The sequence below is a fragment of the Vicia villosa genome, linkage group LG1, assembly GCF_029867415.1.
Source record: "Vicia villosa cultivar HV-30 ecotype Madison, WI linkage group LG1, Vvil1.0, whole genome shotgun sequence".
Lineage (NCBI taxonomy): Eukaryota > Viridiplantae > Streptophyta > Magnoliopsida > Fabales > Fabaceae > Vicia > Vicia villosa.
Window position 1 is genome coordinate 133,104,302 of NC_081180.1, and position 68,758 is coordinate 133,173,059.

The following is a 68,758-nucleotide window of genomic DNA, read 5'->3' on the forward strand; positions in this document are numbered from 1 at the left end:
TACTCGACTTCGTTCCGAACAATCGCGGTAATAGGCATTCCTATTCAACACTTGTTCGTGCTTATTTAACCGACATCATCATATCTCCTCATAGGACCAGTCTATGGTATTTATAACTCTCCCATAAGGTAGAACATAATTTCACCTCTTCGTAGTCTCAAACGACACTCTAATCCGATACTTAGAGCTCAAGATATGAATGTTTCTAATTGTTATCCAAAATACAATACCGACACCATGCAGCGACACCTTAAATGATATTTCCAAAACTCCGCAAATGGTACACTTAATTCCTAAAATTGCTTCTCAACAAGCCTCCTCATTATTCCTTTATTCTGTTCAACTCTGACACTGACATCCCATGTCGCACCAACGAACAATCTAGTTCTAAGGACAAGTGTAACCGTAACTTCACCTCTTTCTAACATCATCCTGACACAATTAAACATGTTACAGCTGCTGCAACCATTTTTATAACAAAGTTCATCTCGTTAGCTTTCCGACGCTTCAAACGGAACTCAAATCGGATGTCCAGAACTCCAGTTATGAATTTTCGAAATTTCATAACAATTCAGCAATCTTCCTGCGATTTGCTTACGGAAATTCTACTCCAAAACTCATTCTTTTCAAATTAATCTCATTATTAACATCATCTTATCACATCTCTTCGCTTCCAAACTTCTTATAACTTAAACAACACATTCCATCGCTGAAGTTCGATTTCTGCAACATCCTGAAACCAAATTCATGTACGCCATCATCAACCTTCTTATCCTTGAGATCGTACTCGTCTCTTCACATTACTCGCTCTTTAAAGAGTTTTCAACAACATCGATAACCTCTACCATCATCTCAATTACTTACTAGTAATCCTACGACAAGGTCTACGACAATACTTCCTTTAATCACTGCTTCAACAGCGACCTTTCACATAAGGCTACTCACACAACAACATCACAGTCCATCAGTAGCACTTGAAGCATCACAACTTCGAAATTCCATTTTCCAGAAATAACCATCATCTATTCCGAGACACATCCAACTGAAATAACAACCACATTCTTCAGCCCATGTCACCTTTACTTCAGGAAACAATAACTCTACACTCTTGTACTGCTGCTCTACGCATCACTCTATCATCTTGCATCTGAGACATATCCGAGAAGCATAGCTTCTCCCCCACTAGTTTCAATCCCACTTCTGCAGACAAACAGTTAGAACACACTGAGTACCAACAGTGTTTCACACACATGTCGCGTACTGAAAGGAAATTAACAACAAGACTCTAGTCACAACGACCGACTATGCTCTGATACCACTATTATAACACCCTTCTAAACCCCCGCGGAAAATACAATAATAATCAGAGTAAACATGAAATACAAGGATGTCACAACTTCTTTAACATAAAATACCATAGTCATTTGTCATGCCACACGAGGAACCATTTAACATAAATACAATTCATGTTCAACACAGCGGATTATAATTCATAACATTGCATATTCATCATCATTCATGCAAGTTACTCTAATACAATTATAAAACAACAAAGCCAACAGAGTAATTCGTCTCTAAACTAGCGTTCCCCAGTGTTACAATCAGAGCATGACTCGACACGAACTACGGGCTAGCCTACAAGCTATCTTCACCCAATCAAGACGCCGCTACATCCTTAATCTGAAATCATCAAAGTAAGGGTGAGTTTCATTCGAATTAATAAGCATTATGCAATCATAAGCAATAAAATCTCATAGTAATTATCATCCACTCAATCATACACATAATCGGAATTATTACAACAAGCAAGCATCAATCCAACAATATTGGCCATCGGCCCACAACTCATCAATTTCATCAATGATCAAGTTATATTAACAACATCTTCTCAATACATCACTCATGTAAACACACCAAGGCATAACACTGGATCTCATCCAATCATGTTATAACCAATGCATATGATGCAACTGACACTATGCATGTGGTACCAAAATTCGTGAATCACATTCACAGGACTTCTCTCTTTGATACTGCCCTCTAGTCGCCCACACCCCACATGGGCACACGACTACTGCCTCATCGCTCACACCCCACATGGGCACACGATGACTTCCCGCTAATCTCCGCACAATGGGAATTAGCCTTCCAATGCAAATGATTTATGAATAATGCACACATGACACATACTTACATCTTCATACATCATCATCATTCCGATGCTTAACATCGCTTAACACCTCTTACCAATAAGGTCACAACAAGTATGTACATGTTTAAGCATCATTCAATCATTCACATACATACACCACATCATCACAATAACATACACATCATAGTAATGTTAATTGCCACCATAACCAACATATTAATATTAACAACATATTAATATTCACAATCATCAATCATCACCATCATCATACATCGTTACATCTATCATCATTACACACCATGTAATAAATCGATAAAACAACTCAACAACATAATCACAAAACATGTATTCATTTACGACATGTTATAAACCAACATCACCCAATGAATATCATGATCCCATCACCAATACAAAACATGTATCAATAATCATATATAAATAAGCACATATACATATACTATATTCCAATTCATCAATGATCAAATCGAATTAAAATAAAGTTGGCCACTGCCCATTTCACCACTTTATCAAATAAAGCATCTCATTAGCTTCACAACGCCCAAAACGGCACATAAAACAGATACACGGATCAAAAGTTACGGGTTTTTAAAGATAAAACATTTTTAGAAAATATGCTGCAGAACCCGGGTTGTCCCTACGTGGGAACCGGTTCCTGGCAGCTTCAAAGTCTCGTCTCTGGTTTTTACTATGGGGAACCGGGTTGTCCCTACATGGGAACCGGTTCCCAGCTACCCAGAATCCATATTTCTCTGTTTTTACAAGAGGGAACCGGTTTGTCCCACATGGGAACCGGTTCCTACGTACCTGCACAGCAAAAATCACCATTTTGACAGCATTTACCATATCCCATTTCCCCAATTTCAGGTACATACGAACATACACACAATTATCATTGATTTTCACACAATTACACATTTCAAACAAGTTATTGACATGTATTAACATCATATATCACAAGTATCAACAGAATCATGTCAATTCATACAAGATTATCAAAACCTAACAAAATTCCCAACCCGACACGTACGATTGAACTAGACCACAATCCTAATCAATCATACTACCTACAATCACATAAGGAATACTAACCCGAAGAATCCCCCCTTACCTCAGAGTCGAATCTTCGAAGATCTTCTTCCCCTTTGGCTCTTCTCACTTCACGTGTTCTCCCTTTCTCAGAGTCTGTCTCCTTTTCTCTCCTCTTTTCCCAATTCCTTTTTTTTATGAAAAATAAAATAAAATATTATAATGGGCTTGCTTAGTCAACACCCCCTCTTCTGCTAATCACCACTCTAGGCCCAAATGCCAATATCTCATCATTTTCCATATAATTCCAAATAAAAATACTAAAATTCCAATTATTTAATTTAAATCCAAATTAAATTAATAAACTGAAATTATGGGGTGTTACAAACCTGGGCGCTGGATTCGGTATGAGGAGCCTCTGGGGGTCTATGGTGGAGTTGTGTGTTGGTGTGCGTCAGATCTGCTGGAAGAACGATCCTATGGATGGAAGATGAGGACGCACGGTGGTCAAACCTGAGGCGAAGGAGCACTAGATCTGAAATCAAATAAACTGATAAAATAATATATCATTGTGTAACCTGGGGATCGAATCCAGGTCTGGGAGGTCAATATTGTTTCCCTTTGCCAGTTAAGCTACACATTGTTAGTCGTTATACCATTACCAAGAAAAGTTAATATATAAAAACAAAACCAAATGGAAAAGTCAAACGAAAACCAACTTGGGCCCCACGTGGACGCTCGTGCATCCAATGAAACAGGGAGAGAGAATACAGTAATGTTGACCAGCCAGTGAGGTGCGTTCTCCAAGCTACGCGTGCAGTCAAATGGTCAGTGTCACTATTCATCATCCCTAACAATGGTACCTGCGGATTTTGTTATGACTTTTTCTGCAGATTCAACTGCGATTTTTGCTAATATCATCGTATCAAATTTCTGGACTCTTTATCCTGCAAAATATCAAGCATGAATACGAACAAAAGACCTTAATCCCCTAATTTGGACCTTCTGGATCCATTGGTGGTGGCCGTTTGGCCTGAAACTGCTCGTGACACGGGATACGACCAGTGGCGGATATAGAAATTTTTGTTGGTGGGGGCAAAAAATAGTGTAAGTATTTTGACTAAGAAAAATATTACAAATTTTATAATAATTATAATAACATATAAATTCAAATTATATAAAAATTTATATAAATTATTTTATTTTTTATGGATTTCTTTGTTCTAAAAAAATTTAATGACTTTTTATTATTAATACTATCGATTCAAGTATGACACTATAAATATATTCTTGAGTTTTTAAGCCTACTATACTTCCGATGAGTTTTCGAAAATGACACTTTATTATACATAAAATTATATAACCGTTCAATCGCTTATCCTTCATATACGAATGCATATTTTATTCTCTTTAAAATTTATGGTGGAAAAAAATTATTTTCTAACAAAAATAACTACACATCTAACACTTTTTAAATAAAATATCAAATTAAAGACAAACTATTTCTATAGTAAAAGAATTTATAATAAGAATTTAAAAAACATAGTTAAAGTTAAAAGATAAAATTATAACTTGTAGTTAAGGGTAAATTAATGTGATGTGACTACTTAAATTTTATGGGGGCTCTATGAAATATATAGGTTAATGTCATTAAAGAAAAAAATTGTCCTTGTGGGGGCTTAAGCCCCCAAAGCTAGTAACGTGCATCCGCCCCTGGATACGACGGAGGGACCTTCAAAGCCCTAATCATGGCAGCTTGCGATTTAGCCGTTCAAACCCATGAGTTTCGGCCCTGTTCTTCGCTAAAACATCTCACAAACTCAAAAAAACATCCAATCACTTTAAAACATAGTGATATGCAACATATGAAATTCAAGAAACATGTGAAAACATGAACACTATAGTATCGTACTTTAGATGCCTTTTCACTTAACCATGGATACAGGCTTACCCTTCATCACTTTAGGAATGTAATAGGATGGATCAGAACCATTGAAATTGTTTGAAGGAGGCATACGAAATTTACACCATTCTTTGATATTTTGAACCTTAGAATCCTAGCCTCTCTCTCTCTTTTTTTCGTCCTCCATTAGGTCAGGAATAGTATGCATATATAGTGGAATCAATTAGGTTTACAAACATGAACCAAATCTTTGATTGGAAGGATATGGAGATTTGATTTGAACATTATATGAAACTTGCCCATTTTGACCAAGATTTGTTTTGAGAATATGCTTCACACGATTTGCAACTTGTTTTGGACATCAAATATCACTCAAATTCAAACCCATGTGTTTTATTTCATAATTTATCTAATTTATCTTTGAGTTTTTTTTATTTTTATAAGTAAATAAAAAAATCAAAACAATAAATTAATAAATAGGAAATAAAGTCATGATGAGGCATGAATGAGTATTTAGACTGTTTTGATTGATTAAAATTGGTTGGAAATCAAATCTTTGATTAAAAATAATTTTTCATATTTTATAATAATTTATTCAACATTTAAATGAATTAAAATTCAAGTAAATAGGATAAATATAAAATAATTTTTTTAAAGATCATTTTGAGGCCCATGGACAAGTTTGGAATTCATTCTTTAGGCCCATTAGTCCAAAAACACCAAATTGTGCAATTAGGGTTGTGTTTTTCTTGAGAATCGACCAACTTCTGAGCCTCATATCCCCTTCAATTTTTATCATATGGCCATGTTCTAGGACTTTTTAGAAAGCCCAAGATGTCTTCTACAAGTCAATTTGGAACATATTTTTCATTTGGAGATTTTATCTTGATGATATGACTCCTGACAGAAAATAGCTTTTCGCGATCTTCTAGAAGGACCTGTAATGTATTGGCCTATATCTCTTATGCGGAAGCATTTCTGGATCTTGGACCCAACATCAAAGTTGCAGATAATTGAATTTCCTTGAGAATGAGCTTTGATTGGGGAATTTCTGATAAAGTATGAGAGAGATATGATCAGTCAAAGTTGGGTTGACTTTTAGTTAAAAAACCCTAAATTAGTAACTTGGGATTTTGATGATTTCTGAGCTCTCTTTGATGCATCATGATCAATCCTTGATCAAATGATGAATGATACTTCAAAATAAGGTTGTTGGCCAAAAATCAGGAGTTTTGACTGTATTTTGACCATGGTTGATTTTTAGGTCAAACCAGACGACTATCGACTATCTGAGCAATTGACTGAGCATTCTTTGGAATCAGAGCTTGAAACTTGAGGTGAGGATCCTTTGAATCATATAAGAGGCCATGGAGTCCACTTGAGGTATCGGAAACTGATTTTACTCTGAGAAGATCAAAACCCTAGTTTGAGGGTTGTTGTTTAGGAGACATGTAGCTTTGAGCAATTGGAGATCTTTGAGCATTTGAAAGTCAGATGAATTAAGATATGATGGGCAAATTTTTGGGTATGACAAAGGAGAGCGGGATTCTTCTGATCACAACTGAAGATGTGAATCTGATGATAGGTATGATTCCTACAAATCTTTTGGGCTGGTCTAAATCAAGTTGGATACACCAAAGTGTATCTAACCTGAATGTCGAGTGGAATGTCATAACTATGCCCTCCTACATCAAAAACTGTGTGGAGGACAAACAAAATTCTACACAAAGGTCAACTACTGATCTAGATGTTGTTAATAAGCTGGACGTGAAGGTCCTCCTTGTTCACAAAAAGATCCTTCAGCTGTCATCCCACCACAACAACTCTAGTGTAATCACAGATTGCACTTTTCCCACAGAAACAAGTCTAAAACTCACTCACTTCATTGAGATGCCTCAACAATCTCTATTCTTCTCGTTCAAAGCAATGATTTGTCTAAACATGCATACAGAGGTGACTAATCCTGACAGGATCTTGAATGATGCACAATTGAGAATGATGCATATGGTACATATTGAAGATGATTCTAACGATAGTGACAAGAATGTTCCTAACAATATCAATGACATCTTCACAAAAGCTCTTGATGCTACACTGTTTGAAAACTTGTGGAGCAAGTTAGGACTCTGCATCCTTGAGGAACCGTAGACTTAAGAAAAAAATTGGGGAGAAGACAGTAGTTTGCTTTGGCAACTTTTGTGGCCAAATAGGGGGAGAAGTAGTAATGTCACCCCAGAACAACAAGTATGGTGGTTGTGTGATCAACAAATCTGAAGTACTTACTATTTTTGGGTTGAAATGTTTGTGCTTGTGCTGCTCTTATGGTGTGGTTGGTTTCGATATGTTTGAGCAGTGTGTGGTGTGGTTGGTTTTGATATGTTTGAGCAATGTGTGCATACTGGTGGTGTATGCTTCTGTCTGTATTGTATTAGCTCTGTTTGCTCTGATTGTGTTTTGGTTGCTTTGTTTCTGCTGCAAGTGTTTCTCTGATATGGTGTGACAGGTTGTTTTAGCCAAAAAAATTCCAAAGGGGGAGATTGAAGATGTTTTCATGTTGGTTGCATTTGTGGTAAAACATACCTGAGTGTTTAATGTCTTGACTGATGTCATGACATGTTTGATATTGTGTTATGCAGGCTGCATATGTGTTAAGCTAATACAGGTTCTGTAGTGAATGTCATGACCGATGTCATGACATCCTTGTGTGACAGCATGAGCTGTTATATTTTATTAATTGTGTTTCCTGATATCTCTCGATCAACAGTTTAGGAAACCTTGTATTGTGTGCTGAATATTTCGTCCAGAAGATTTTGCTGACATAACATTTTGTAACAACCAGATGGCGTGTAAATTAGGTTAACTTGGTTAACCCTAATTTGTTTCTAAAAAATCCCAAGGCCCAAGAGCTGCATATAAAAAGTCTGCAATCCTAATTTGGAACGCAGAGAGAGTGTTTGTTAATTGTGAAGAACCATAATTCTGTAGCTGTCTCTTGTACTCCAAGCAATTGTCTTTGATGATTGCGTTGGAATAGGTTGTATGTGTTAATTGTCACTCTAGGCTTTTAAACACGAGAATATGTCTCTTGATTGAAGCTGTTAAGCAGATCAAGGTGTGTTTTTGAAGTGTGTCTTCTCTCTGAATTTATGTAATGTTTATTTGTAATCACTGCTGTGATTGAGGGGGAGTGAGTGGAGATACTCAGGTCTAGGAATAGATTGGAATGACATTGGGTAGGTTTTAAGTGAGGAGTTGTAAACGGGGGAGTTTAACTCCGACTTAATTCTGCTTATATTGGATTCCCTCCCTGGCTTGGTAGCCCCCAGATTAGGTTGTTTGAACCGAACTGAGTAAACAATTTTGTGTGTTCTTTATTGTTTTTATGCGTTTCTATTTTAATTATCTGTGCTGTGTAATTGTGGATGTCATAAAATCCAGCAAGACATCGAGCGTGAGTTACTAGAATTTTCAATTGGCATCAGAGCAGGCACCCTACCTGTTTACGTTTGGGTGAGATCTACGGACAACAAAATTTTGGTACTATGGAGAATGAACTGTTAGTGTTTAAGAATAGGCAACCCATCTTGGATGGCTCTAACTATGACTACTGGAAACCTCGTATGATAGCAGTCATAAAGTCTGTAGATAGCAAGGCCTGGAGAGTTGTGGAAAGCGGATGGAAACATCCTGAGAAGGTTATGGAAGATGGAACCACTGTTCTTATTCCTGAAACTCAATGGTACAAAACTGAAGAAGATCTAGCTTTGGGCAATTCAAAGGCCTTAAGTGCCTTGTTCAATGGAATTGACAAGAACATATTCAGGCTTGTGCAACACTGTGAACTAGCTAAAGAAGCTTGGGATATTCTCAAAACAGCACATGAAGGCACATCCAAGGTAAAGATGTCGAGACTTCAAATGCTTACCACTAAGTTTGAAAATCTCAAGATGAAAGAGGATGAAACCATTTATGAATTCTATATGAATGTCCTTGAGATTTCAAATAACTCAGGAGCCTTAGGAGAAAAAATGTCTGAGGAAAAATTGGTAAGAAAGATCCTCAAATCACTGCCTAAGCGATTTGATATGAAGGTGACTGCCATAGAGGAAGCCCAAGACATCAGCAACATGAAGCTGGACGAACTCATTGGCTCTCTACAAACCTTTGAGTTAAGTATATGTGAGCCTGTTGAAAAGAAGAACAAAAGCATAGTAGCTTTTGTCTCCAACACAGATGATAATTCAAGAGAAAGCAATGGTGGAAGTGATGAAAATCTGTCAGAAGCCATAGCCATGCCTGGAAAACAATTCAACAGACTTATTAAAAGGGTTGATCAGAAGTCCAGACCCAATGTCAAGAACACTTCCAATGACATCATCCAGACCTATGACTCGAGCAGAAGATTCAAAGCTGAGGAGAAGCCCAACCAAGGGAAAGGGGTTCAGTGCCATGGATGTGAAGGATTTGGACACATAAGAGCTGAATTTCCTACCTACCACAAGGAGCAAAAGAAAGGACTACCTATCACTTGGTCTGATGAAGACTCCGATTTGGAAGAAGAAACTGCAAGACATGTCACAGTTCCAACAAGAGTCTATGAATCTGATGATGATTCCAGTGATGATGAGCTAACCTTTGATGAACTTGCTGCCTCATACAAGAAGTTGTGTATGATGAATGCTGAAGTCTGCAAACAAGTGGACAAGCAAGAGATAATCATAAGAGAGCTAGAAACTGAGAAGAATAAACATCTTGCAACCATAGACTCTCTCAGTAGTGAAGTAAACATGTTGAACTACAAACTTGATCAAATGACCAAGTCCTTCAAAATGCTGAACAAGGGAACTGATACTCTAGAAGAAATTCTGGAGTCTGGACAAAGAACAGGATACATGTCCGGGGTAGGGTTTGTGGCTAAATAGGAATTCACCTCTGGGTTTAGGAGAGCAAAGCCCGAGACTTGTGTGACCAACCAGATGTCAGCTCCAATGTCACAACATCAAGGAAACAGAAGAAGGAGGCATTCAAAGAAGAAATTCCAAAAATGGAAGTGTCATCACTGTGGAAGATTTGATCACATAAAGCCATTTTGTTTCAGACTATTTGGATATCCAGATCAAATTCATCAAGCCAACCCTGAATATGATACCTGTAACAGAAAGCAACGGTGGGTGGCCAAGAATGTTTCTCTAGTTGCACACACATCTCTAAGAATGCCTGCCAAAGAAGATTGGTACCTTGATAGTGGTTGCTCAAATCATATGACTGGGAGAAAGAACTCATTAGTAAACCTTAAACTTGAGGGAACCAACTATGTGACTCTTGGTGATGGAGAAATAAGAGAAGTCAAAGGTGTTGGCAAGACAGAAGGTCAGGGTGTTCTTAATCTAAATAATGTTTTACTTGTACAAGGACTGGCTGCAAATCTTATAAGCATCAGCCAACTATGTGATGAAGGATTCTATGTCAGGTTCACTAAAGAAGAGTGTATTGTTACCAATAAAGAAAATGAAGAAGTTATGAAGGGAGTCAGATCTGAGATTAATTGTTATCTATGGAAGTCATTCATAGCATTACGACAAACACAAATATGCAATCAAAAATCATTTACGATGCATAAAATTATGAAATCGAGATTGGAAAGATTTGTCCAAACCGTGGAGTATAGGTGCGCGTTCTTGGTGCTTTAGGGCCTTGTAACGATTGGTACAGCTTCAGAGCGCCTTGAATCAAGCTGCAATTACCAAAACGATTTTGACTTTTTTTGGAAATTGTATGAGTTCTGTTATGGTTCTTGGAGGCTGCAAAACGTGTCCTTATGATCTGAATGGCTTGTATACTTATATTAGATGGAATTAGGTCAATAATTTTGGCTTGAATCTTGTTGAATCATAGATTGGAAGTTTGATTGGAATATGGTTTTAAAACTTCCAAAATTGGCACAATTTCAATCCAATCTTACCAATATTGTTTTTGCACGAATTTGTGTGGAATATAAGATATTTAAGAGATTGAATTTGATTGGAAATCAAAGAAAATCAAATCTCCTTGTATTTTTCATCATTTATTTGATTTAAATCACCTTTTAAATGAATAAAAATTCAAATAAAAATCAAATATTCATTACAAATTCGTGGCTTTGAGATTGAATATCTTTGATGACTTGAGGAACAAGATTGGATCATAAAAGATTGGGCCTTTTTGCAAAAAAAAACCCCATTTTGGCCCTTGTTTGTTTCATGTCTTTTCCTTAAAAATTTGTCAACTTCAACAAGTCATAACTCCTTAAAAATTTATCATATGAAGGTGTTCTAGGACTTTCTGGAAAGCCCAAGATGTCCTCTTAAAGCTACTTTAGAGAATTTTTTGCATTTGGAGATTTTATCTTGAAGATATGGCCCCTAACAAAAAAACAGCTTTTGGTTGACTTTCAAAAGGACCTGTAATGTTTTGGCTTATATCTCTCAAATGAAGCATTTTTGGCCTTGGCTTTAGAGAGACAAAGCTGTAGAGAATTCAATTTCATTCAAAATGAGATTTAGTTGGGAAATTTATGATGAACCATGTGAAATTTAAGGCTGGTTAAAGTTCAGTTGACTTTTTAGGTAAAAAAACCCTAATTTATAAACTTTGGGTTTTGTTGATTTCTGAACTTTTCTTGATGAATCATGATCAATACTTGATCAAATGATGGATGTAACTTCAAAACATTAATGTTGACCAAAAATCGGGAATTTTGACTGTATGTTGACCATAATTGACTTTTAGGTCAAATCAGTTGACTGTTGAACATTTGAGCTTTTGTCTGAGCAATCTTGTGAATCAGAGCTTGAAACTTGGTGTGAGGATTCTTTGAGGCATATGAGAAGCTATGAAGTCCAATTAGAACCTGATTTTTCCTTGGGAGGAGCAAAACCCTAGTTGTAGGCTTGTTGCTTAGGAGACAAGTAAGTGTGCCCAATTCTTGCATAGTCTTGAGCAGTTGAAAGTCACGTGAGTCAAAATATCTTAAAATATGATGAGAAAATTTTGGGGTATGACACTCGCACACACGATCGTCGTCAGAACCGATCAACTCATCAAGCAACTCCTCGGCCGACCAGATATGGCTGGTAGAATGCTAAGATGCTCACTAGAGTTATCCGAGTTTGACATCCAGTACGAAAGTAGGAAAGCCCTAAAAGCTCAAGTACTGGCCGACTACGTGGACGAAATAACGGCGATCACTCCACCTCTCTCAGCTGAGAATAGGTGGACTATCTACGTCGATGGTGCTTCTAGCACTTCAGGGAGTGGAGCGGGTATTAACCTCGAAAACAACGAAGGCCTCGTCATAGAAGTCTCCTTAGTCCTATCGTTCGCCACGTCTAACAATCAAGCTGAATACGAAGCTTTCCTCGCCGGTCTGTGACTCGCTGAGGACATAGGCGCCCGAGAAGTTAAGATCTACAGAGATTCTCAACTTGTCGCCTCCCAAGTCAATGGCGACTACCAAGCTAAAAATGACACCCTCATTGAGTATCTCGCCTTAGTCAAACAAGAGATGAAAAACTTTGCACGAGCAGAGGTCAGACACATACCCCGCAAACACAACTCTCGAGCGGATGTCCTCTCCAAACTCGCGAGCACGAGGAAAAAGAGAGGAAACAAATCATTCATCCAGGAAATCCTCCCGAAACCGAGCATGGATAAAAACACCACCCTACTCCAGGTGCACGCCATCGGGGACAGTCAATGCCGGTATACAATTTTCTCACAAAGAGTGAGCTTCCAACCGACGCGAAGGAGGCCTCCTCAATCAAAAGACGAGCCTGCTCGTAAGTCATCGTTGAAGACAAAGTGTACCGCTACGGATTTTACATCCCTTTACTCAAGTGCGTCGACGCTGCTCAGGCGCTTGAAATATTACAAGAACTTCATGAGGAAATCAACGGCCAACACCTAGGCGGTCGTTCTTTAGCAAGGAAAGCCCTACGAGACGGGTACTACTGGCCGACCATGCAGCAAGATGCCAAAGAGCTTGTTCAAAAGTGCGACAAATGTCAATGTCACGCCAACATGCATCTAGCCCCACCGCACGAGCTCAAATCCCTTTCTTCGCCCTGGCCATTCTCAACCTGGGGCATGAACCTCCTCGGTCCCTTCCCGGTAAGATCATACTAAAATAAGTATTTGGTCGTTGTTGATTACTTCACTAAATGGATAGAAGCCAAAGCGCTCGCCAAAATCACCGCCCAAAATGTTCTCCGCTTCTACAAACTAAACATGCTCGCCCGATTCAGGGTACCCCAGGAAATATTAACCGACAACGGCACCCAATTCACCAATAGAAAATTCCAAGAATTCGTGGCCAAACTCGGCACCAAGAAACATTTCACCTCGTTCGAACACCCCCAGACCAACGAGCAAGCCGGAGGCGCGAACCGAGTCATCCTCTGAGGGATGAAACGACGGCTCGACAAAGCTAAAAGAGGTTGGGTTGAGGAGTCGCATAGCGTGTTATGGGTGTATAGAACATCGCCACACTCGAGCACGGGAGAAACTCCATTTAGATTAACCTACGTGACCGAGGCCGTCATTCCCGTAGAAATCAGGGAACCATCCCGTCGTACCAAATCGCCACTCGAGGAAGAGCTCAACGACGAAGCTATGAGGGAGGAGCTCGACATGGTCAAAGAAATCCGAGCAAGAGCCTCCCTCCGAGTAAAAAAATTAAAACAACAGATAGCTTTGCTTCAGAACTCCAAAGTCATCAAACGCGAGTTCAAAATCGGAGCCTTAGTCTTACGCAGAAACATGAAAGAGTCACGCGAAGGCAAACTCGCCCTTAATTGGGAAGGCTCGTACCGAGTCTACGACAAAACCGAGAACGATGCCTACTACCTCAAGAATTTACTCGGGGAAAAACTCGCTCGACCATGAAATGCTGAAAAACTCAGACGATATTACAGCTAAAACAGCTAACAACCATCCGATCATTAACCTCTGACGACGAGGGATGACGGGATGCTGACGCGCATCGTGGTACGGACGCGAAAGCCCCATGACATCGAAGGTTGAAACTCCCTACCAAAGCAGAGGCTCGACCATACGGGGAGGTCTAAACCTAGCTCCACTATGGTAGTACCTGCGCGGCAGAACCCCAGATCGCGATGGGACCTTTCACGCCACGAACACTTGGCCCCAACCGCGGTCTCGTGTTCGTTAAATACACAGACCTCCTCTGTGTGCCTAGCTCGTTCCCCACACGATCGCACGACCATCCAATATCGAGCATAATCAAATAACAAAAAATATTTATAAGTATAAACATCCGAGCATGTATAAGTATCCAGTCTTATAAAAGCCGAAAACACATAACGGACATATAAAAAATCGAACATAAACACTTAGCAAATTTTCAAAAAAGAAATGCATTTAAAATACCGACCAAAGAGGCCGGCAATATCCTAATGTTACAAAAATTATGGGCACGCAGGCCCCAAGAATCAAACGTGCAAAGCCCCCTGTTAAAAAAAACATAAACAACACGCAGGCTAGACAAACACAGGCACGTAGGCCCAAAACTAAAAAAATCAATCACCATCTTCTTTAATCGGAATGCCGGGCACCACCTAACCATCCACAGTTTTGGACGACAATTCGATGTTGTCCATCTTCAGATCTGGGTTCAGATGTTTCAGTTGTTCGACCGCCCGCTTGAAATCCGCCTCCGCCATCTCAAGGCAATCAAGCTTGAGGGACTCAATCTTGTCGACCATCTCAGCTCTTGTCTTCAACCTAGAAATGTCCTTGGATTCCTTAGTGGTCGGCTTCCAATCCGCCTTCAGATCCACCAATTTCTTTTTCTCCGTGTCCAGCTCCTCATCTTTCTTTACCAGCTCCTCAACTTTCTTCTTCACTTTTTCCCTAGAAGCCTCAAGAGCGGCCTCCACCTTTCCTAGCTTCTCCTCGGTAGCCTTGCTGTCCGAATCGGCCTTTTTCAAGGCAGCAACGGACACAGTATTTCCCTTTGCGAGCACTTGGGCCATCTCCAGGACCCTTATGACAAAGCGCTACCATCGGTCAGCTGCTTGAGACGGGCAGGGGTTTCCATCTCCTCGACCTTCCGAGCATCATCAGGAGAAACGGCCAGAGGGAACCGCTCTAGGTAATGCCCGTGTGTGAGGCAGGGAGGCAACATGAATGCTCGGTCGAGCCCCGAATCCGAGGGTTCCTCAATACCCCCGTCACCTTGGCGTTTCCTTTTCCTAGCATCAGCCTACCCGGTAGTCGGAGCTTCATGGTCAAGGTTAATCACAGGAGAACCAGACGACCCAGAGTTGTCACCTTGGTTTCCAAACCGAGTTGCTTTTTTTATGCGGAGCCTCCTGGCGTCCTTGGCCAACTTGGTAAGTTTATCGTTGCTCATCGGCATGGCATTTGAAAAATAAAACAAACAAGTTAGCGGGAAACATAAAGCAAATATCAAAAAGAAAGAGTAATCTAAGTACAACCTAGCAGGGCTCTAGCCTCCTCGGGTGTCTTGCACGAAAGGAAGGCCTTCGTGTTTATTGCCCGGGCCTCGAAGACCGCCTTACCATTCCCGTCGAGGACCGGTTCCCCGCTCCTCATCACCCACTGGGCCAAACCAAAGCCATCAACATATTTACACAAGGTCGCGTAGGACACCGCGTCCTGCGCATCTAGGTCCTCGTCCTCCCAAGCACAGTGTTTAGGAGGAACATTGAAGTGACCCTTCCACCAAAAGAATGGGAACATACTGCATAACTTTGTCTTTATTTGCCCGACCCCATCATATTTATGGTTACCACCTTCACCATGAACCGTCACCATCCTGGCTAGTGAAGTATACGACATCTCACTCTCCAGATGGATTACAAAATACCGGTCTTTGAAATCCTTGACGGAATCAGTAAACATTTTGAAAAGCCTCCGGTCGGAATTTTTGAAGGAAACCCAACCATACCGCCCTCCCACCGCTTGCCGCTGGATGCGGAAGCAATGGAAGAACAAGACTGTTGTAGCGGCGATCTTCAGATAATCACAAACTATCTCAAAGGCTCGCATCAAAGAAAAGGCGTTCAGATGCAACTGGGAAGGGGCCAGGCTGAGTTTGGCGAGAAGAGTGGCCTGAAAACTGGAGAAGGGCAGTCGGAAGCCAACCTCCTTGAAGATATATTCATACATAGAAAAACTATCTCCGCTAAACTGAGAGCAAATTCGATCGTCTTCGGAGGAACAGTCAACAATGAAATTTCGAGGATCACTAGGCCATCTGTCCTCGATCACCCTGAAAGCCCCGGTTAAGGATTCTGTGTACCGAGAAACCACTTCCCTAGGTTCCTCGCCAATCCAACTCATATCGGTTTCGCATTTATAGTCAAAGAGCGGGGTGCCTTCTTCCCCGGTATCAGATACGTATACTTTCTTCCTCCTCGGCATCATACATATGCGGACTTTCCTCCTCGGTATTCAAGGAGCGCATAGCCGTATCTTCCGAACTCGATTCCCCTGAATGCAGAAGGAAAAAAGTGAATTCGACGATATATCAAATCCACCCTTCCACTGCAATACAAGTGAAAGGGTAGAGCGGCAGGAAACGGTGCCCCCGGCCGAACCCTTGATGAGGACATTTGTGCCTAGCAACCGGGAAATCTTTCCCAACTCTCCGAACACGATATAAAGAAGCTAGGCGAACTCATGAATTTCCTGAGTGAACTCGTGAATCTCCCGAGTGAAAACATGAATCTCTCGGGAAAAAACATGAAGACGCCGACCAAATTCATGAATTTATCGGGCGAATCCCAGGAAAATAGCTAACAAAATGGAGAATTCTCCGGGCATCGCTTGAATAACCCAGGGAGAGGGAAATTTGCATCAACTTCTCTAAGAGAAGTCACCTAGTTCATATGGAGGAGTCGGGGACGCATTCCCCCGGCCCCCAAAAGACACTTAAACGCTCAAAATATTTAAAGAAATCCAGAATCGTACCTGAGTTTGACATGTTCAAGCGGCTAGGATTCGGTTCTTTGCGAAAGATCAAAGGAGCGACAAGAGCGATTGCAGGTTTTCGAATTGAGGAGTGAAAGAGTAAAACCCTAAATGAGGAGGTTAAGCCCCTTTTATAGAGAAATGCCCGGAATATGAAGCATCACAACGGTTAAACACGCGCCCCCTAGGCGTCGTCGTCTACTTTTAGGTAATCATTACCTCATTTACTAGTTGCCACATCAGTAAGTACCTTACACGCGTAGCCTAATGTCTTCCCATCAAGAACGACTTTACTCGGGCACAAAATACGAGCAAGGACCAGCAAAACATGGGCCGAGAATTTGTGAAGTCGCAGCTTCCTGCTCGGAAACCATCACTTGGGGAGCTCCTGTTTTGGACTGGGACAAGGTTCGACCCAATCTACTTTCGGCCCAAATAGACTTGGAAGCCCAAAACGTCTCTAAGCCTTGGAGGAGCGAACATGTGCTCGGAAGCCCAATAGCATTAGGGCGTTGTAGCACGTGCTCGGTATATGATGCTCCTCGCAAGCGTCCCATCTGACGAGGATTTCCCTCCTCGTCCTAATCCGCCTTTCCTGGCATGCTCTCCGCGAGCGTCCCTTTTGTCGAGGACTCTCTTCCTCGTGACCTTGTGCCAAGGACCCTCCTCCTTGTAGGGCCCCTTCACATCCAACCCCCCGAATAATACGGAGTCCACGTAGTCCCTGAAAGACCGCGTCTCCCTTATACTTCGGAGTGGTTGACCAGGACGGAGACCACATACTGGTCTCGATATTTCCGCCTGGGATCGTGATAGTCTCCTAATTGGGCCTGGGCATCTAGTCCATTAGCGAGATCTTGGCCTAGCGCTGGGGGCTATAAATACCCTCTTTCACTAGAGGGTCAGGTAACTTCATTCATACTTTCTCTACCTTGTACTTGCACTCTGATTGCTCTCTCTTCTCACTCTGGCATCGGAGTACCTTGCAAGTACACCCCCCAATTCACAGAAGATCCAGATCCTTGCAGGCTTTGAAGATCCATCTGATCAGGTACAATCAGCAACCATGACAATTGATTCTTGGAGTTCAATAATATCGTTGGTTATATCTTTGTTTTTAACCACTTTCATTTTCTTCCTTTTACTACCACTTAAAGGATCTGGTGATTGTGTTTCAGGTACAGAAAAATTGGAAGTCGCATCAAAGCTTTTCAAATTCACCTCATTTGAAAGTGGTATATAACCCGGCTCATAGCAAGTTCATCTCTATCACTTCTTGGATCTTGATGATTGTCATGAGATACATTTTGATTTGCAAGTTCAGCATCTACTTTCGCTATAAGATCTTCATCCGGGTCTACACTCATTAGATAATTGTGAAGAATGCAACATGCAAAAATAATTAATTTTTTAGCTTTGAATCCATAATTTGGCTCTGTTGAATTAGATAAAATCTCAAATCTTTTTTTCAATACACCAAAGGCTCTTACAATTGCATTGCATAAAGACGAATGTCGAAGATTAAACAACTCTTTAGAATTTTGGGGTGGATTTCAAGTTGAATATTCTTCCAGGTGATACCGAACTCCTCTATAAGGTGTAATTAATCCACTTGTCAACATGAACCCAACATCAACAAGATAATATTTTCCTATAGTAAAGGTAAATAATAAATGTGATAGTTTAAAACATATAATATAAATAACTATAAGTCTAGGTTATTCTTGTATTACCTTAAGTAATTTTAAGCTTATCTTCACGTGTTAATGAATTCTTTATTATTCTCGAGTCAGAGGCAGACCCTTCCCATCCCACAAGCACATAAGTAATCTTTAAATCAAAAGTAGATACTGTTAAAACATTTTGTGTCGGGTAGTCTTTCTGTTTACCAGTGATTTTTGACAAACAACTGCTATTCTTTCAAACTTTATAATTTGGTAACTTACAGGATCGACTGGATTGATCCTAGGACTTGTGTCTTAAAATTTTAGTCTTCTTAAAGTTCATTTCATAAGTGAGCATGATTTTAACTTATCAAAGGAAACAATATTTCTTTGTAAAGGAAACTAATATTGTCTAAGTACAAAGACTAAGCCTTCGACTATAAATACTGGGTAGAATGTAAAGATTGAATTTAAAGGTTTGAAAGAATTGTAAAGTGCAGAAAAATAAAGGTTCGACAGAAATGTAAGAGGTTCAGGTTTAAAGTAAAGAGAAATAAATGACGAAAGACTAGTCTTAATGAAATTGTAAATAACTTTAAAGGAAAAACAATGGTGTTGTTATGCATACATAATCAATAGACTCTTTTCTCTCGCTCCGGTACTTCGAGTATTTAAGTGATTTTTTGTAGACAATGCAAAACACACTAATCTTAACATCTAAGACTCCTATTTATAATAATTCGACCCTAACGGTCTCTGCACAGATGTGCGCCGCGTTTGATATTTCAAATGATAAGATCTTCTGATGATACCACGCGTCTTTCTGGAGAAAAGAAGAAAATTCAAATTTCAAACCTTCCTGCTCGAAGCTTTTGAAATTACCCTACACAGCTGTCGAAGTATACTTCTCTGTATTCTAAAATATTCCAATCATGCACTTGATCATATATTTCACTTTGACATATCAAGTCTTCACAAGGATGAATATATAAAAAAGAAATAGCTTTTATGAAGCCATTTTTCATGCTAACTTATTTAGAGCATGACAGGCTTCATACTCTGCCTCATTGTTTAAACATATACTTCAATTCTATACTTGAGTTTTGTTGGAATTCCTTCAGGAGAAATTATCAAAACTCCAACACCACTACCATCTTTGTGTGTGGAACCATCAAAGAACAATCTCTAAGGTTTCACTTCAACAAAATGTTGATGTTTTTTGACCACTATGTGGTCCATAATGAAATATGATACTACTTGACCCTTCATTGTTTTTAAAGGCAAGAAGACTAAAGAGTACTCAATAAGGGCTAAAGCCCATTTTCCAATTCGACTATGCAATATTGGCTTTAACAATGTATGTTTAATAGCATCTGTCATACCCCAAAATTTTCCCACCACATTTTTATACTCAAGCTCATCCAAGTATCAACAGCTCAAGATCTAAGCGGATGTACACTCTCCTAATCAACTACCCTCCAACTAGAGTTTTGTTCTTCTCAGGGAGAAACCAACTTCTGATGCCTCAAATGGACCTCATGAACTCTCATATTCCTCAAAGGAGCCTCATGCCAATTTTCAAGCTCTGATTCGAAAGATTGCTCACTCAACGGCCCAAACGATCAATAATTGACTGGTTAACCTAAAAGTCAAACTATGGTCAAACCACAGTCAAAAATTCTGATTTTTGGTCAACATCCTCATTTGGAAGTATCATTCACCATTTGATCAAGGATTGATCATGGTTCATCAAGGAAAGATCAGAAATTAACAAATTCAGGAGTTTCTAAATTAGGGTTTCATAGGAGAAAGTCAACTGAACTTTGACCAGCCATAACTTTCACATGGAACATCAGAAATTTTCCATCCAAAGCTCATTTTGAAGGAAATTGAGTTCTCTACAACTTTGTCTCTCACAAGCCAAGGCCAGAAATGCACCATTTGGGAGATATGAGCCAATACATTACAGGTCCTCCAAAAAGTCAACGAAAACACCTTTTGGGTCAAAGCTCATAACTTGAGCATGGAGTATTTAATTGAGATGAAACCAAAAGCATCATTTAGAGGACACTCTAAGCTTTATAAAAAGCTCAAGAACACTTCCATACAATAAAAAATGAAGGAGTTATGGCTTGCACAAGTTGGGCGAAATCCAAGAAAAGTGTGAAACCCTAATTGATGAAATATATGCTTTTGAGTATTGGGCCCATAAATTTGAGTTGACCACGTAATTCCCAGCCCATATGAGGTCCATTAGTCACAAAAAACTTATTTTATGATTTTTATTTTATTTATATTTGATTTTATTCATCTAAAGTCAAATTAAATCAAATAAAATCACATTTAAGTGAAATAGATTTTGTGATTTATTCTCCAAATATTTTTATCAATTCAAAATAATATGGGAGGCCAAGAAAAATGTGATATTATATTGTCAAGAGATTTGGTCCAAATTTAGAAAGAAGACATGATTTTTCAATCAATCTTCTTTCTCTCAAAAATATTGCAAGTCCAAGCCCACACAAAACCCTAACTGATCCTTATAAATACTCATAACATGGGCAGCATGGGAGAAAAACGAAAAAAGGAGAGAGAGGGCAAGGAAAATAGGGTTCTAAAATTTTCAAAGCTTCCAAAACTAGGGCACGGCCACCAATTCTTTTCAGCACTTTCCAGACGAAACCAAGCGTTCAAACTTCCTCTTGGAGGTCCCAGGGACATAACCATATCCTTCCTGAAGCTCAAAGCATCTCAGAACGCATCTCTTCAAGTGCACCGATTTTGGTAAACTTTCAATTTCGATTTTGATTTTGTATGCATCCTTAACATATTTGACGCGTGTATTCATGTTCAGGACACCAATTAGAACAGGTCTGACCCCTTACATGGGAGATTTCACGTGAGGGTCGTGAAACGCCATTCTTATGGTCCAAGCTTTTTTTGTTTCGTATCACTACCTGCAGGCCTTTTCAGATCGAAATAACACCACCAATGAATTCGTAAGAGTCGATTTAGGTGGTCTGGGTGCTTTTTGTTTTATTTTATATCGTATTCTTGCGTTTGCCATGGTTACAGGATTGCTACGAAATTCGCATAGCTAAACGGTAGCAAAACCGCAGCTGTTTCTGGGCTCAGAATTAGAGAAGATGATGAATAGTGGGGAGCCACGCGTGTTGCGCTCCAATTGGCCGGTAAGCCATTCCATGTCTCTCTCTGCGTGCAATTGGTTGGTCAACAAATCCAACCTCCTTCTCTCTCTTCCTGATTCGTCATTCAGCCACCCAAGGGGCCCCACGTTTGACCTTGTCTTTTCTGAATTTCCTTAATTAACATGTTTTTAATATTTAAAGTTTGTTTTGTGTCTCTTAACAACTAACAATCATAGAATGGTTAGTCAGCGCATGGGATTGAAAGTGTACAAACCTGGGTTCGAACCCAGGTTTTTGCAAATATTTTCTTGCATTTTCTTGTCTACAGATCCAGCGTCACCACTTGACTACGATAGACCTCCAGCAACCAGCCTTCAGATCTCCCTGATACTAGATCCAACGTCTAAGGATTCGCAGCTCATCATGCACCCTAAAGACTCACCTCACTTGATCAGAGCTGAGTCCCTTTTAATTTTTTTTTTACTTTATTTTTAATTGCATAAATCACTCTTTTTATTCTTTTTTTTCTTCTCTTGTTTTTGTTAAACTTATTTCATTTAAACCTTATATTTTTATTTAATATTTGTATAGCCATTTAATCGAAGGTTCGATTTTCTCTTAACATAAATTTTTTTATATAATAATTAAATAGGGTTAACAATTAGTTTTCTTCTAAAATTTTTAAGTTATAATTAATTAGGTTAATTAATTTTAATTTTTGGTTTGTTAATTTTAACCATTAATTGTATTTTTAGGTTTGTTCATTAACCCTCAAGATTTAGAATTTATCACCATAAAAAACCTCTAATCCTTATTGTTTTGCTAACCCCTATTATAGGGTTGTAATGCACTAACCATTTCTCTTCTTTATACCCAGATTTTCAGGTTTAATCAAAGATCCGTCAGCCATGCGCGTTCAAGTCAAAAAGCTAAGTTTCTAACTATCTTTTGTTTAGATATCATTTTAATTTTTATTTTTGCCTTTTGATTAAAATAGGGTTTGTTCCAATTACCAATGAATTTGTAATGCACTCACCCCTATTATTTTTTTTCTTTTAATTTCCAGAGTCAATCGAGGGTTCGAGAAGGTCAAAGCGTTCAAAGATAATTATTGATCCCTCTTATTTTTTCCGCCTTTTAATTTCTGCATTCCCCTACAGGTTTTATTGTAATCCCCGTCCCCGCGGGTGTTTATTGTAATAGCGTAGGAAATTTTTATTTCTGCTTTTATTTTATTATTGCGTGGTTAGTAATTTAGGGAGTGATAACCATGAATTGAACGTAGATCACCTAATTACAAGATAAATGTCATCGCAGTTAACCACGTGATTGTTGCACCCACACACCTTTAGGGTAACCCCTCTTGTTGCCTTTGTTGCCTGTTGCCTTATGATTCTGTTGCCTCTAAGTATACTAAATAGTCAAAGTCCCTCGATTCCGAGGATACCTAAAGTAATGTTGCCTTTAAAGTTATTGAAACTCCCTCGAGGTTGCCTTATAAAAATATAACGATTGTCCCAATTGCTAAGGTATCCTCGCCTGTTGCCTAAAGGTTAAATGACTATTATATCCTTCCCTTAGACTACCTGCCCTCTTTATGGCAAGGGACAGTCTTATGGCGGACGATACTTTTTCGATGACCCTTCAACATCCAATTGAAAGAATTCCTGCCCTCTCATGGTATGGATAGATCCTTTCGCCCTGAAAAGCTAAAAGAACAGATTTCTAAACTTAGGGTAGTTGCTATTAATTGCTTGCTCTTTTTTCAAATTCAAATTCAAACTCTTTTTCCCACTAATTTTCAAATACTTTTCAAAAAGACTACGCTTATATACAAGCTAAAGTTCTTATTCAAATTTCTATTCACACACTACTTTTCAAACAATTCAAACATTTTGAAAAACAAAAGTGAGCTAAGCAATTAAGAGCCCATGGAAAACCATGGATGCAAAGGGTGCCTTACACCTTCCCTTTGTATAACTTACCCCCCGAACTCAAAATTTTTTTAAAAGGTCTTTTCTTGTTCTTTTAGCCTTTCCTAAAATTGGATAAAATAAAAGTTGGTGGCGACTCTTGCTATCCACACATTTCTTTAAAAGTCAGTTCACCGTATTACAACATCAAAATATGAAGAAACATAAACATCAACAGGTTTTATATAATTAAGTTTTGTACAAGAGAAATACAAACAAAGGAAAATCTTTTCTATAGCATTTTATCTTGTCACTGCATCATTTAATACTCTTCTTAAATAATAAATGGCTCTTTCGACGCCATTCTCATCCTCTTGTGCTAACATACTACCAATGGTAGTATTGGAGGCTGATATATACAATCTCATGGGTTTTTTCCCATTAGGGGTGACTAGATGGGTGGATGCATCAAATACTGCTTAATATTGTCGAAGGTTTCTTTATGTTCTTTGTTCCACTCAAACTTTCCTTGTTTCAGGCGAAGGAGGGGAGAAATGGCTTGAATTCGACCACTTAAATTGGAGATGAATCTTCTTAGGAAGTCTATCTTTCCTAATAGTGATTGTAACTCCTTTTTTGTTGATGGTGCTTTTGTTTCCATGACAGCCTTTATCTTGTTTTGATTGATTTATATTCCCTTTTTATGGACCACAAATCCCAGGAAATCTTCAGCCTGCACAAAGAAGGCACATTTAAGAGGATTCATCTTCAAGCCATGCTTTCATATTCTTTCGAATGATTGGCGAAGATGATTTAGATGAACTTCATCTGATGTAGACTTTATCACAATGTCATCTATGTACACCTGCATAAAGGTTTCTATATAATCATGAAATATTGAATTCATTGCCCTTTGGTAAGTTTCCCCAACATTCTTTAGGCCAAAAGGCATAATTATCCATTCATAGGTGCCTATTGCCCCAGGGCATCGAAAAGCTGTTATGGGCACATTTTCCTCAGCAATGAATATCTGGTTATATCCAGAGTATCCATCTAACATACTAAGATACACAAATCTTGCAGCTGAATCAACTAGCATTTCTGCTACAGGCATTGGATACTCATTTTTAGGAGTTCTTGCGTTTAGAGCATGAAAATCTATGCATACCCTTAAAGAACCATTTTTCTTAATGACAGGTACTATATTTGCAATTCATTCGACATACCTTGTGGTCCTGATGAACTTGCAACGGAGAAGTCTTTCGACTTCTTTTTTTATTTTTGAAAGGATCTCTGGAGCGAACATTCTAGGAGTCTGCTTGATGGGTTTCTTGCCATCCTTGATAGGCAGCTTCAATTTGACCAGATCTCTTTTTAAACCAGGCATTTCGTCATAATCCCAGGCGAAGCAGTCATTATTTTCTTTCAGTAACTCAATGATTTTTGCTATTACCTTTGGCTCCAGTTTACTGCTGATATAAATAATTCTTTTCAGGCTCCCATCTCCAAGATCTATTTCTTCAAGGGGATCTTGAGCTAACATTTTTGCACTCCACGCCGCTGGATCTTTTTCGAACCCTAGAGGTTCCTCATCATAGATAGCATCGAACTTCTGACTCATTTGTTCGACTGGCACCTGTTCGTCAGGGGGCTTTGGAATGAAATACTCCTCAGGTCATGTTGTATGTAGTTTGTCATGTGTGGCATCGACAGCCATGTTTTTCACTTCAGCATCAAGAGTCGTTTTTCTTTTATTCTCGGCCACGTAAGCCAAAATATTTTCAAAAAAGAAGACTCAGACATAATTAATGTCTCCGTCCCAACCAGCTGTATGTCATACAATCCTTTGACATCTTCTGGTTCTCCCATAATTTTCCTATTCCATTGAAATACATTTGGGTGGAGAGTCAAGTAGTAAAGGGCATTCTTAATAGGTGAGAACATCTTTTGCTACCTGACATGGACCTATGTTGGCCAAATTCCTGCCGAAGTTTCTCTTGTCAACTTGATTCACTTCCATCATGTAATAGCTTTGATCTGCTTCAATATTCTTCACTATGCCATCTTCTCTCCAAATAGATAACTTTTGATGCATGGTTGAATGGACAACTCCTATCCCATGTATCCATTCTCTACCAAGCAACAGGTTGTAGTTTGCTTTTGCTAGGATAACCATGAACATGGTTGAACTTGTGATTGAGCCCACTGTCAGATTCACTTGTATTACTCCCAAGGTGTGTCCAATCTTCCCTTCATAATTTGAAAGCACCATGTTGTATGGTTTCACATCTGTATCAAACATGACAATCCTCTTTAGCATAAACTGGGGCATTAAGTTAACAGATGCCCCTCCATCTACAAGATCTTTTTTTATCCCTACATGTTCGACCCTGGCTCTAATGTACAAAGGTTTCAAGTGCCCTTTCATGCCTTGGTCAAGTCTTTTGAAGAATGCATTTTGTTCTTCAACAACTCCATTATTGAGCACATAGTAGCAAACAGGTGTATGCTTTGCCATTTCTTCCTCATCAGCTTCCTCACAATCTTCTACCTTTGTTTCCTGGTTATATTCATGAGGCAAGACTGACACCACATTGGAATTTAAATTAACAGATGACACCCCATCATATTCAAAATCATCTGTCAGCGTCTCTTCTTCTTTTGTTGGGTTTTTCTGCGCCTTCTCATTAACAATTTTTTTTCTGAAGTGAACAACTTTCGACCCACAGGTGGCTTACTTGAACTTGCAGCCCCAAAGGGAACTTGCTACTACTAGATTCTCCCACATCCTTCGCTGCCAATTCTCTCCAAGTTTTTTTAATCCTCTGGTGTCTCCTCCAGTGAGATCTCAACATTGGGTTCTTTCCTTTGTATTTCTCCAATCTGTAAGCTTCTATTTTCGACGCTTGGAATTTTTTTCTGTATGCCATTGCATTTCTTCCTCCTTGGCCGAAACTTCTCCATTTTCCTCTCTCTGTGCCAACTTGAGTCCACCTATCAGTAGGTACGTCCGCAGGGAGTTTGAAGGTGACTCTTCTTGCCTTGGGATGAGGGCTATCATGTCTCCTAGGGATTCCCCTCTTGTAGAAGATGTACATGTTGGGGTTGCCTCCTTGGTGATCCCATCCAGCAATAAAAGGAATCCTTTCGAACATTTCAGCCATCTCTATGTCATACACTACCCCACACCTGGGACACATGAGACATTCTGTTTCAGCCTTATAGAAGCGCACCAAGAAACCTAAAATACTTTCTCGTGGCTTTGGGTAGACTTTCATCAGTTGGATTTCTTGTCTCTAATTCCCTTGAGTTTTGGCACGTTGGGCTCTCTCATAGGTTTCAGCAATCCTTCGACTTAGGACAATGGAGCATCTGGGGCACACCAATATTTTTTCAGAGTTCTTATTGTGGCATCGCCAGAGATATTCTCGAAAATCTCATTAGCTTTTAGGTAGCCATAACTTATTTGTTCTTTCTCCAGCATAAGACACTTTTCTAGTTCTTCCATTTCTGGCGCTGGTTGGTTCAGGTCCACCATGTTAACTCCTAAGGCAGGAATTTCAGAAATCCTCACTTTCTTAAACTTCACTCTAAGTCCTTCAGTAGCCTCATCCATCTTTCCTATAAGGCCTTCAGTAGCCTCTAATTCAGACTCTTTTGCAGGAAAACATTTGACAGAAGTGTTGAAGGTAACATTATTAGGTAGGCTTTCAGTAGCCTGCTTTCCAGTTGAGACAACTCCTTCCACTTTCTTGGCTTCATTGTCTTCAACTTCGACCATATCCACCATGTTGATCTCTACAGGTTCAGTATAGTTAGTGTCTGCAACATGAAGGGGATTAGTGTCGACCTTCATATGGATTTTGACTTTGTCAGCAAACTTCAAACTTCAAACGTCCATCTTTAATAGAATTCTGAATAAGATCCCTGAAAAGAAAACATTGTGAGGTTTTATGGCCAAGAAAACCATGATATTTACAGAAACCTATTTTCTTTCGTTGTTCTAACGGAGGAATCTTAGTTTTAGGAGGCACTATCATTTGTCCATCTTTCACCAATAAATCAAAGATCTCATCACATTTGGTGACATCAAATGTGTATGTTTTCTTAGGGAATTTATCATTCTTTTCTACTTCGACAGGGTTCATTCCATTTGATGGTGTGAGCATTTTGCAAGAGTATGGAGGTGTCTATTTTAATTCAGCCAAATCTACTTCAAATTCCTCAAAATCATATGAGTCACTGAAGGTTCCTAGTTCTTCTTCTTCGGCTTTGACATAGGCTACCCTTTTTTTATAACTCTTATTTGCTCTGGCCTTCTCAGCTTTTAATCGTTCGACCTGTCGAACTCTATCTGCTAGTTGGGCCATATCCCTTAGATATTGGATGTCTAGTTTCTTTCTAATAGAGTAATCTAGCCCTCCTGCGGCCATTTCGACTAGTTTATGTCCAGGTACCACTGTAAAACATCTAGATTTTAATAGAAAGAACCTATTCAAATAATCATCTATAGGTTCAGTAAACTTCCTTTTAATGCTGGCTAATTCCTTAAGACTTATTTTAGTTTGCCCCATGTAAAATTGTTCATGGAACAATCTTTCTAGACGAGGACATGCATCTATAGAATTTGGTGGCAATATAGTGAACCATGTAAATGCATTTTTTGTCAATGAACTAGGAAAATATTTTATCGTTAAGTTTTCACTATTCGCCAAATCTCCTCCTTCAGTTAAATACCTGACTATATGTTCGAAAGTTAATTCACTAGTATCCCCTAAGAACTTTGTGAATTTGGGGATTTTACAACCCCTTGGTAACTCAGTTTGTAGGATAAAATCTGCCACAGGAGATGTATAATTTGGCCGTCGAAGTACTGTGTTCAAGCCATTTTGGGCCATGATCCTTTCAATCATGGTAGGTAAGTTATTTTCAACCACCATGTTATCTTGTCTAACCCTATGGATTACTTCATCTGTATTTAGATCTTTATTAACCATCACTATCCTCCTAGGTTGTTCCTCAGGGACTTGTTGTCGAATCTCCTATTGTTCTAACCTTGCCTCCATGTCTCTTTTGACGATGTTTGTCTGGGTGGTCGAACATGATTAATGGTTGGTTCTTCTTCCTGCATTTCTACATGGTTTTGCCTACCTCAACCAGAAGGTTGGGGAGCCCCAAAAAAATTTGCTATGCGCGCCATTTGTGCTGACAATTGCTGATAGGAATGGGTATTCTCTTGATTAGTCCTATTGACATTTTGAATCAAAGGGGAAAGGATATTGTTCATTTCGTGAGCAAGAACTCCAACCATGTCATGGTTACTAGCGTCCATTTGTTGTCTAAACGTTGCCTGATTATTAGTTGTTAATGTAGGCAATTAGTTCGACAGACCTTGGTTTTGGCACTTCGACCTATAGAACCAGCATTTTGTATTGGCGAAAAGGTGGCCATATTAGGCTATGTATATGTGGATGTGCCATTATGTAATCCTGGCATATAAGAGGATGGCATTCGATAAGGTTGCTCCCTCCAAGGCCTGAAATTTTCAAACCCAGGTGGCCTAGGGGTTGTAGGCTATGCCTGGTTCCCAAGATATGTCAAAATAGGGCCAAGTCTAGTACTTGATGGAATATTTGTTATACTCACAAAAGGAGGCACAATGGTCAAACTAATTGTGAGCATAGTTCCTGTGGACATTGGTATAGAACTATTTGTAGCCATAGATCCTGTGGATGTGGGTATGGCCTGAGAACTAGGAATAGTGGTTGAAGTATTGGTCAAACTTGCAACGACCGTACCTGACCCTTGTGGAGGATTTTGTCCTCCTTGGTCCTCATTGGTGGTGTTAACCATTCTTTTAGTATACTTTCTTTTAGGTATTGGTTGTGAACTGTTGGTAGTCTTACCACTCCTAAGGTTCATACAATGCTTTGAGACATTTCCTTACTAAAAAAGGACAATAACAACTTATCAATGAAAACTTATGAATTCTTAAACTGTCGACACGGTCCCATCGGGCGTGCCAATTTGTTTACCAGTGATTTCTGACAAACAATCGCTAGTCTTTCAAACTTTATAATTTGGTAACTTACATGATCGACTAGATTGATCCTAGGACATGTGTCTTACTATTTTAGTCTTCTTAAAGTTCATTTCATAAGTGAGCATGATTTTAACTTATCAAAGGAAACAAGATTTCTTTGTAAAGGAAATTAATATTGTCTAAGTACAAATACTAAGCCTTCGAATATAAATACTGGGTAGAATGTAAAGGTTGAATTTAAAAGTTTGCAAGAATTGTAAAGTGCAGAAAAGTAAAGGTTCGACAGAAATGTAAAAGGTTCAAGTTTAAAGTAAAGAGAAATAAATGACGAAAGACTAGTCTTAATGAAATTGTAAATAACTTTAAAGGAAAATCAATGGTGTTGTTATACATACATAATCAACAGAATATTTTCTCTTGCTCTGGTACTTCGAGTAATTTTTTGTATACAATTCAAGACACAGTAATCTTAACATCTAAGACTCCTATTTATAATAATTCGACCCTATAACTCGGTGGGAGAACTGACTTTATTATTTCGCAAGCAAACAATGTTGCGGTGAGCAATAGTCGTCACCGACTTTTATTTTATCCAATATCTTGGAAGGGCAAAAAGAATAGAAAAAGACCTTTCAAGAAAAACGGGCTCGGGGGTAGATTATGAAAAGGGAAGGTGTTAGCATCCTTTTCATCCGTAGTTATCTACGGGCTCTTAATTTGCTTAGCTCATGTTTGTTTGTTTGTTTAAAAAAAGGTTTAAGGACTTTAGCTTAAAAGCGTAGCCTTAGTCTTAGAAATGAGATGTGCGAAAAGCTTTTTCTTAATTGAGCAAGCAAATTAGGAACACTACCCTAAGTTTGGTCTTTTTCTATGCTTTTTACTCTCCTAAGAGAGATAGGGCTATCCTTACCATTCGGGGTAGGTAGTCCTATTGATTGGATGTGCGGGACAATCGAAGGGTCATCGGAGGTCGTTGAAGGCAACAAGTAGAGGTACCTTTAGCAAATTCGAAGGGACAATCGTCGTTTTGTAGGCAACCATTCGAAGGACTAGATCATATATTCGTAGGCAACATCGAGGGTCATCGAGGGACTTATGATCTTTGTGATGATTTTTAATCGTCGGGACTTTTGCCTCTATATTCGAGGGACACGACCATTATTCATAAGGCAACCAAGAGGGGCGTACCCTAGAGGTGAGTGAGTGCAAGTGTGTTGGATTCAAATATTTAATCTTGAAATTAGCGAGCTAACGTTCAGTTACTTTATCTTGCCATACACACCCTAATTAGCATACATCTAAGCAGTTAAGTGGTGTAGAAAGTAAAAGCGGAAAGTAAAAATCCTAAGCTATTACATGGCTTTGGGAGAGATACATAATAAGGAGGTGCGGAAAGTAAATCCTAGTTTAAGACTATTACAACAAAACTTTGCAACCTATACATAATCTCTAGAAATTTTAAATAAGCATAAGGCAACAAATAAATGCGCGATTGAAATAAACAGCGGATGAATCATAAAGTCAAAAAATGGATGGAATAGAGAAGAGGAAATTAAACTACGGTATTTAATCGTTCAAGAAACCAAATGGTGATCGTAAGATGAAATCAGAAAGAAATTAGAAAGTTTTAGAGTTAGTGAGAAAAGAGATTTAGTGTTAATGTTTAAATAAAACTTAATAACTAACTTAATCAATCGATTATGTACAAATTAATCCTAAAATCTAATTATGTGACAATTAAATTACTTAGAAACTTTAATGTCTAATTTAATTAATTTGTTTGTTTTGTAATTTTTATGTTAATAAAAACTAATTAACCTAATTAACTTATTTACGAACTAATTGAAAAATTATATAAAAAATAAAAAAACAAACTAGCCTAATTAAATTAATTAACCTACATTTAATTATTTTGTATTTTTTAATGATTTAATAAACCTAATTAAATAATTTTTTATATGCAGATTTTGTTGCAAAAGAAAAAAGGATATTTGTAGGGCTGTAGAGGCAAAGGCCCAAAATGAAAATGAATTAACCCCCAGGAGGGGTATGCTCATAATATGGACGTGCTGAGTAACAAAAGGGGCGGATTGGGCCGAAAATCCAAACACCAGCCCAAGAAGAATCCCAAAAAAACTGGTAAAGTGAGTCTGCCCCACCCAATGGTCCTCACGATCTCAGTCCCTCTTCCATGCTTTTTCTTTGTTCTTCTTCTATATTCTTCCCTCATGGGTCCTTCTTATCTCTATCAAGACACACAGAAAAAGGAAATAAATGTTAAAATAAACAAAATTGCAAGAGCAAGCGGGGTTACCGGCGGTGAGGGACGTCGGTGGAGTCGCAACGAATGACGGTGGATCGAGGCTGTGCATGGTTGACTTCGTCGAAAGTTGTTGAAGTTGTGCATCGTCGATGGTGGTAGCTCGGTGATGAAGTGCCAATTTGCTTCTGCGTGATTCAACGATATGCGAGTGGTGGATCGAGTCTGAGCGAGGTACTGTGCGTTTGGATCATTATTTCGTTGGTTGCTGTGATGCTGATTGTACGTTGGCGAGGCGAGATGCGTGACCGGGGCACCGCGTGGACATGGTGGCGCGAAATTGTCGGTGTGATTAAGCTCGCGGCGGAGGAATCTCAGTTCAGACTCGGTGGACTGGCGGTGATGACCGAAACGTTTGACGGAGGAGCGCCTCTCCGACAAAGGTGTTTCGTCAGCGGTCTTGTGCTGGCTTGCCGAAGGAACAGGTGATTGGAGATCCACGGCGGTTGATACGTTGTCGCGTGGCTGAGCGTTGGATGCAGTGGCTTCGCAATTTAATTGTTTTTTGCATCTGTGTTGTTCCCTGTAGGTGAGAAATCTCTGCAAAACAAGAAGAAACAAGAAATTATTGTTGAAACATTAAGTGATGATGTTTGGAGAACCGGCAATGGGTGTTTAATGGAATTTGTTAGATTTGAAACATGGTAATGTTAAAAATCGTTAAGGTATGGTGGTGAAGGTTATTATGACGTGTTTTGTTAGATTATAAAATATTTTTGTTATATTGAAAAGTTGGTTTTGCGGTAAACAAACAACATGTTAGTAGGGGTGCTCAAAACCAAACAACCCAATAAAAAATCGCAAACCAAACCAAATCGAAACCGCAAAAAACTGCATTTGGTTCGGATTAGTTTGGGTCATTTTTTAACAAAACCGCACGGTTCGGTTTGCGGTTTGTATTTTGTAAACCAAACCAAACCGAATCAAACCGCATTATGTTACAACCTAAATTTTACTTAACTCACATTCAACCCAAAATTAAACCTATTATACATTAGCCTTATGAATACGAACAATTTTCTTATCCTTACACATATAATTTCAGTCTCGATCTTCTCAAATCTCTAATAACATTATTTCACATTCTTTGCCACATACATCTTTCCTCTTCTTCTATAATCTTTACTCTCTTATATTCTTTCTTTTTCACCTTCTCATTTTTATGCAAATGTTCCGTATTTCAGTTTCATTTTTATCGCACATCTTCTTCTCTAATCTCTCAATATTCTTTTTCTTTTTCACTTTCACTAATCTTTCGTCTCTTCTATTTTTTTGTTTCATTATAATAATTTTATATTGTTTTATGTTATTATTTTATGTTTAATATTCCACTTTTGTCTAATTTAATTTTTACATATTACATGGGAAATTGTTGTCAAAATATGACGAGTTTTGTTGTTATTTGTTAGTGTATGAATGTCTAAATATAAAATTATGTTGTCATATATATGTGTATGTATGGCTCAATAAAATATTTGTAAAAAACCGAACCAACCGAACCGAACCAAACCGCATTATTTTGGTTTGGTTTGGTTCGGATTTTTTTTAAAAGTCAACCGAACCAAACCAAACCGCACTATTTTTTCTCTTGCGGTTCGGATGATTTTTTTCGTCAAAGCCGCCCAAACCGCACCGCGAGCACCCCTACATGTTAGTGATCATGATTTTCTCCCGAGTTTTTAGAGGTTCAGGGCAAATAAATAAATGGACCCATACTAAAAAACAGAGGTTAAACTCGCCTCCAAAATGAAGAAGAATTTAGTAAGTATCAAAAGTATGAAGTCTTGGTTGTTTTGAACAATAAAAAAAAATTCAATGCAGATAAGCAAATCATTAAGAATTCAAAATCGAAATATAATTAACTCAATTAAAAATGAGAATCTTTTAATTGCCTTAATTGCTTCATTTTCTAAGCAACATCCACCGTCTCAAAGAAATGAAATTGACCTTTTCTCTTGCTTTAATGGTGGAAAACTAAATCATATGGCTAGAAAATGTAGGGGTAGGGGTAAACCATGTCTTGGCCCTATGACCAAAAAAAATAAATCAAAACACAAGTGATAATAAATTTAATTTCATCATAAAAATCTATAATAAATTAGGTAATTATATGACAAACTTTTAAATATTTAATTATAATATATAAGTAATTTCTAAAATTTATACTAAAATAAATTAAAATAAAATTATAAGAGTTCCAATAAATAACCTTTAAAAATAAATTTTGGATTTAAAATTTAATTAGAAATTTTAATCGATTATATAAAAATTATTTTATAATTAAAATTTGAAATGATAATTAGTTAAATTGAGAGAGTTGTGCATTAAGGCATAATTAATAAAATTTGTTTTTTTTTTTAAATGATGGTTTTAATTGCCATGTTTATTTATGTACTTTAAAAATGATGGTGGTAAAAAAGTAAACAAAAAATTGAGAGAGTTATGCACTAAGGCATAATTAATAAAATTTGTTTTTTAAATGAAATTTGTTTTTTTAAATGATGGTTTTAATTGCCATGTTTATTTATGTACTTTAAGAATGATGGTGGTAAAAATGTAAAAAACTAGCAGGCAGCAAGACTCGAACTGGGAACTCCACACCTATTTAGGATTGGCAAATCCGCTAGGCCACAAGTAAATTAATACAACTAAATTCTCTAAACAATATATAATTTATTATTTCAGTATAATTTTTTCTAACTACAACTCCCAAATTTTGAGGCCCCCATTTTGTTGAGGCCCTGGGCTGTGGGCCTGCTTGCCTTGGCCCAGGATCGGCCCTGATGATTTTGATAAAATAAAAGTGGCAATGAAACTTGTAAAAAAAGGTGATATTTATGTACCAAAACTTGAGAATTCTGCGGTGTAAGAATTTATATACGTGAACAAATGGGATCTGGTCTCTTTTGTGTGTGGGTTAGAAAAAGGCCTAAATACAAAAAGGTTTCTAAAAGATGAAAATACGTGTGGAGATTATTTACTAAGTTTTAAAAAAAAATTGTTAGCATTGAAAAAATTGTTAGCATTGAAACCCGTGACCTTTTGTTTGCAAATCTTACTTCCTAACCAATTGTGCTATGTTATTTATTTAAAATAAAAAGCCAATTGAAAGTGTATGAAACATCGACCAGCATTTTCTATTTATTAAAATATAAGCAATTTAAGAGTAAACTACTATATTTTAAAATAGACTTTAAATCAAATATTTATAGAATTCAGGATGTCAATGTAAATGAATCCAAGATTTTATAAAAATCCAATTTTGAAAATAATTTCGAATTTTTCTTTTAAAAGTGTGGGCAAATTTTGGGGTATGACAGACCCTAACGGTCTCTGCACAGATGTGCGCCACGTTTCATATTTCAAATGATAAGATCTTTTGATGATACCACGCGTCTTTCTGGCAAAAAGAAGCAAATTCAAATTTCAAACCTTCCCGCTCGAATCTTTTGAAATTACCCAACGCAACTGTCGAAGTATACTTCTCTGTATTCTAAAATATTTCAATCATGCACTTGATATTATATTTCACTTCGACATATCAAGTCTTCACAAGGATGGATATATAAAGAAGAAATAGATTTTATGAAGCCATTTTTCATGCTAACTTATTTAGAGCATGAAGGCCTTAAATCATCTTCGATCAAGGGACCGTTGGACAAGAAATTTTTCTTCCAATTCAAGAATAGCTCTCAAAACTTGATGAAGATGACGACTAATAGTCTCGCCGGAACGACGAAACTAAAAGTTGACTTCACGATTTTTAGCATTATGTGTTAATATGTAAATTGATTTTGCAACTTGCTCTTCCACACTTGACCATCGGGTAGCTTGTAATCCCCTTTCTCTTTATAACATACCACATAAGGTTATAAAAGTTTGAGGACCCATTCTTAATATATTTCTACTAGTTTCACTGTTACTAAGTCGGCAGTGGCGGAGCCAGAAAATATATGAAGCACGGGCAAAATTTTAAAGACCATAAATTCACATTTGATATAATATACAAATAATCATTTATCAAACTAAAAGATACTCATGGTTTAGCAGCAAAAGTATAGTTTAAATCAAATACACCTTACAAAGAAAAATAGAAATATAGTTACAATAGCGTATTGTTAGAGTACTATTAGAATAAAAACAATTAATTAATAGAATATAAGCACTTTTTTGAAAAATAATTAAAATATTAGAATATTGTTAGAATAACAACAATTAATAAAATAGTAGAAGCATTTTTTTGAAAAATAATTAAAAATATTAGAATATTGTTAGAATAAAGACATTTAATAAAATAGAATATAATCACTTTTTTAAAAACTAATTAAAAATATCAGAATATTGTTAGATTATGCTAATCATTTTTATTATTTATCTAAAATAAAAATGCGAATGATGATTTTTATAGGTATAGTAACCATCATTGCTAGTTATAAAATTGTATATAAGCAGTATAAAACTGTTGTTTATCCAAAATGTGTGTGTATTCTTCAATATTAATATAGTACTATAATATGATTATTATATTAAATAAATAGAATTTTTTACTGTCCTGCCATCTTTTTAGGAACAAATACCCAATATGCCATACTTTTCACACTTTTTCCCAATATGCCATGTTTTCAAAAAAAAAGAAAACTGATTTATAGAGCATCCGCCCTTTGAATGGGCGGAGCTTCTCCTTTTATATGAACAGCCGCCCTTTGATTGGGCGGAGGAGTGTTTTTCGTTTTTTTTTTTTTGAAATTTTTAATTAAATTAAAAACAAATTTAAATAATATAATAAATATTATAATTAATAATAAACCAATAATATATATTAAAAATATTATAATAAAATATAATTTTAATTTCACAACATGTTTATAAAAATTTATATTATTTAATTAAATTATTTTATTATATATTAATCATATTATTATTAATAAAATAATAATATATATATATGTTAATTATTTTTTGTTTTAAATTTATAAATTAATACAATTAATTTTTTTAATTTTAAAATAAATTAAATTAAAATATATTAAATAACATTTATATAAATAAAATACTTTATTAATCATATTATTATTAAAACACATATAGTTCATACACCCAACAAAATTTCATTAAAAATTAATTTAATTAATTTAATTAATATATACTAAAATAATTTAATTAAATAATACAGATTTTTATAAAGATGTTGTGAAATTAAAATTATATTTTATTATAATATTTTTAATATATATTATTGGTTTATTATTAATTATAATATTTATTATATTATTTAAATTTGTTTTTAATTTAATTAGAATTTAAATTGCAACAGATAAGATCAGTGAATCAGCTAACTCGAGCGTCCACGGAAAAGAGTAGTTCATTCATTAATTAAAAGGTACATAGAAAATAACCAACAGAAAAAGATAAACTAAAACATCTAAGAAATCACCACGGTTAAAACAATGTCATTAGGTCCATGCATCATTTGAATGGCATCAATGTCGTATTCCACGTTATCCCAGAAAGTTATCGTTGCTCCAGTCACAGCATCGACCCTTGTTTTAAGCCTCTTGATGCTTCTTATTTGTTCGCCGGCCTCGTACTCCCCCTCTAAAAATCTCAGGAGAGTCCTCTTGAGTTGCTCGACGGAAGAGATATTCCAAAACATAACCGGCATGGGAGGTTTGACGGCGGAGAATATGACATGTCTGGTCCTTCTGCGATACTCCGGTTCAAGTTCGGCACGCCATGTTGATCTCCGGGGCGGCAACTCTGTTGTCCGGTGACATCCATCTGGCCTAATGGTTGTCCGGCGAGGCATGGTTGTGTTTGTGTGATTGTTTGGTATTTGGAGTTTGTGTATCTGTGTGTAAACTCAACCATAGTAGCCCCTAATTTATAATAGTAGTGGGTAGAAAAAAGTAATGATGTTGCGTACTGTTTACAAGCACGCCTAACATGTATGATAAATGTAGACACACTGATCAATGACTGACTTGATGGGACTAGACGAAAGCATGCGTATTTGACTGTCCAAAATAAAGAGTGGCAGTATGGGCCATGACTGACTTGATGGGACTAGACGAAAGCATGCGTATTTGACTGTCCAAAATAAAGAGTGGCAGTATGGGCCATGACTGACTTGATGGGACTAGACGAAAGCATGCATATATTATCTATTTTAATAAATGTTATATGTGTTGTCGTAATTGTAATGTTATTTATGTTAAATGCGAAAGATCTGTGTTGTCGTAATTGTAATGTTATTTATGTTAAATGCGAAAGACGACACTTTATTAATAATGGTGCATAAAATTTAACAACAAAATAAAACACTATGCATTACTGGTTCCAACATTTGGACAATTCGTTCGGTTGTGACCAGGAAGACGACACAACGCACATTTTCTCTCTAACTTATCATAGTTGTCCATTTCTGTTCTAATACGTGAGCTCACCGGACGACCTTTCTTGTTCCTCCGCATCAATGGGTTGTGACAAATTTGATCTCCTTCAAAGGAGGGCCAATACTCATCTAATGGTAGTATTTGAAAACTTGTGCTGTAAACACCGAATAAGTTTGAGACTCTGTAAACGTCGGACAGTAGAGCATAGGCGTCTTGGCGCACCACAGAACATGCAGCAATAACGTGTGAACAAGGAACACGGTAAGCTTGATACTTTCCACAGTCACACCAAAGATCTCTTAGGTTTACCTTGTAATCTCCCATAGGCTTTCCTTCACCATGGTCCATTGTCTCCTTCACACTGAAAGTGTTATGGTTATAGTCAAATATTCTTACATGATGCGTGCTGGATTTTGCCGTTTCTTCTTTCATCACCTTCATGCAACTTTCTGTAAATGTTTGTCCAGAACTCAATACTGCACTCCACTTAGCACCCCTTTCAGCAAAAAGTGTTCCCATCCTATAGTATGTTGCACGCACCAATGCCGTAATAGGTAGATTACGTGTCCCTTTGAATACCGAGTTCATCGATTCGACCAGGTTTGTTGTCATGTGACCCCAACGCCGACCTCCATCAAATGCCCTCGTCCACTTTTCCAATGGAATATTGTCTAGCCATCTCAAAGCATCACCATTAGCCATACCAATTTCATTTCTGTAATAGTGGAATGTTGGTTGGTTCAAAGCGTACCCTGATAATTACAAAAAAATGAGTTACTAACATATACATATAATTTACCAAATATAATAATAGGAAATTTATACTTACCCATATTGATAACTTTTTTTCGGAGGTTACGGTCTTTGATCTCCCTCATGAAATTTTGTGCGATATGTCTGATACAATAGACATGTACAGATGGAGACTCATGCCAACCATTCTCTGGATTATTGTAAGCACTTTCAATTGATGCATGCCTGTCTGAAATCAAACACAAGCCAGGCTGAGGGGCTACATGCATTCTCAAGTTCTTTAGAAAGAAACCCCAACCATCTGCGGTCTCCCCCTCCACAAGGGCAAAAGCAACTGGAAAGATATTACTATTTCCATCTTGAGCTACCGCCATTAGTAGAGTACCTTTGTACTTACCATATAACCAGGTACCATCAACCTGAAGTATAGGTTTGCAATATGCAAACCCTCTAATGCTTGGTTGGAATGCCCAGAAAAGTCGATGAAAAATTTGTTTTCCATTGACAACAGTTCCGTCATCTGTATATACGGGAAGTGTTTGCATTTCTACCACTGTACCAGGAACAAATTTCTTGAGAACTAACAAGTAGTGTGGCAGCTCATTGTATGAGTTCTCCCAGTTACCGTATACCTGTTCGATAGCCTTATTCCTTGCAATCCATGTTTTCTTGTACGACGGAGTAAATTTGAATTCAGACACAATCTCACTAATACAGACGCTCACCTTAGTTGAAGGGTCCTTATCAACAAGGGGCATTAAATGTTGACACATTATCTGAGAGCTAAGTTGCCTATGATCTTGATTGAACATAGTTGTTGAACAACTATGTAGTGGGTTCATAATGCCTATCTCCCATAGGTCGCTCCTCTTTCGAAAGGACGCCAAAAGTCGAAACTTGCATGTAGCGTTTCTACAACATATTTCATATCTTTTTTTGTCAGAAAAATTCACCTTGAAATCAATACATTGTTTCATATGATATTTTGAGATGGCACGAACACATTCGGCTTTTGTTTTAAACTGGTTACCCACAGCTATCTCACCCTCCATCGGAAGACGGGGACCCCGTGGCCATGCAAACGAAGGTTGGTCTTCAGTAAGTTGCAACGTTGTAAGGTGGGGCGGTGGACAATACACATTTTCAACTGGAATTTGTTGCTCCTCTTCATTGATTGCATCTGTTTCGAACAGAGTGGTAAATAAATCATCAACTTGTGCTTCAGTTTCTTCATCACCGTCTTCTTCAACATTTTCATTAGGAATTATTGCTGCATTTTCTTGTTCAACTCTTTGAAATTTTATGTAGAGATCAATGTAATCAAAGCCAGTAATTTCATGATTCGCAAACATTGTTTCGACATCATCGTCGTCTCGGACCTTCAGAGGAACAAATTTCACATTATCATTACCGAAAAAAATTACATTTCGGTAAATAATTTGAGAAATCGAACCAGCTTGCAGCTTTGATTCCAACCTACTCCGCAGGTAATCAAAATTAGGATTTCTGCTTATCTTCAAACGACAAATTTCTGTGTTTGCAAAAATAATCCCAACAGCATCAGATGACTGAATTTCTCCTTTGTAATGAGCATTCACAATATATTGTGTAGACACAATTTTTTGAGCTTATGAGAATTTTTGTGATAAACCTCAATGCAAGAGTGTGGACAATACAGATGCAAGAGTGTGGAGAATATACATGCAATAGTGTGAGAAATAATGGGTGAACAATTTTAATACAGCACTTTAAATTCGTTGAATCAATAAATGCAAATCCACAGGTCCGCCCATTTGACCAGCGGATGTCAGGAAAAAGCAACTGCTCCGCCCAATGAAGCTGCGGAAGTCAACAACTAATTAATAGGGTCCGCCCATTACAGGTGCGGAATGCATTAAATGTGCAGACCAATTTACACTGATCCGCCCATTTGACCTGCGGATGTCAGACAAAATTAAAGGCTTCCGCCCATTTGACCTGCGGACATGTTGAATTGGTAAACGAAAATTAAATATTTCTGTCACGAATTAAATTATCCAACACCAACTATTTTTAATTTTTACCCAATATTTCTCAATTCAAATTCATTTCTCATACAATTTCACTCCCACTATATTTCTTCTCATACAATTTCACTCTTTCTATATTTCTTCTCATACAATTTCACTCTTACTATATTTCTATCCTACAATTTCTTACTCACATAACAAAAAATGTCTTTGTTAACACTCGGAGAAGAACATCGTGGCACACCGAACAACATTATTGCATATGTAAGTATCTTTATATTTTTTTTATACTTCATTTGTTATAATTTTTGTTATTACTTATTTGTTGTTATTATTGTATTTTAGGATATAAACAAATTTCGCCCTCGGTCACATAGTTTTGTTGAAGTCGACGATATGATCCGCCCGTATTTGCAACAAGCGGGATTTGGCCATGTCATAAACATTACCTCTTATGGCGTAGATAGAAAATTCCTCCTAGCCTTATGCGAAAGATGGCGACCAGAAACACACACTTTCCATCTACCAACCGGTGAATGCACCATTACGCTTGAAGATGTTCATATGTTGATGGGTTTACGTATCGATGGTTTCGCAGTAGCTGGATCTACAGCCGTGCCTTATTCTATCGCTGAAGAACTACTGGGTGAACCATTAACAAACACAAGTAGAAAGGGCCAATTCATTAAAATGACTTGGCTCAAAGAAAAATATGAAAACTGAATGACATTAACCGATGCTTCCACCATCGAAGAAATTGTACAAAAAGCTAGAGTTTATCTCTTGTTGCTTTTTGGTGGTCTATTATTTCCTGATACTAATGGTAACACTATACATCTGCAGTATTTACCATTATTATCTGATTTTAATAAAACAGATCAGTATAGTTGGGGATCTGCAACTCTAGCACATCTGTACAGACACTTGTGTAGATGCGCCAAAAGAGAAGTGCATAATTTTGCAGGTTGTGGAGTCTTACTTCAAGCCTGGGGGTGGTCGAGAATGCCGAGACTGGCACCAGTGAATCGTAACCCATACATTTTTCCATATGCAACTAAGTACGTAAAAAATATTTTTACAATTATATCTTTATTTTTTTAGGTACTAATTATTTCTTTTTTTAGGTGGTCTGTGTAACACCCCGATATCCGCTGCACGCATCAACCGTGTCGGCCAACCGAGCATGTTACCGGCTTAATCAATAATCCCCCCTAGGTCCGCTTATCGGCTGCCCAGGAATTATTGTTTTTGCCTTCCGCAGGAATCGAACCACGTACCTAGGGGTTAAGTACGTATTCATAGCAATTCCTGCTACCACATTGTTTTTGCGAAATTTGTTTATATAATTGTTTTTAAGTATGTAATTGATTTAAGTGTGAAATAGTAGTTATACAAAATAGTTATACTTATTTGATGTAATATATTTAACACTTAAATCAATTACTACTATTTCATATAACTATTTTTTAACTAAACAATTGTATGTAACAGTTTACATGGAGGCCCTATCTCGAACTCGAAGATCTGGAACCAACTGATAGTGGCGTGTGGAGTTCAAAAACTTTTATCATAAGCTTCACTTATGTTGAAATGCATCATTCAGATAGGGTTAAGCTCCAGTTTGGCATTAAACAAGGCATACCGGGTCCTCCAACTTGCATGGAAGAGTATCATAAAAGTCAATTATCCGATCAATGGCCATACGATGATTGGAAAGACCATTACAAGAATGAGCGTCGTCAATGGCATAATCGCCATAAAACTGTCTTGCAGGGGGAAATCATGCCTCAAGAATGTAAACCGACCCCAGACTACATGTCTTGGTATGCCACTGTGTCAAATTTGTATTTATCGCCGAATAGATACTTGTTTGACCCTCGTAGCCAACCCTCCACCTCAAACTTCCAACAATCTAGACCACCTATCTCTAACATGCAACAAAATTTTCATAACACCCAACAAAATTTCATTCCAACACAACCACCTTTTACCCCAAGCCAACATTATCATCACCAAAACCCATATACTTCATACACCCAACCACAAACACCATTCTCACAACCTACCACTTTCCCAACCTACCAACACCACTACCAAACACCCCAATACACCCAAATGCAACATATCACTACCCAACATAACCCATCTACCTCTTATAACCAACCACAACACCACAACTATCAAACCCCCCAACAACAAATGCCTTTTTCTCAATCACAACAATTTACCCCAAATCCTTCACAAGAAAACTATGTCAACATGCAAACCTCAATGCATAACACCACTCAACAGGATTGGAATAACGAGGGGACCAGATTGAGTTATGGCAGTGCGACGGCATCTGATTTTATCAATGAAGAAATGGTCGAAGAATTATATGATCGCGGATATGAGATAGGTCCTTCTACTCAACCTACAAATGATGAAGAGCCTCGTAGAAGAAGTACGAGAGATGGACATCCTCCTAATTGTGGAACCACCCAACGGTTACGCCGACCGGGTCGAGGTGGCAATTAAATACCGTTTATTTACTTTATTGTAATTTTATTTTTTTAATTGCATTGTAATTTAATTTATCAATTAAAAGTATTTTATTTATGGATGCATGATTTAATATATTTTAATTCAATTTATATTAAAATTAAAAAAATTAATTGTATTATTTTTATATTTAAAACAAAAAATATATAACATATATTAATTCAATAATATGATTAATATATAATAAAATAATTTAATTAAATAATACAAATTTTTATAAACATGTTGTGAAATTAAAATTATATTTTATTATAATATTTTTAATATATATTATTGGTTTATTATTAATTATAATATTTATTATATTATTTAAATTTGTTTTTAATTTAATTAAAAATTTCAAAAAAAAAAAAACGAAAAACACTCCTCCGCCCAATCAAAGGGCGGCTGTTCATATAAAAGGAGAAGCTCCGCCCATTCAAAGGGCGGATGCTCTATAAATCAGTTTTTTTTTTTGAAAACATGGCATATTGGGAAAAAGTGTGAAAAGTATGGCATATTGGGTATTTGTTCCTAAAAAGATGGTAGGACAGTAACAAATTCAAATAAATAACTTATGTATATCATTGTTGGGATGTTGGAATATTTTCAGACAGACTCACGTGCTCATGCTACTTTATGATACTACTATAGGACTAAACTATATTAGCTTTCATGCTTTTCTTTAGCATAGAAAATTGAACCATATGATACTGTATAGACTAAATTAGCTTTTATGCTTTTTTAACCACGGAAAATTGGGCTAGAGCCTGGGCACTTGCCCAGCCTAGCCGGGTGTTAGAATCGCCTATGTAAGTCGGTACATTATTTCTTCACGAACTCTTTCTCTCCCATAGCTCATACTATAACACAACTTTCTCTTACGAGACATTCGAACATAGCAGTAAACAACAACACATATTATTTGAACTATAGCTCTTCGATAAAAATCAAACCATTTGTTAATAACAATTCTTTGATCTTGATCATTCATCTAACCCAATAAAACAATTTATGTAATTAAAAATAAGTAAAATAATGTTATAATGTTAAAACAATTTATCTGTAACATATACACACACAGTATTTGTATATTACAATTTTCATTTTGTAGCTAATAAAGTGTATTAATTTTTATATTAATTATTGAGTAGTTGAAGGTTGAGAAAACACTTAGAAGGGGGGGTTGAATAAGTGATTCTTTAAAATAGAACTTGATGAAGGAAGGATAAACAAAACACAGTTATTTTTATCATGGTTCACCTTCTCAATAAGGCTACCTCCAGTCCACCCTCAACAAGGTGATTTGCCTCTCTCAACGAGGACTTAATCCATTATAATCAGAATCTGATTACACTTGCACGACCAACTGGCGTGACTCACAATACAGTGCACGAGCCAAACTGCTGGTGACTAACAATCTTGCACAAACCAACTGTTTGTGACTAACCAACTTCTAAGACTCAACTAGTCCTATACTTCTTGAGACTCCTGACCCAACCGGTCTCTCAAAGACTCAGTTACCACGTAACTTCTGATCACAGTGTATAGTATTGCTTCTAGAAAGCTATAATAACCACTGTGATATTTCACTAAGATTAAGTACAAAGTAATGGACTCTAAGAATGAATATGAAAATTTACTTCAGAGAGTTTTTCTTCACACTTGATGATCTTCAGAATTATGATGTTCTCGTGTGTGATTGTTGTATTTGATTCAAGAGATCATGAGTATATATAGACTCAGGATTTTTGCCCGTTAACTTTAACTCCTTTTCACAGCATTAAATGGTTTGCGTGTTTGTCTCAGCTTTTGCTTTCTTCCAAGGATTTGCATGTGGATAGCTTCTTCAATCAACCTTGGGAATTGCGCTTTGGAGTGTTGCAGCCGTTTTACTAATGATTATGTCTTTAACAGCTTTATTTTGAATTAATCTTCATGATCTTCTGATTAGCTATGCATTTTAGCTTCTGTTGTAGATATATTCATTCGTGATCTTTTGTTCAGCTTTGTATTTCAACTTCTGTTGTAGATGTATTCGCAACGGTTTGATGCAGTATCAGAAGTTGCCTTGAAGACTTGAGTATCTCTTGCATTTATCCAGCTTTACTTTTATGCCAGGTTCTGATTGTGCTGGTACTGGTACATCTTCTGAATTCATAAATATATATAATTAGAGTACCATGTTTGCTTATACAAAATTTATTTGTTTGTTATCATCAAAACACTAAAATATAATTAGAACCAAACTATGTTCTAACGGTAGTCACACGATCTCAACTACATAAAAGGATGGATACAACAGTCAATAATAGAAAATAAAATGACATGAAATTTAATATAGTGATAATAATATATTTTTTTTGTGTTGAATGCAACTTGAGTTTGTAGTTTCATGAATGACTATTCAAACAAGATCGAAGGTGTATTCAAATCATTGGCCCTCTTTTTTCTAATAGTTAGTGTATCTTTCTAAGGAAATATATGAAACAAATTAATGAAACTGACTTTCTATATTGACTGAAAACACAGCAACCTAAACAAACCATGATTGAAAATTCAAAAGTAAGAAACTAGTACTTTGATTCTATGTAAATATAATTCTATACAAAAATATAGGCAAATAAAAAAGTAACAAGAAATGAGTGAGTACTCATTCATCGTCACTCACTAAATTAATATTTTAAAAAGAAAAAGTTATCATATAATGTGAGGTGGATTTACGGCAATACTGTGATGAAAAACAAGTTGCGACTATTGACGACAAAATTATTATTCTAGGTTTCAGGATTTCAGGATTCTTCTAGGTTTCTCCCTGAGGTTGATGTTTCTCCTCCTTTTCATCTTTTGAAGATTCCACATGAAGATTCTTCTTCATAGTTTCTTGTACACGAGGTTCCTTCATATGATGTCGAATCTTCTAAGAATCGTTTAACTATTAAGTATTTTCTTTTGACGGATACCATTAGGGTTCTATGATATGATTTGATGAAGTTGATGGTTGTTTAGTTTTTTGGTTTTTGAGTTTGTATCTTCATCTTTAAGTTATTGAATTGTCTCATTCAATTTTTCCCCATATTTTGATTCAAGGTATAAACAAAATTATATCGCTGAATTTACAATTATACCCTTCCAAAATTACAAGTTTCTCACTCGCAAAAAGCACTATGGATAAAATTTAATGTGAGAAAGTAAACAAAAAGATTTTAGAGAGAGCGTGAGGATCGCGTTTCTGGATGTGAAAAAGTCAAGAAAAGTTGTTTATAGGCTCGAGTTTGACACAAAAAAGAAAAAATTTAGGGTTATTTATGACTTGCCAAACGATAGGCAACATGCACCAAACGATTGGTAGGTCCAGATAATCCAATTAAAACATTTTAAAAGATTAGAAATGATATTTAGTCGGTACATAGCATTAATATGTTGTCCTATCGCTTAGGGTGCATTTTTGAACAAATTCAATCAATTGGGTTAAGGTGTCAATCGATTGACAAAGACAAAAAATTCTCAGAACTATTTTGATAGTTTCGAACTTATATGACACAACATGTTATTTCAACTAACTCAAATTAAATTATTGGACAATTTAATGCATTAAATGAGAACTATTTTAAATTTATAAGTCACTATCCAACAATGTAAGTGAAATCTATAAATCTTTTGCAATTTTTTTATTATAATCATAAAATTATTTGATATATTGTAATGCGGTAATAAACTTAAAAAGTAAATAAAAGATAACATGAAATATATTTGAAAAACATAATTAAAAAGCCACATTATTAAACAAATTTTAAATAATAATATACTAAACTAGTATAATAATGCTATAAATATATCTATTAAATTTTAAATTATATATATATATATATATATATATATATATATATATATATATATATATATATATATATATATATATATATATATATATATATATATATATATATATATATATATATATATATATATATATATATATATATATATATATATATATATATATATATATATATATATATATATATATATATTAAGTAGGCGGGTTTTAAAATAAGAGATAAGAAGATTAAATAATTTTTATTAGATTTGATAAATGGTTTGATGAATATGTATTGTCTATGTTTGCACGTGACTTCATCAAAATCATTTATCAAATATAATTGTTAGCATTTAATCTTCTTTTTTCTTATTTTAAAAACTCTTATACTTGATACATCCTCTTTATATATAGACATGCACACGCTTTCATTATTCACATATACACTTAATATCAATGTTTTGAAACCTGGATTGACCCGGCCAGTTAAACCGTTGTATAATCCGATTCGATTTGGACCAATAAACTGTTAGGTCTATAAAATTGCTTCAAGCGCAAAAAACCAAAATAACCGTAAAATCGGAACCGGTTTTGGTGAACCAGACGCTTAAAAAAATCAAAGATAATTTTTTATGTTTTACTTCATTTTATTTTTTTTGTTTAAATCTAAAAAATTGATTATAGCAAACATTTAAAATTGTATGGATCGAAAATGAAAAATAAAATTGAAAGACACATGATAATATATATGTAATAGAAAGGGAAGAAATAATGTAATATTTGTGGACACAGGATAACGATGTTGGTCTTTAAAGATATGTGAAAAATTATACTGATGAAGAAGTTATGACTTTGAGTTAAGCAATTATGACAAAAATATACATATCGGTCCTTAACTAATTTTATGATTTGTTATTGGGTCTTACATTGCATTCTTCTTATTTTGTAAGCTTGTTTATCAGCATCGTATTTATTTGAGAATTTTATTTTACAAATTATGATATAAATTAATTTTATTAGGATATTTAATAATATTTTTTTTAGTTTAAATTTAATATACGGTTCAACCATGATTGAACCGATTAAACCATGACCCGCATGTTTTAACGGTTCTTTCTCCGGTTCGGTTTTTAAAACATTGCTTAATATATAGCTAATGATTATTTCATTAAAGGAAAAGTATTCTAGAACTGACTGTTTGCTTGAGTTTATACAGGATTCAGCCTAAGTAGTTTCTTCACTTACAAGAAACTGAAAACATAGCGACCAATATCATTGATGGAAGTTGCAGTGGTAAACCCAATCACTGAATATGCTATTCAAGACATCTTCTAAAAGAAGGAACGAATCCAGCCTCTGTTACAAGTGTTAGGGATTAAAATAATCGATGCTCACACGTTTAGCTGCATTCTTTCTGATGGGATTCATTCTTGCTGAGGCAAGAATTCCCTCAAGGTGTTTTGATAACATTGAGCTCAAAGAATACTCTATTATTCATCTAAAATATTTCTACGTTTTTATGGAACACCATCGGTACGCAACAATCTTAATTATTTCATTTGTGAGATATTGGATCGAACTCTAGTATAGCCGAAGGGTAGCTTCTTGGTTCGACAGTTCGACAGAGTTAAGCATGAAGTCGAAGGTTGTTCACATGCTGGTGTCGAAGTGTGCATGCTGTAGTCGAAGATGGGTCTAGCATGCAGATGTCGAAGATGCTAGGGTGGTTAGCATGTTAAATTAGGTTTTAGTGTTTAAACCCTAATTTGTTAAGTTAGCTTGTGTATTAAGTTGGCTTGTGTAATGGGCCTTGCTGAAAAAGCCCATTAGTTAGTATGTTAGGTTTTATTATAAATAGCATACTAGTCTCTCATCATTGCTAAGCTGCAAATCCTAATTTAGGGTGAGAGAGGTTATTTGTTATTCTTGTAAACTTGTAATCTTGTTTTAAGAGAAAGTGAAAGAATAGCAGTTATAACCAATTCTTGTGTTCTTATTCTCTTCCCTAATTCCCTATTATACTTTGTTATTGGTATCGTCTTTCACAACAAATTGGTGCGGTGAGCGTGGAGAAGATGCCTTCAACAAAGTATGAGATTGAAAAGTTCACCGGAGTGAATGATTTCGGTCTGTGGCGCTTGAAGATGAAAGCCCTACTGGTTCAGCAGGGTTGTTTGGAAGCGTTGAAGGGAGAGGCAGCCATGAATGCTGCATTAACGACAGCGGAGAAGACAACTATGATCGAGAAAGCACACAGCGCAATTTTGTTGAGCCTTGGTGATAAGGTTCTCCGACAGGTATCAAAGGAGACGACGGCATCAGGGTTATGAGTGAAACTTGAAAGTTTGTATATGACCAAATCGCTGGTAAATCGACTCTACCTGAAGCAAGCATTGTATTCATTCAAGATGATTGAAGACAAAGTATTGGCTGAGCAGTTGGATATGTTCAACAAGCTGATTCTTGATCTTGAAAATATTGATGTGAAGATCGATGATGAAGATCAAGCGCTGTTACTATTGTGTTCTTTGCCTAGATCACATGCTCACTTCAAAGAAACTCTCTTGTATGGAAGGGAGTCCCTGACGTTTGAAGAAGTTCAATCAGCCTTGTACTCTAAGGACTTGAATGAACGAAAGGAGCATAAACCTTCGACTGTTGGCGAAGGTTTGGCCGTTAAAGGAAAACTCTTACGAAAGGATGGTAAGTTCGACAAGAAGAAAGGCAAAAGCCAGTCGAAGTCTTACAGTGGCGAAGCATCTGGCATTCGATGCTACCATTGTAAAAAGGAGGGTCACACAAGAAAGGTGTGCCCTGAACGCCTGAAATATCATGGAGGTAAGGATAATGGCAACGCTGCCATTGTTCAAGATGATTTCGAATCATCTGATGTTCTTGTGGTTTCAAGCAGTGACTCTAAGAGAGAGTGGATTATGGATTCAGGTTGCACTTGGCACATGACTCCAAACAAAGACTTGTTCGAGGAATTATGTGATCAAGATGGTGGATCAGTATTGCTGGGAAACAACAAGGCTTGCAAGATTGCAGGTATTGGATCTGTTAGATTCAAGCTCCATGATGAGTCAATAAGGTTGTTGACTGAAGTCAGGTATGTTCCTGATTTGAAGAGAAATCTGCTTTCTCTTGGTGAATTCGACAAGAAAGGATATGTTTTCCAAGGAGAGAAAAGTATCCTAAGAGTCATGAAGGGTTCGAAGGAAGTCTTGAGAGGCGTGAAGAAACAAGGCTTGTATACCCTTGAGGCTGAAGTTGTAAGTGGTTCGACAAATGTTGCATCCACGAAACCTTTGTCGAAAACTGAAATCTGGCACATGAGATTGGGCCATGTCAGTGAAAGGGGTCTGGTCGAATTAGGGAAACAAAATCTGCTTGGTGGAGACAAAGTCAAAAGGCTGAAGTTTTGTGAACCCTGTGTACTTGGAAAATCTTGCAGAGTGAAGTTCAACAAAGGCAAATCAAGAACACATGGATCCCTTGATTACATCCATGCTGATCTTTGGGGGCCTGCAAGGTGTTCATCACATTCTGGGGCAAGGTATTTCCTATCCATAGTAGATGATTATTCCAGAAAATTATGGGTATTCATCCAGAAGACTAAGGATGAAACGTTTGAGAATTTCAAAAGTTGGAAGACTCTGGTTGAAAATCAGACTGGCAGAAAGGTCAAGAGGTTGAGAACCGACAATGGCCTTGAATTTTGCAATGAGGCATTCGACAGTTTTTGTGCTACCTTTGGTATTGCAAGGCATAGAACTACTGCAGGTACTCCACAACAAAATGGTTTGGCTGAAAGGTTTAATCGAACTATTTTGGAGAGAGTTAGATGTATGTTGACTAGTGCGGGGTTAAAGAAGGTGTTCTGGGCTGAGGCTGTTGCGACAGCAACATATCTGATAAACAGATGTCCTTCGACAGCGTTAGATATGAAGACACCTGAAGAAGTTTGGTCGGGACATCCACCAGATCTCGACAAACTGAGAGTATTTGGCTGCATAGCCTATGCTCACATTAGGCAAGACAAGGTCGAACCTAGAGCTCTGAAATGCATGTTCATGGGATACCCAGAAGGAGTCAAAGCTTATAGGCTATGGTGCCTAGAGCCAGGTCACAGAAGGTGTATCACCAGTCGAGATGTTGTTTTCAATGAAGCTGAAATGGCTTTTAAGAAAACTGATGATGTTGGTCGAAGTACAGAAACATCTGACGAAGAGCTGGAACAGGTAGAGATTCCTGTTGAGGTGGAGCATGTTGATGCTGAATTGCATGTCCCTGATGAAGTCGAAGAAGAAGCAGAAGATGCTGAGGAAGTTGAGGAAGTTGAGGAAACTGACGATGACTACCTATTGTCGAGAGATAGGTCGAGAAGAGTCATCAAACCACCTCAGAGACTTGGGTATGCAGATCTTATAGCTTATGCATTAATCTCTGCCAGTGAGGTTCTTGATGATGAACCTAGAGATTATAAGGAAGTTATGAGGAGTCAAAATAAGACTGAATGGCTAAAGGCCATGGATGATGAGATGAAATCTCTTCATGATAATCACACTTGGGAACTGATCAAGAAACCTGTTGGGGCAAGGTTAGTCAGCTGTAAATGGATTTTCAAAGTTAAGGAAGGAATTGAAGGAGTGACGTCGAAAAGATACAAGGCAAGGTTAGTTGCAAGGGGTTTCACTCAGAAAGAAGGTGTCGACTTCAATGATGTGTTTTCTCCTGTTGTGAAGCATAGGTCAATTCGAATGTTGCTTGCCATGGTGGCACAGTTCGATCTTGAACTGGAACAGATGGATGTGAAGACTGCGTTCTTGTATGGTGATCTAGATGAAACGATCCTGATGAGGCAACCTGAAGGGTATGTCGAAAAGGGGAAGGAAGATTATGTGTGCAAGTTAAAGAGATCTTTGTATGGTCTGAAACAATCTCCTCGACAGTGGAATAGGAGATTCGACAAGTTCATGGCACGCATAAGTTTCATTAGAAGTCAGTTCGACCACTGCGTTTACTTCAGATTTCGACCTGGTAATTCATTTTTTATTTTGTTGCTTTATGTGGATGATATTCTCATAGCAAGCAACAGTGTCGAAGATGTGATGAGGGTGAAGGCTGAACTCAATAAGGAGTTCGATATGAAGGATCTGGGAGCTGCTTCCAGGATTCTTGGAATTGACATTCGAAGAGATAGAAAGAAGTCGAAGTTATGCCTATCTCAAGAGGCATATCTACGGAAGATTCTTGAAAAGTTTGGTATGTCGAATTCGAAGCCAGTTGTGACTCCAACAAACCCTCAATTCAAGCTGAGTATTGATCAGTGTCCCAGTACTGATGTCGAAAGAGCCTATATGAATAGCATCCCATATGCTAATATAGTCGGTTCTTTGATGTATGCTATGGTCTGTACTAGACCCGACATAGCATACGCAGTAAGTCTTGTAAGCAGGTACATGGCGAATCCTGGAAAGGCTCACTGGCAAGCATTGAAGTGGATTTTAAGGTACATAAATGGGTCTCTGAATAGAGTCCTAATTTATGGTGGAGCCTTGGGTGAAGATAGTAAAGCAGTAATAGAAGGATATGTCGACTCTGATTATGCAGGTTGTATGGATTCCAGAAAATCTATTTCTGGATATGTTTTCACTATGTTTGGCACAGCAATTAGTTGGAAAGCAACACTTCAGAAGGTTGTTGCTCTATCAACCACTGAAGCGGAGTATATTGCCTTAACTGAAGCTGTGAAAGAAGCATTGTGGCTTGAAGGTTTTGCGAAGGAGCTGAAACTTCAAGGTCGAGGTATCACTGTTAAATGTGATAGTCAAAGTGCAATACACCTGTCAAAGAATTCAGCCTATCATGAGCGAACTAAGCACATTGATGTGAGGCTGCATTTCGTCAGAGGAGTAATCGAGCGTGGAGAAGTCCAAGTGCTGAAGGTTTCGACTGAAGACAATGCTGCTGATATGATCACCAAGACATTGCCGAGTTGCAAGTTTTTCCACTGTATGCAGTTGATAAAGCTGCATGAAGAAAGCTAATCTGTTCCTTGACGTTGTAGAGTTAGGTCCAAGGTGGAGATTTGTGAGATATTGGATCGAACTCTAGTATAGCCGAAGGGTAGCTTCTTGGTTCGACAGTTCGACAGAGTTAAGCATGAAGTCGAAGGTTGTTCACATGCTGGTGTCGAAGTGTGCATGCTGTAGTCGAAGATGGGTCTAGCATGCAGATGTCGAAGATGCTAGGGTGGTTAGCATGTTAAATTAGGTTTTAGTGTTTAAACCCTAATTTGTTAAGTTAGCTTGTGTATTAAGTTGGCTTGTGTAATGGGCCTTGCTGAAAAAGCCCATTAGTTAGTATGTTAGGTTTTATTATAAATAGCATACTAGTCTCTCATCATTGCTAAGCTGCAAATCCTAATTTAGGGTGAGAGAGGTTATTTGTTATTCTTGTAAACTTGTAATCTTGTTTTAAGAGAAAGTGAAAGAATAGCAGTTATAACCAATTCTTGTGTTCTTATTCTCTTCCCTAATTCCCTATTATACTTTGTTATTGGTATCGTCTTTCACAACAATATTGTTAAATTGCATTTCAAACGTTGATTTAACTTTCATTTTATTTTTGAATTTCAGTGTACTGTTAGTTCGTAGATTTTCAGTAATCTTTGAGGGACTTCCGCTAATCAGCAAGCCTTCTATGTTACCGATTATCTCATAAAGAATTGAAGGGGAAACGTCTATGGCTAATTGTAACATCCCAATTTTATTAGCTACTTATTTAATTAGCCTTAATTGGTGTTTTAGTAATTGTTTGTTTTATATAATTATTATTTGGTATGATAATTATTTAATTGAGTGTTATTATGCTAATTGGGCTATTTGAGTAATTAGTAGAATTATAAGATAAAATGTTATGGGCCTAATTAATTAGAAAGAGTGGTTGGGTGGGTTAAGCCCAATATCACAACTAGAGTTAGTAGGGAATTGTGAGAGAAACCTAATTAGAAGAAAAAGAGAGAAAGATAGAAAGAAGGGGAAAAGAGGCTAAAGAGAAAGAACATAAAAGAAAAAGAGGATAGGATTGTAGATTCTTCAAGAGAGTGGATTAAATCAATAGGTAAGGGTTAGAATCCAAATTATTATAGGTTTATATGATTGGGTAATGTTTTGATTTCTATAACATGTATATATGAGGATTATTGAGTTTACTAGATTTTGAATTTTGAAATGAAATTGGTATGATAATCCATGAAATATGAATGTTCTACTTTGTATTTATGTTTCTATACATGATTCTATGAGTGGGCCTGATTTTATCATACGAATTTGAGGTTATATGTTAATTTTTCATGAAACGCTAGTTTATGAGTAGAATTCATGAAAATACATAACTCACATGCCATTGGTGATTATATTAAGTTATATGTGATATATACATGATATAAGTATGAAATTCATGTTTAATTTTGGATTGGAAATGAGTTTTGGGTGAAAATGGGGAAAAAAGGGTTGGTGTCTTCGCATCATATTTTCTGCAGAATTCATAGAGGGCGCTTAGCGCGGTAGTCGGCGCGTAGCGCGCTACCTAAAAATCCTGGAACTGTCTGGCAGAATATTGCGCCCGTAGCGCGGGTATGAGGGCGCATAGCGTCGAACCTTTTGAGTCAGCGCACATAGCGCGGTTTGTAGCTTAGAAGTGAATATTTTTATTTCTTGCTTTGGCTTTCTGAAATTGCATGCTATTGATTTATGATTAATTAATATGAGTTTTAATTAATTGTTTGGCATGATTATGAGTAGTGTACGGATGAATTTCCAAGAGAATCTTAATACTTGAATATATGTGTATTATGATGAGAATTGAGGAAGGTTGACGAAATACATGTTGTGTTATGCTTAAAATACATGTGATTGATTGTGTGTGCTATTGGATGCAATGTTTGGAATTGAGATCATGTTGTGTATGTAGTGCAATGTTGTGAGAAAATGTGATTATGTAGTTTAAGAGGTAGGGATCGTCTTAAATGCATGAGTCTTGTTGTTGCACACTTCCACCAGCATGAGTCTTTGAAAGTGGCAATGTTGGGTAACCTCGCGAAGGTTATTTACTTGTCCCAAATCTAACATCGAATGGGATTTGAAAGCTTAACGCCGAATGGGGCTTTGAGGTGGTTATCTAGTATGTAGAGAATGACAATCAGCTTGCCGGAAATGATAACAGAGGGATCCACATGCTTATTGCATAGAGTCACACTTGAGCCGCACGTGTCGGCGTGAATTATGTTTTAGTGTGATTTGTAATATGTTTGTATGGAATAATTATTTGTTGATTGATGCATGTATGCAGATATTTGTGAAGTGATAATTGTATACTTGATGATATTTCATTATTGGATTACAATTATTAAGTTGGCAATTGGATATGATTACTTGTAATGATGAAATTTGGTTGGTTGATTCTAAACATGTTAACTTGGATATATGGATATGAAAGTATATTTTGAGAAGAGTGGTGAATTTGTGAAATGTATGCTTGTTATGTTTTTCATTTCCCATTATTATGTTTATCTATACTAATTTGAATTCTCACCCTTCTGTTTGAATGTTACTCTTTGTTGGTAACGTGCAGGTTCAGACGCATAGTAGCTTTGTTCGAGGTTTAGCCAAAGAGCTTCTGAGTTTGTCGTTTGATTAGGTAGAGAGTCATATGCTCTAATTATGTAACACTTGGGGGGGTTTTCTTTAGACTTATGCTTATGTTTGGATATTGCTATTTTCCATGTATTTGTTTGATCTTTTGGATATGTTGTTTAAAGGCTATGTAGCCTAGATTGTGATTTTCAAATAGCATGTTTGGAGATGTTAATTGAATTTGGTAGATGAATATAGTATGGGATATATTCATTGAAACTTTTAATAGCAATCCTATTGTTTTCCGCAAGCGTTTATGCATAATGTATGAAAGCATGAGATTTTTAATTTGTGTTACAGTATGATTAGTGCATATCATGAATGTTGTATGTTGGATTTGCATTTTCATTACTGTGGAAATTTGTTAGAACAACATTGAGAATCTATGTTCAAAATATGGTTTTGATGATAACAGGCATATATTTTGTGAGTAACAATTTTATTACTAATGGTTTCATTTAGTGTGCAGATACTATGCTATAAGTCCTATACATGATTCATCAGAAAAAGAGTACAATGACTACATCAGAAACCGGATCAGATATGAAATCAAACATCCAGAAGATTGACAAAGCCAAAACATCATTCATCAGATGTTCTGATTAAGAACACGTCAAACAATCCAAATTCAGCAAGATCAGAAGCAAAGAAGCAACAATAAAAAAAGACCACTCAGAAGAAAAAGCAATATCAACGCTCACATACAACAAGCACAAAATCAGAAAGCACATCAGAAGCTCAAAGCAATTGAAAAAGAAACATCAATATACATGAAGATCCGTTACAACAAGAATAGAAGATCAGAAGTTCTGATAAAATAACGCAATGACATATAAAACGCGAACAACAAAAGAGTCACTTGTGAACTAATGAAGATTCTACAGCTCAACAAACAAATTGAATAAAATACAAAGCTAAGAATCAAATGGGGAGCCTTTAGAAACATCATCATTGGCAAAATAGTTACAACAATTAATTGGAACAACTCCTAAGGTTGATTGAAGAAGTAAGCCACATGCAGCGCGTTGGAAAGACAAAGCTTAACCAAAGAAACACGCCATCAACTATAATCATTATGATGAAGATAAGGTTCTGCTAAGAGCAACACTTGTCATTCATGAGCCAATCAAGACGAAGGCAGTCAAATCCATAGTGCTCTCATACACTAACCATAAGCCTACGTGAAGAAATCATATAAGAATTGAAAAAGAAATCTCTGTTGTTTAGAAGTATTCTCCAATAGAGTTATCAAAAGTTCACCAATACTTGATCAACTCATACATTGTTCACATTGAATGACTTGAGAAACTGAAAACACTGAGTTGTTGCTCGAAGAAGTGTTTCATGTTTGCTTATGATCATTAAATGTGTTATCAGCTGTAACAAGCTTCATGATCAGTATTCAAGAGGAAGACGAGAATCGGAAGAAGCAAATAAAAATAGAGTTGTTGCTCTAAATCTGCTTGAAGAGGAAATGAATATGGTCTTACAAGAAGGAATTAATTTCAAGGCTGAAGCTCTAATCTCCTTACTCAGATGAGAAAAGACCAAACTGAAAGAAGCAATTAATACAAGAACTGCTGCTCTTAATCTGCTTTCAGAAGAAGAAGATGAAGATCAAGAAGAAGCAACCAAGAGAAGAGCTGCTGCTCTTAATCTGCTTTCAGAAGAAGAAGATCCCATCCAGAAGTTAAAGAATAGAATACTACAAGATTATGTATTATTCTTGTAATTTATTGTAAGACACATAGAGTTGTTGCTCGTAGTGTGTTATATCTTAGGAAACTTTTGAAAGATTGTTTAGGCACCAGAAGTGACTTCTAGTTAGTGTGTCGTAAGCATTTATACTTAGATTAGGAGAAAATCTGCTTGAACAAGAAGCACATCTGTAAATCTCCAATAGAACAATTTTGAAAAGAATTTGTGATGATTCCTTAAGTGACTGAGTGAAGATCTGATGCTTAAGAAGACAGTGGTTGCGGTCATTGTGGAAATTCTCTTGGAAACCAAGTGATGGTCAGAAGTCCAGGAGTCAATAAATGTTATATCTCGTGGAGATCACTGAACAGTTCATTGGAGTTAGTCACAGCAGGTAGCTGTGCAGGTTACTAGATTGATGAACGTTATATCCAGAAGGGGTCACTGAACAGTTCAGTCATCTAGGGGTTAGTCACTCGCGGGTAGCTTGTGCAGGGTTAGTCACAGCAGTTGGTTGTGCAGGTAGTTAGTCACGACGGAGGATCGTGCAGATGTAATCAAGTTTGGTTAGAGTGGATTAAGACCTCTGTTGAGAGACAAATAACTCGAAGAAGGTGGACTGGAGGTAGCCTTATTCAGAAGGTGAACCCGGATAAAAATAAACGTGTCTTTTACTTGTTAGAATTAGGTGTAAAAATAAACGCGCTATCTAGGAGTAACACTCTGTCTAGATATAGGTGTGAAGATTTTGTATTTAATTATTCGCAGCTGTAATGTTTCAAAGTATTTTCAAATGTTTTACTTGTTAGAATTGCATGATATGCTTATTAAATGCTCTATTTTATCCATGTCCCGTAAAATAAACATTAAAAGAGAATTAAAATGATATAAATCTAAAAGAAGAAGAAAACTTGAAAATAGATATTCTGGATTATAACATGTTATGATATAATACTTTGACTTGACACAAATAAATCTAAATACATTCTTAACTTGTGTATCAAAAGTATTTGCTATACAGAAAAATCTAAAAACTTAAAGAATACTCTGTCAGATCTTTCAAGATGATACGCATACATAGCTAAAACATCTACCAATCTTCTGAAGAAACAGACTGAGGAAATTATTTCAGGGGGAGCCTTAAATCAGATAATTAGTTCATAAGGATGTCCAATTCAGGGGGAGACTATACATCTCAGGGGGAGAAATTACTTCTAAATCTAATAAATCTCATCCAACCCTCTTAAACGCTTTTTGATTATGACAAAAAGGGGGAGAAAGAATAAGTACATTTTTGATGAAAAATAAAATTGCTTGATTGAACATGTAAACGGGGATGAAATATACTTGCTTAATTATTTATAACCTCATAAAATTGTTCCATCAAAATACATGGTTTTTGTCATCATCAAAAAGGGGGAGATTGTTAGAACAAGATTGAGAATCTATGTTCAGAATCTAGTTTTGATGATAACAAGCATATATTTTGTGAGTAACAATTTTATTACTTATGGTTTCATTTGTGCAGATACTATGCTATAAGTCCTATACAGGATTCATCAGAAAAAGAGTACAATGACTACATCAGAAACTGTCTCAAATATGAAATCAAACATCCAGAAGATTGACAAAGCCAAAACATCATTCATCAGATGTTCTGATTAAGAATACGTCAAACAAGCCAAATTCAGCAAGATCAGAAGCAAATAAGCAACAATAAAAAACAAGACCACTCAAAAGAACAAGCAATATCAACGCTCACATACAACAAGCACAAAATCAGAAAGCACATCAGAAGCTTCAAAGGAATTGAAAAAGAAATATCAATATACATGAAGATCCGTTACAACAAGAATACAAGATCAGAAGTTCTGATAGAATAACGCAGTGACATATAAAACGCGAACAACAAAAGAGTCACTTGTGAACCTATGAAGAATCTACAGCTCAGCATACAAATTGAATAAAATACAAAGCTTAGAATCAAATGGGAAGCCGTTAGAAACATCATCATTGGCAAAACGGTTACAATAATTAATTGGAACAACTCCCAAGGTTGATTGAAGAAGCAAGCCACATGCAGCGCGTTGGAAAGACAAAGCTTAACCAAAGAAACACGCCATCAACTATAATCATCATGTTGAAGATAAGTTTCTGCCAAGAGCAACACTTGTCATTCATGAGCCAATCAAGACGAAGGCATTCAAAGCAATTCTCAAATAAATTGCAACGTCTAGATTCCAACGGTAACTCTTTAAGCTATATATATAGATCAAATTTCAAACTTGAGAGTGTGCCATTCGTACACCAAAAGTGCATTGAATATGCATCCAAGTTGTGAACCCATGGTGTAACTACAGAGTGCAGAAAAAGAGAAATCTTGAGAGAAAATATGTAGAGAGAAGCTGAGCATGAAAGTATAAATGAATAAATATGGAATCATGCATCAAAAGTTACACAAGAGGCAACACATACTCAGTATGTGATGAATCAATCCATAGTGTTGTCATACACTAACCATAAGCCTACGTGAAGAAATCATAGAAGAATTGAAGAAGAAATCTCTGCTGTTTACCAGTATTCTCCACTGGAGTTATCAAAAGTTCACCAATACTTGATCAACTCATACATTGTTCACATTGAATGACTTGAGAAACTGAATACACTGTGTTGTTGCTCGAAGAAGTGTTTCATGTTTGCTTATGATCATTAAATGTGTTATCAGCTGTAACAAGCTTCATGATCAGTATTCAAGAGGAAGACAAGAATTGGAAGAAGCAAATAAAAATAGAGTTGTTGCTCTAAATCTGCTTGAAGAGGAAATGAATATGGTCTTACAAGAAGGAATTAATTTCAAGGGCTGGATCTCTAATCTCCTTACTCAGATGAGAAAAGACCAAACTGAAAGAAGCAATTAATACAAGAACTGCTGCTCTTAATCTGCTTTCAGAAGAAGAAGATGAAGATCAAGAAGAAGCAACCAAGAGAAGAGCTGCTGCTCTTAATCTGCTTTCAGAAGAAGAAGATCTCATCCAGAAGTTCAAGAATAGAAGACTACAAGATTATGTATTATTCTTGTAATTAATTGTAAGACACATAAAGTTGCTGCTCGTAGTGTGTTATATCTTAGGAAACTTATGAAAGATTGTTTAGGCACCAGAAGTGACTTCTAGTCAGTGTGTCGTAAATAGTTGTACTTAGATTTGGAGAAAATCTGCTTGAATAAGAAGCACATCTGTAAATCTCCAGTAGAACGATTCTGAAAAGAATTGGTGATGATGCCTTAAGTGATCGAGTGAAGGTCTGATGCTTAAGAAGAAAGTGGTTGCGGTCATTGTGGAAACTCTCTTGGAGACCAAGTGATGGTCAGAAGTCCAGGAGTCAATGAATGTTATATCTCGTGGAGATCACTGAATAGTTCATTGGAGTTAGTTACAACAGGTAGCTATGCAGGTTACTAGATTGATGAACGTTATATCCAGAAGGGATCACTGAACGGTTCAGTCATCTAGGGCTTAGTCACTCGCGGGTAGCTTGTGTAGGGTTAGTCACAACAGTTGGTTGTGCAGGTTATTAGTCACGACGGAGGATCGTGCAGATGTAATCAAGTTTGGTTATAGTGGATTAAGATATTTGTTGAGAGGCAAATCACTTGAAGAAGGTGGACTGGAGGTAGCCTTATTCAGAAGGCGAACCAGGATAAAAATAAACGTGTCTTTTACTTTCTTCACAATTCAATTAACTCTGAACATTCACACAGAATATCCTTAGAACTGTACTGAGACAAGTCAGAAGTTCTAATGATACAAAGAAGTTAAATTGAATATCTCATAGGCTTTGCAACTCCATTTCAAGTATGCTTCCGCAATATTGTAAAGTATATCCAGAAGATGAGATACTAAGAAGAAAGAAAATAAATTAAAGAAAGGGAATTTTTAATTGATAAAAAACACAATTCAATCCCCCTTCTCGTGTTTTTCTCCACCTTCAAAATTAACATATGACGCCCTTTTTCCTTTATGCATGATTACTTTGTGAATGTTATGTTATAATTTGGGGTTAGAATTGGGTGTTACACTAATAACAGGCAAATATTACAAAGCCGCCAAGAATCATCTATTGCTAATAACAGGCAAATATCACAAAACTGCCATCTGCAATTGTTGCTAGAGTGATGACCAGAACAAGACTCACGTGCAACCGGGATAGTAACGGAAAACTGGTAAAACATTTCTATTTCGATATTTTGAATGCTAGACAATAAGAAACGCGTGTTATGTGCTTTGGAAGATTGGCGGACGTGTTTGGACCTATCATTCAGATTGGAAATGTATACTCAATATCCGCGACATGAATTAGCATAGCCAACAAAACATACAATGCTTTAAATCAGTCCCAGGAGCTGATTGTGGACAACAATACTCAAATTCAACTTGTAAATTCAGATAATACTATACCTAGATATGTTTATCGGTTCGTTAAGGCAAATGTCATACTGGAGAAATTGGATTATAGAGAAACTGTAGATTTTTTGGGAGATTTAATCCGTACGGATTACATCAGAAGCTCCAAGAGGCATGGAAAAAATTTATACCGGAGTACATTGGATCTAATAGATAGTACTGGTGAAATAGAGCTTACGTTGTGGGGCGATTTGAGTCACACTGACTTAAGCATATCCTCGGTACTAGCATTTCATTCTGTTATAACAGGGAACTTCAATGGCGTGTGTCTGGAGACACTTCCAAATAAAAACCTAAGTATTAATCCAAGCTTCCCGGATGCTGAAGGATTTCGTACCTGGTTTTTAGGGCATCGTCAAAATGCTCAATAGCTTCATTGTACTGTAAACACCGATAACACCATGCACTGGGTGTTTCAGTGTGTATAACTATCACAGTAGTGTGACCTTTATAGAATGGTCACATTTGTAGTTATAATTCATGTATGTGAACTTATGATGTTGATGTTGTACATGTATTTGTATGTGACCTTATGATGTTGATGTTGTATACAAAGAATTAATATTTCCTAAGCAAGAGATGTTGATATTGTTGTTATGTTATTAAATGGAGAATAAGGCAATAAGTGCAGGCATCATATTACTAATTGACAGATGCATAGACAAAATATAGGATTTCATTTTCCAAAAATCTGACAGGTTTTATTGCAGAAATGTCAGTAAAACATACCTTCAGGAATTTTCAAGATAAGTATGCTTTAGAACTGATCTAACGGCATCATCAGTCTTAGAAGACATCTCAAGCAGAATGACTTTGTCTTGTTTTGTTAGGATATAAGGCTTCTGAAGACTCTTCAGTAGTTGTCAAGTTGTTGTTATTTGATTCCTCCATGATGATACCCTCAGCAAAAGAATCATTGGAGATATGATCTCGAGCCACTGAGTCTTTTGAGTTTTTATTCTTTATGCTTGGAATGTCATCTTTGAAAACCTTTGGATCTCTGCCTCCATAAATAATTACATTATGCCTGCTACCTAGCAACAGAAATGTTGATTTTTAACCAACAACATTTGGTAATTTTGTCGTTGGGTATGTTTGAATTAATGGAAAATGATGAAATGCAATGGAATGAAGTGGAATAGTGTTTTTTGGTAGTTCACTTTTTAACTTCAAATGTGTTTCAATGTTGAGAGTCAGTGTAGAAATATAGAAGGATAAGAATAAAATTCTAATGATTTTTCTCGTAGAGCTGCCAATATACTATAATAACAACAAAAGTAATTCAATTTGAAATGCCAAACATCTTTGCTCTTGGAAAGTTCCTGATTTTTCTCGTATTAGCATTATGGCAGAACAGTGTCCTGAAACCTGGAACCTTAAAAAGTTGAGCAACATTCAGATCGTGCTCTCCATTGTAGTCTTCATCCCACTCAGAGGAGTAGTTCCGATATAGGGCCCAAACATCCCCTTTCCTTGAATATACGAAAAAGTCCTCTTGAACCTTTTGTCCACTTAACCCTGTGCAAGAAAGAATTGAGAATGTTGTTGATTGCACGTTTGCATAGTTGAAGATCTCTAGTAGTCTTCGGAAACCAACATGCGAACAACTTTATCGCTGCTAATTCATCATTGGTTTTAGAGCATCGCCAGGTTATCATCACTTGGAATGGATCATTTGAGATCACATGGTGGATAAGGGCATAGTAGTGTGAATTTGTTAACCATTGTAGTTAGTGTTATACTTTATTATCCTAACCACCAGCGAAGTTACTCCTTTGGCGAGGAAAATGTGAGAGTTGCCATTTCAATTAGCTAGCGCAGATTGTGTTTTACTTTTTTTCTTCCTCCTCATTTGGGGATGCTAGTACTCTAGCTACAGTGGAATACTTTTACTACCTAATGCCTTTAATATATTTGCTTAAAATGTTGTAATTAATTGTTGCTGCCCTGCCATGTCAACTTTAATGGTGTTAAGCTATATGGTTGGTGCAGATCCAAGAACCTTGTGAACTTATTATACACATTCCAAAGAAAAATAATGAGAAAATTAATGAAAAATTGAACTTGGTAAGCTACAAAGTCTCAGTCTTAGCTCTAACAAATTTAGTGTAACCTTTTAAGTAGTATATTCTCTTTTCCTTCTTTGAGATTTATATTGAAATTATGTTTGATAAGTAAATAATTAGGAAGTTAAAACTTTGGGTTGTCAAGTTAAAGTTGGTTATGAAACTCTGTTTCGTTTCATGTCCGTGTTTTTACCATTCTAGTGTACTCAACTCGTGGTTTTGTTGTGATTTCAAAGTTCTAGCTTTTTGTTTGGTTTATTTGATTTTTGCTTTTGTGGCTTTGTTTGGTATTACATTTCCTTTATTATTGAGTGTGATTCAGTTTTTTTTTCATTTTAAAGTTGGTTTCAAGTTATATGTTGATTTTGTTTTGTACTAAGTTTGGAGTTTTAGTTTCTAGATTCTGTTGGCTCTTGATACTAGGGGGGTGTGTGTGTAGCATGGTGAATAAAAATGAAAATAAGAGCATTTAATGGCGCTTTTTATAAAAGTGATATTAAATATTCGGTCTATAATAACGCTTTTCATTAAAATACTATTAAATCCAATTTTGAAATCGTATAAACCAGCGCAAACTAGGCTATGACACCGCTTTAATGGAAAACGCTATTAAAGTATTTCCTTTTAATAGCGCTTAAAAAACGCTATCGTTGGTACAACATATAATAGCAAGGGATTTAATAGCACTTAAAAGTGCTACTAAAGCTTAATAAAAGGGCTATTAAATGTCTTATTTGGTGTGAATCATGAAATTTTTTAGTTGAAACTATCATTTAAACCCTCTTTGCAATGAAATTAACCTCACCCCAAACGGACTCATGAGACTCCAGTTACACTTGAAACAAGCTGACCAACGCATAATCGAAATTGCCAACATTTATGGTATAAAAGTTAGATAACTCCTAGACCCAATTTCTTTTGTTTCTACGTACCGATGAGAAAAACTCTCTAACTCTAGGTTATGTCCCTAATTATATAGTTAGGATAAATCTAGTAATAATTATAAATTCACCTCTCACTTAATAACAATCTCACTCCATCCTCCCCTCAATTTCTCATAAACTATGATTTAGCCCCAACCAAACCTTTTATTTTTCACTTAATCAAGTAAAATACTATTATTTTAATTATAAAAATAAACTCTAATAATTTTGATTAAACTCTACTAATTTCTAATTACCCTCTACACCTTCATCTTAAGTTCACACACATTCATTGTCAATATTAATCTAACTAGTGTGATACCCGTGCGTTCGCACGGGTACTTGTCATTTTCGCGCATTTGGATTGTGGAAAATAAAATGTATTGGTAAAAGATTAAATTTGGGTTAAAATAAGAAAAGTTATAAAAATACTAATATTAAAAAAAAAATTTCGCGCATTTGGATTGTGGAAAATAAAATGTATTGGTAAAAGATTAAATTTGGGTTAAAATAAGAAAAGTTATAAAAATACTAATATCGTTAAAGGAACAAACCCCACTCCCTACTTGTCATATTAGAAAGTTTGTTTTTAATCCCCTGATACTAGAGTTTTGAAGACGGTTGTATTAAACAAGAATATAAACTCTATCATTGTCAAAAGCCAGTCGATGTGGGAGTGGGACTCTATCATTTCCCAACTTGGCAAAAACCATACTTTGCCAATGAAGACCAACTTGCCACTGAAGCTGTTGATGACAAATTTTTTACCATATAGATTTGAGTTTAAACCATCCTGTGAAGTTGCATACCAGCATCGTCTTTTACTCATTGAAATATATTCACGTAAAAATGTATTTTTCATTTTGCATTGCATCTCTAGTTTTATCGTCTTTAACATCTCCGGCTTTCTGCACCACCCCTCCGAAGCCCGTCGATGTACCGTTCGGTCGAAACTATGTGCCAACATGGGCTATCAAATACTTCAATGGAGGTTCTGAGGTTCAACTTCTTCTTGACAAGTACACTGGTGCGTAGACTACATGTTCGTTGATTAATCTATGGCTTATTGGTTAGAGTAATTGTAAACCTAATAGATAGTACATATTTTGAATTTGAATAGGTACTGGTTTTCAATCCATTGGTCATTTAAATTTGTTTATATATTTGATTGTATTTAATTGTATCATTATTTATTGTCACTATATGATTTGTATTTTTCATATATTATGTAATGATTCAAACTCAAGGAATTGAAGATGCCCATCGATCTAGTTATTCTGCAGATTTTATTACCATGTTCAGAACACAATTATCTATGCACATTTTAAGCATATAATGATGAACAGTCTTCTCAAGCACTTTAACTTAATTTGTATGAGCAGAACTGTTTGGAAGATAAAACAAAAGACATTGATTGATATGGCAACTGATCGAGGATGCTACATAGATCAGAGTCAAAGCTTAAATATTCACATGGCTGAACCCACCTTTGAAGAGCTAACTTCCCTGCTTTTCTATGCAGGGTCCAAGGTAAAAAGTTCTATATTAAATCGAGTGAAAAACGTTGAACTCAGGACTGTGTCCAGAGTTGCACCAAATGAAAATGCTGAATGATTTTATTTTTGTTTGTATGATGAAAGTGTCTAAAGACTTGACTGAAGATGAGACATGATACAGCAAGTCAGTAAGAATAACATGAGACCAGAAAATAAGGTTGCACATACGCAGCACCAATGAAGAAGAGATTGGAATTGGAGAACACCAAAAGAGGTAACAGAGGCGGAGAAGGAAATGGTTCGAAGGATGGAGGTGGTGGTGATAGCAGTGAAGAATATGATGATGATAGCAAATAATTTACCTGTTTATAGATTTTGCATGGTTCAAAAAGCAAAAGCAAAAGCAGTAATAGTTCCACATCGGAAATTCAGCTCCCAATGCAAGTATATATAAATAACTTTTACACTATAAATTATAATTCATTAAACATTTGGCTCATCTTGAAAGAAATAAGGGATTTAGGTCCAAAAAAATATTTTAATAATTAATTATATAAATATAAATATAAATTAGGTCCAAACAAATATTTTAATAATTAATTATATAAATAAGTAAATCAATATTTAATTAATTACATTGTAAAAAATAATTTAAAGTATTAATAAAAAATTTAATAAATACACGTGGATTAAAAAATATAAAAAAAAAAACCATGTGGACTGCACTATATTTTACTTGTTTTAATAATTAATTATATAAATTAGGTCCAAACAAATATTTTAATAATTAATTATATAAATAAGTAAATCAATATTTAATTAATTACATTGTAAAAAATAATTAAAAGTATTAATAAAATTTTTAATAAATACACGTGGATTAAAAAATATTAAAAAAAAAAACCACGTGGACTGCCACTATATTTTACATGGGCTAAAACCACTAATATTACAGGTGAATTTTATATATTTAACCCTTGATTTTATTGTCTAATTATAAATTGGATAAATCCAACTATTTGACAATTAGCAATCTAATTCAAAAACTATGTTGATAAATGTATTTTTGGTTGTTGATACATGTAAAGATTTATTTTGATAAATTATAGACAAATTGATGATGATTAATTTGACACTTAAAAATCAAATAGAGACTAAATTGATGAATCTGGTGTTTTCATATGTATAAAAATTTATTTGATATATCTTAGATAAAAACATAGATTAATATAATATTAAATGGTTAAATACAAAGACTAAATTAATAGAATTTTTTTTCATTTATGAATGATTAATACATATAGTTTGAAAACATTTTAATATTTTCCCTACTCATATTAACATCCATTATAGCAATAGAAGTGATGAATCTAAAAAATCAATTAAAGTACACTGAAACTAAATTTGACATTCTAACTCTCTAATCTCAAATTAACATTCATTGTAGCATAGATTAATTAATCAAAGATGTTAGTAAACAATGTGTCCATAAAGGATGCGAGTCAGGAGGGTGGATCATTAACAAACCAAGAGCATATTGGACTAAATTACAGAAAATCAGAAGTAGCTCAACAGCAGCAGCAAGACTTGTGACGTAAAGGGTAGACTGAAGAAGCAGATAATTAGATAGTAAATTTAAATGTATGAAACTTTTATAAGCAACAAAATTTCATAAGCTGCAAGATTGAGAATAAACTCACGGAGTGTAGTATATAAAATTTGGAAGGAAGTGGA

The 68,758-nt window shown here is 36.3% G+C and overlaps 2 protein-coding genes across 2 annotated transcripts; both read right to left on the minus strand.

The window, feature by feature from the left end:
- Nucleotides 1-14,716: 14,716 nt before the first annotated feature.
- Nucleotides 14,717-15,133, minus strand: LOC131654734 (uncharacterized). The gene has a single exon (XM_058924680.1). The coding sequence runs from the start codon at nucleotides 15,131-15,133 to the stop codon at nucleotides 14,717-14,719; it is 417 nt and encodes a 138-aa protein (XP_058780663.1).
- Nucleotides 15,134-38,505: 23,372 nt separating this feature from the next.
- On the minus strand, nucleotides 38,506-40,682 carry LOC131654743 (uncharacterized). Its single transcript, XM_058924690.1, has 2 exons — nucleotides 39,407-40,682; nucleotides 38,506-39,329 (listed from the first exon to the last, which is right to left on the minus strand). Exons 1-2 carry the CDS (start codon nucleotides 40,680-40,682, stop codon nucleotides 38,506-38,508), a joined length of 2,100 nt encoding a protein of 699 aa, XP_058780673.1.
- Between the last annotated feature and the right edge of the window lie 28,076 nt (nucleotides 40,683-68,758).

Coding starts and splice junctions, on each gene's coding strand:
- LOC131654743 (XM_058924690.1), bottom strand. CDS start 40,682: ATGTTTGCGAATCATGAAATTACTGGCTTTGATTACATTGATCTCTAC. Junction 39,330..39,406: donor AAAAAAAGTTATCAATATGG/GTAAGTATAAAT, acceptor TGTAATTATCAG/GGTACGCTTTGAACCAACCA.
- LOC131654734 (XM_058924680.1), bottom strand. CDS start 15,133: ATGGCCCAAGTGCTCGCAAAGGGAAATACTGTGTCCGTTGCTGCCTTG.